The following is a 72,089-nucleotide window of genomic DNA, read 5'->3' as shown; positions in this document are numbered from 1 at the left end:
GTCGTACAGGCATCCATGACAATTCTGGGAGTTTCCTGACTGCCCTGATTACCCACCCCCTTCATTCACAATTGTGGGAAAATGCCAGATGTCATGTACTTCCTAAAGCAAATCAATCTACTGTACCTTTCTATTGTTTAAAATACTATATATAGCTTGTAAGCTCATGGTTCAGGGCTGGCAGATTCTGGCTTATGCTGGATTCTGACAGCCCCTGCATGCTTGTAAGAAAAATAAACCCTCTGCTATTGCATGAGAGATTGTGGTCTTGGTGTCTTTGAACGGCGCATCGTTCTCCTGAACTTAACAACTGCTTCACACCCTTCATTTCTAGAAGTTATCACAAATGGATGAACTGCAATTTGTCTCCAGCACTGTGTATAATATTTGCAGGGTCCGGGCCTGCTGCTGAAGGAGGTGCTAGGTGTGTGTGTGGGGAAAAGGGACAGTCATCACAGCCTCTCTTGTCCCCGCAGCCACTCTGTGATGTCCTGTAGGGGGTCTGAATCAGTCTGAGCATTGATTTCCTCCTCCTCTCAGGGGTATCAGTGAGTCCCACCTGCAAAGAGAAGGCTAGATTTCATCAAGACCTTCACACATGCCTATGCGGACATGAGGAGGCTCCTCCAACTCCAGAACTGCCCTTCATGCCCAGTGTGTGTCCGACTCTCTGCCAACAGGTCATTGGCCTCTCCGTCACTGCCTGGATCCCGAAGATCCCTGGAGGCTCGTGTGGCCAGTCTGGGAAACTACTAGCTCATGAAGCATCCAGGCAACACCTGGGGGCACTGAATTCAGAATCCACAGGGGTGGATGGGTGGGGGGTGGGACAGGGGGGTAGTGGCATAGGGAGGGGACCATGCCAGCAGCCACTTTTCGAGCTGCTCCACGTAGGGGAGCACCTCCTCGGGCCAGTCTTGAACACTGAGTGTGACTAAAGAGCACAATGTGAGGCTAATGGAAAGCAAACAGCGGGGCAGGCCAGCCACAGTGTATTCTCCCAGCAGCTGGCTGGGCCTGCGCGCTCAGCCAAGGGCTGTGGCTATGTCAATCACTCACTGCTGTTTGTCTAACCTCGAGGAGTGTGTTTCTCTTTATTAGCAGAACACAGATAGGGAAGGAGATCCCTCCAGATGCGGTCGAAGGAATGCGCCCTCCCAGCAGAAGGGAGGTGGGCCCAGCCTTCAGGCCAAGCAGCCTGGAGACCCTGCATGCACAGCCAGTTCTGCGAGCACTCCCAGGCTCCAGGGACTAGAGTGCACCACAGGTGTTCTCAGCCACCTCAGGGCCATTGTCATTCTGAGGTAGGTGGCAGGTGCCTCCCGGCAGACACACAGCCAGAAAGAGAAGGGGACTCTGGAGTTACACTGACTTCTGCCTCTTACCTCAGCTCAGCTTTCTGATCCCAGTACCATGGCTGACCCTGACCCCAGCTAGCTGTACCCTTAGTGATTCAAGATCATGCGTAAGGCCTCTCATGCTAGAGTTCAACTGGCAAACTTCTCAGACCAGTGCCTATAAGAAAGGATTAGGCTCTTTGGGCCAATGTCTTTCTTTAGAGGGGCCATCATGCTATTTGACATGGGTGTGGATCCTTCTCTCTGAGAAGCACCGTGCTGAGTGGACAAACTACTGACCCCCCCCCCCCAGGCAAGCCTGACCTTCAGTTCTTCACTGTCTGTCTCCTATCTATACCCCAGATCCTGCAGCTAGTCAGCTGTCCATTTTCACCCTTCCTGGACTCTTTGGCCCTCTCACTGCTGTGCCTGGTGTCATGTCCATATTTGGCCACCCACTGAGAGTGCTGGGACACACAGTCTCGATGTCCCCATTGCCCAGCTCCCCTACAGGCTGCCCCTTCTCCTCCCCTACTGCAGAGGAAATTACCCATTAATGAGGGAGAATCACAAACCCATTGACTTTGCTCTTAGCACTACACAGCCATCATAGACTACTGCACTGAGATGGGTTGTCTGTGTCCTAAAAAGGCTTTATTGACAAAATCCAAGAGGTGGCCAGATTGGCTGCCCCAGTGCTAGTCTGATGATAAAACATGGCTGTATGTGTTGACAATAATAACTACTTTACACTTTTTCTTTGTTTTTTTTTGGGGGGGGCACACCAGGGGCACTCAGGGGTTACTTCTGGCTTTGCACTCAGAAATTACTCCTGTCAGGCTCTGAGGACCATATGGGATGCTGGGAATTGAACCTGGGTCAGCCTCGTGCAAGGCAAACCCCCTACCCCTCTGTGCTATCTACCTGAGGGCCAACATCCAGAGATCAAAGATCAGCTTCTGTCTAGGGCCCACTAAAATTGCTCTAACCTCCCTGTCCTGACCTGTCCATTCTGTCTCAAATGCTCCTCTCATAGACACCACAATCAGTGTTGATTTGCTCATCTGTTGATGGACTCAAGGTCTGTTTCCAGCTCTGAATCATTGTGAATTATGAATAAGATTGCTGGACCACGATATATATGTGGATTATTTGAATCTTTGTTTTTAATTCCTTCCTTTGAGAACTAGCAAGCAGTGGAATTGCTAGATTCTATGCTTAGCTTTTCATGAACTGGCACATTGCTAGCCATGGCTTATCCATGTTACATTCCTATCAGTAATGTTCATGGATTCTAATTTCCTACATCCTTGTTAATAGTTGTCATTTGCTTTTATAAACAAAATAATAACTATCCCAATAAAAAAGTCCAATTTTTAAAATTTTTTGGTCTTGGGCCACATCCAAAACTCCTGACTCTGTGCTCAGAAATTGCTCCTGGCAGGCTCGGGGGACATATGGGATGCCAGAATTGAACCCAGGTCTGTCCCAGGGTGGCCAAATGCCCTACTGCTGTGCTATCTCTCCAGTCTGTTTAAAAATTTTTTTTTAAATAACTAAGATTCTCTTGTCTCCTGCATCTTTTTCTGTTTTAGAAATCTTTCAGTATCCCACACAGTCTTTAGCTGTCAAGCCTTTTTAGGCATCTCCTTACGGGGATGGTCCCTCAAGTGTTTTATTATTGGCTTACATTTTGTTTCATTTTAATGACTGTCAGCTTTGAGGGTTGGTCAGGTGTTCTGTGGCTGTAATTCTTAGAATATTTTTATGTACCCCCCCATAAGATTCTTTGCCAAGGAAGCTCACAGAAGTAAAGTGAAATGATGACCTTGTCATGTCATATGTATGTACAAGGTTTATGACTTCTTTTCTTGACTCTGGCGCCACACACGGTGATGCTCAGGAGTTATTCCTGGTCTTCATTCAGGAATTACTCCTGGAAGTGCTTGGGGGACCATGTGTGATGCTGGGGATTGAATCTGAATCAACTGTGTGCAAGGCAATTACTCTACCTGCTGTAGTATTATTGCTCTGTCTTCCAGTTTGTGACAATTGATGTTGACCTTGTTGGTCAAATTCCTCACTGTGAGAAATTTTATTTCCCTGTGCCCATACTATATTCTTTGGGGGAAGTCACTGTGACACTCACAGCTAAGTATTTGGGGGGTTCATTAATATTCCTTGAGGGTGGAGTAGCTTCTTAAATTGTTTGCATGATTTTTGAAACTTTCCCCTATTTATTTGCCCTTCAGCCAGTTTTTCGGGGGGTTGTGTTTTGGTGCTACTCTTGGCTCTATGCTTGGGGGTTGCTCCCAAGGATGCTTGGGGATCATGCAGTGCCTGGGATCAAACCAGGAAATCAGTTATGTGCAAGAATTTTAATCACAGTGCTATCTCCTGTTCTCTCATTTATTTTTATCAGTGTGATCCCACAGGAAATTATTTTATACTTTTATTTTTTTTTCTCCTTAGAAGAGCTTGGGATTGCTGAGATTCACTCTGAGACATTCCTGATCAACCAGGATAGCAATTTAACATTTGAACCCAAGGAGTTGGTTCTTCTTACACCTTTGGAACCAGGGATCACAAGACCACTGCAATATTGCTTAGGGTTTTTGTTTTTGTTCTTGTTTTGTTTTGGGGGGGGGGTCACAGGGTGCTCAGAGGTTACTCCTGGCTCTATGCTCAGAAACTGCCTCCTGGCAGACTTGGGGTACTATATGGGATGCCAGGATTGGAACCACCATCCTTCTGCATGCAAGGCAAACGTCCTACCTCCATGCTATCTCTCTGGTTTCTGCTTAGGAGTTTTTTTCCTCTATATTTTTTATTTAAGTAACATGATCATAGTTGGGTTACAGTCACAAACAGAACATCCCCCTTCACCAGTGTAACATTCTCCCCTCCCCCCTTCCCATCGGGGTTATTTTTTAATACTTTATTTTTGAAGAAGGGTGGGGTTAGACCACACCAGATTGTACTAAGGTCTTACTCCTGGCTCTGTGCTCAGGGATCACGAGTTGAAATTTTATATAAAAATATAGCATCTTGGGGCCGGAGAGATAGCATGGAGGTAAGGCATTTGCCTTCCATGCAGAAGGTCGGTGGTTCAAATCCCGGCATCCCAAATGGTCCCCTGAGCCTGCCAGGGGCGATTTCTGAGTATAGAGCCAGGAGTAACCGCTGAGCGCTGCCAGGTGTGACCCAAAAACAAAACAAAACAAAACAAAACAAAACAAAAAAAAAGGAAAAATATAGCATCTTTTAGTTGTCTCTGTGTACCTTTAGGATATCCCCATCAATCTGTTTTTGGTTGTGTGTGTGTGTGTGTGTGTGTGTGTGTGTGTATGTGTGTGATATGTGTGCTGTGTTTGTGGTATTTGTGTATTTTGAGCATTTCTTCACATTTTGGGGGTCAAACCCAGAAGTATTCAGGGATTAATCCTGGCTCTGTGCTCAGAAGTCACTCCTGGTGGACCCAGGGGATCAAATGGGATGGGATCAAAGCTGGGTTGGCTACCTGCTGACCTATTGCTCTGGCCCCGCATTTCTTCGTTTTCTGTTATGAAGATGCTTCAAGCTCATTTTACATAATCTTTGCCCAAACCTTGGAGTCCCTTACTTCTTCCAAGAGTTCTGATGCCTTGGTAGTTATTTGCTACCATGACCTGAATACATTGCAGTTGAGGTGTCATTTCTTTTAGATTTTAAGTCAATACTTGTGTTTTATAATAGTAAGCACAAAGCATGTACTTAGGTTAACCTGTTTTAATAAACATCTACCTATAAAGATTTCCACCCACATGTTATATATTAATTAATATATTATATTATAATCCATCTATATTAAGTTAAATGTTAGTTTGTCCTGAGTTCTCTAGGTCTGATCTATCCCCAAGAAAATGACTGCTGTGGCCTCCCTTGCTTCTTTGTAACCTCACTCCCAAACTGGAGGCTCCTCTCCCTCACCCATTTACTCCATATGTCCCAGTGCACAGATAAAGCAGTCATGGAATTGCCAGCTCTTTAGCTGTGCAAATGAACTGAACCTAGCAGATCACAGTGATGAGGTTAGTCCTAGATCTTCCATCTTACAGACATTGCTCAGTTCTAAAGCAACTGAGCTTAGCACCCACCCCCCACTGTTCTCTGTGCAGTGCTTTTATTCATTTCCAGACAGTTCTTTGTTCATTGAGTCTGCCATCCTTCCTGGGGTCACAGATATTTAAATAATAGAAAAAAATTCATATATTATAGTTTATTTTCTGTACTGTCAATTCCAGAAAGGAACCAATATGAATATGGAATGATCTCTCTCCTATGTGGAATTGAAATATACACAGCAAGGCAGCAATAAAGGGCGAAAGGCAACATAGCAGGAGAATTGATCCACACAATTGAGTAGGAAGGGTGAGAGGGTTGAAAGGGAAGGGCATTAGGGTCCTTGGGGAAGGAAGGAGGGTTCACTGGTGGTGTAACACACATTGGTGGTATGTGTGTGGTTTTGGAATTATGTTCAGAGTAACCATTATCAACAGTATTGTAAACCACAGAATATCAATCGATAAAAAATAAGTGAAAAGAAAAAGTTTCCATGAGTGTGACAATTCCTTTGTCATGTATCCTCATTACATATATAATAATAATACTGCCTTAATGAAAACTACCACTTCCCACTTTGTGTCGGTCCTGACTAACAGCCACCAATTCTTTCTCCTTCTCTACAGCTTTGTGCTTCCTTAATGTCTCATGTTCAAGAGCATAAAGCATGAGGGGATGATACTCACTGTTCTTTTTTCACTTGTTTATACTTTATTTTTTTGTCAGCAGTAGCCTATGAGTGTGCTATCTCCAATGAGATGCATCACAGCATCTCCCACAACAAACAGAATCAAATCATGTCCCACTCTTTCTCCAAACCTCCTACAGTAGTCAGTCTCCAAAGTGACCCTCATAATCCCAGCTTTCTAATATATTTCTATCCAGAACCCTGAGGGTTCTTCTTGAAGATACCAGGGTGAGACTTTGCCCCCACCTGCTATTTATTCCTTCAGCTTATTCTCACACAAGTTCAGAAATGTTCCTATTTTAGGATTTTGCTCATGAAAACCTCTATGAGGTTTGCATTTCCCTGTCCCTTTCTTTCTTTCTTTCTTTCTTTCTTTCTTTCTTTCTTTCTTTCTTTCTTTCTTTCTTTCTTTCTTTCTTTCTTTCTTTCTTTCTTTCTTTCTTTCTTTCTTTCTTTCTTTCTTTCTTTTCTTTCTTTCTTTCTTTCTTCTTTCTTTCTTTCTTTCATTCTTCCTTCCTTCTTCCTTCCTTCCTTCCTTCCTTCCTTCCTTTCTTTCTTCTTCCTTCCTTCCTTCCTTCCTTCTTCCTTCTTCCTTCTTCCTTCCTTCCTTCCTTCCTTCCTTCCTTCCTTCCTTCCTTCTTTCTTTCTTTCTTTCTTTCTTTCTTTCTTTCTTTCTTTCTTTCTTTCTTTCTTTCTTTCTTTCTTTCTTTCTTATCTTTCTTTCTTTCTTTCTTTCTTTCTTTCTTTCTTTCTTTCCTTTCCTTCTTTCCTTTCCTTCCTTCCTTCCTTCCTTCCTTCCTTCCTTCCTTCCTTCCTTCACTTCTTCCTTCCTTCCTTCCTTCTTTCTTTCTTTCTTTCTTTTCCTTTCTTTTCTTTCTTTCTTTCTTTCTTTCTTTCTTTCTTCTTTCTTTCTTTTTTTCTTTCTTTCTTTCTTTCCTTCTTCCTTCCTTCCTTCCTTCCTTCCTTCCTTTCTTTCTTTCTCCTTCCTTCCTTCCTTCCTTCCTTCCTTCCTTCACTTCCTTCCTTCCTTTCTTTCTTTCTTTCTTTCTTTCTTTCTTTCTTTCTTTCTTTCTTTCTTTCTTTCTTTCTTTCTTTCTTTCTTTCTTTCTTTCTTTCTTTCTTTCTTTCTTTCTTTCTTTCTTTTCCTTTCCTTCCTTCCTTCCTTCCTTCCTTCCTTCCTTCCTTCCTTCCTCCTTCCTTCCTTCCTTCCTTCCTTCCTTTCTTTCTTTCTTTCTTTCTTTCTTTCTTTCTTTCTTTCTTTCTTTCTTTCTTTCTTTCTTTCATTCATTCCTTCCTTCCTTCCTTCCTTCCTTCCTTCCTTCCTTCCTTCCTTCCTTCCTTCCTTCCTTCCTTCCTTCCTTCCTTCCTTCCTTCCTTCCTTCCTTCCTTCCTTTCTTTCTTTCTTTCTTTCTTTCTTTCTTTCTTTCTTTCTTTCTTTCTTTCTTTCTTTCTTTCTTGTTTTGGGAGGAGGACACACTTGGTGGTACTAAGGGCTTACTCTGGGCTTTGCACTTGGTAGGGCATTTTGGAGTTGATGGGATGCAAAATAAAACTATTCCCAACTCTCCAATTCTGGCAACAAAGATTTGATTGGTTGCATTTGTGATCACTGATTTCTTTGGAGCTATGAATTGGCACTGCTGCCTGGTATTCCAGTAGAGTTTTGTACTGCCCAAGATAAGATAAACATTCAAAATCCAAGGTACCTTTTCTATCGAATGTGTGTAATTTTTGTGTCATTGTAGAGTAGAAAGATCATAAGTCAAATCATCATAAGTTGGGTACTATCTGTACTTTTCATCCCGAGAACTCTTGTTTGGTTTCTCACTATGTTATACAAAAATTTTAAATTTTGGCTAATTCAATTTATAGTACTCCTCATGATAGGGTTCCAACTATACAATGTTCTTTTTTTCCCCAAGTATACAATGTTCTATCCCCATGCTCTTCACCAGAGTGACCACTTCCCTCTACCAATGTTTCAGCTTCTGAAACCCTCTTCCCCCCAACCCCCATCTCTCTCCTCCATAGATGGTCAGTTTTCAGGACCAGTTCTCAGATCTGTTTCCTTTGGCCATTTGTTATTCTCTTGCTATGCTTCTTTATATTCCATATACAAGAGAGATATCGGTATCTGTCTCTCTCCTTCTTATAACTTCACGTAACATGGTACCCTAAACTTCCATTAATGTAGCAGCTGTAAGTTGCATAGCGTCAGCTTTTCTTAAATTCAATTAGTATTCCATTGTGTTTAAGTACCATAGTTTTCTTATCCAGTCACTTGTTCTTGTACACTTGGGTCATTTCCAGATTTTGGCTACTGCGAATAGTGTTGCAATGGACATAGGAGTAAACATTTCTTTTCTGAACAGTTTTTGGACTCTTGGGATAGATGCCCAGAAGTGGAATTGCTGGATCATATCAAAGTTCAATTTTGATTTTTTTGAGCAATGTCTATATTGTTTTTCAAAAGGGTGGAACTAGTTGATATTCCCAAGAACAGGCAGTTTCCTCCCTCCCACCCCAGTCCCCCACAACTACTCCAACTCTGATTGTTTTTGTTCTTTGTGATGTGTGTCAGTCTCATTGATATAAAGTGACAGCTCCTTGTTTTGATTTACATTTCCCTGGTGTTAAGTGATGCAGAACACTTTTTCATAAACCTTTGACCATCTATATGTCTTCTTGAGGAAGTTTCTGTTCATTTCTCCTCTCACCTACTATGTTTATTTTTGAAGTTCAATTTGAATTCTTATTTTAATTTTTAAATATTAATTGCTTTATTTTAGCACCATGGTTGCAAAATTGCTCTTTGTTGGATTTCAGTCATATAATGTACATCATCCTTCACCACAACTTCCTATCATTGATGCCTCCCACTTCCCCACCACCTCTACTTCTGGGCAGGCAATTTGGTTCACTTACTCACTTTCACACACACACTCTCTTTCCTTTTTGACACTGGTTTGCATTAATATTAATGGAGATGTGACTTGAATGCCACTTTCTCCCCTTTCAGCACTGAGTTCTTGTCCAGAGCAATCAGTTCCAACTATCATTATCCTAGTAGACCCTTCTCTACTCTAACTGCACTGATGGCTCTTTGTGACCAGCTTCCTACCGTGGGCTGGACCACCTGATCCTTATCTCTATTCTCTCTCTCGATATTATAACCATAATATCTCTTGTTTTTCTTATTTCTCACAGTGAGTGAGATTATTCTATGTCTATCTCTTTCCTTCTGGCCAATTTCACTCATCTTTGATGATTCTTTCTTGTTAAGTTTTATAAGTTAAGTTTTACAATATATCCTGGATATTAACCCCTTATCAGAGGAATGGTGGGCAAATTTTCTCCCATTTGTTTATCTTTGCATTCATTTGCTTGGCCAATGGCATTGAATTGTTGAAGATGCCTTTAAATCTAATGCTATGAAAGAGACTGTCTATGTTTTTCTCAATATATTTTATGGATACAGGTCTGATATTGAGATCTTTAATCTATTTTGAATTGATATCTTTGTGCATTATGTAAATTAGAGGTCTGAGTTTACTTTGTTATAGTGATCAATCAATTTTTCCAATACCGTTCTGAAGAAGCTTTACTTGCTCCACTTTACACTCTTTTGTCAACGTTTATATGACATTATGTTTTAGTTTCTGCTTCTGGGCTCTTAGTTCTGTTTCATTAATCTGAAAGTCTGTGTCCTTATTCCAGTGTTGCATGTCTTGATTATTATAACTTTATAGTATAGTTCAAAATTGAGAAAATAAAAACTTCCCATTTTCTTTATTTCTAGGATTTCTTTGGCTATTTGGGGAGCTTTATTATTTCATATAAACTTCAACAGCATTGGTCTATATCTTTTTAAAATACTATGGGTCTTCTTATAGGTGATGCATTTTGACTTAGAGTGCAATTACTTTGAGTAAGATTGTTATTTTATCATATTAATTAATTATCACATTAATCTTTCTAATTCATGCATAGGATCTGCTCTATTTTCTTAGGTCTTCTTTTATTTCTTCAAACAGTGAAATATAGTTTTCTTCATAAAAAGACTTTCACTTACTTTGAAAGCTGATTTCCTGGTACTTAAATTTTTGAAACACAATTGTGAAAAAAATTCTTTTATTTCTCTCTTCTATTTTGTTTGCATATAAGGATACAGGTTACTTTTGTAGCCTGCCACATCACTGTACAAGTTGATTGCTTCTAGTAGCTTTGTTTTATAGAGTCTTTAGAGTTTTCTAAATATAGTATCATATCATTTTCAATTTGTATTTATTTGAACTCTAGTGTTGTTTATCTGTAATTTTCTGAATTTATTTATTCATTTATGAGGTGGTGTGTTTGTTTTGTTTTGTCTCTTTGAGAGTATTTAAGACAGTTTCATTAAAGTCTTTATTGTCTAGTAAGTTTGATGTTTTGGATTCCCAGAGATTTCTTACCAATTTATTTTTAATTTGACTAGGCTACATTTGGGAGGTATGCCTTATGATTTATTGTTGTTAATAAATATATATTTGAATGTTATACTGTAGTCATTTAGGAGATTTGATTTTTCCTCTTCCCCAGCATTTTGTTTTGATGTTTGGAAGCTATAATAGCATATTTATTTAAAAGCAATTTCAAAGTATGCTTGAAAATACTTTAATTGTTATTGTGATTACTGAACTCTGTTTCTTTACCCCATGTTCAACTAATATTTTTTTACCACCCCCCCTCAACTAATATTTTGACAGAGATTTCCTTGCATGCCAGGAACTCAAAGAAAAGAGAAAACATAAACACAAATAATAAACATAAAACCACAGTCAGTGTACAATATTCCTATCTTCAGGGCACACCAACACTTAGGAAGCTATCCCTGAGCCTAAGAATGATCTCACTATAAAACTTAGGGTTATTTTATGTCATTTCTAAACACATGCCTTCTTTTGGTCATGGAGATGGCTTACAAACTCCCCTATATTCTTGGTCCTTATGAATGCCATACTTTGATTCCCAAAGAATCAAACATCTTCCCCCACCTTTCTTCAGATTTCAGGCTGCCTACTGTATATATTTAGCATACAATGACCCAATGTTTTGTCATAACCTTTAGTTCAAGGTCATCTGCAGGTTGTTTGTTTAACTTGCAGCATTTGGGGGAAACACTTTTTTCTGGCCTAAAATCTGAGTTAGGTGAAACAGAGATGAGAGTTTAGTCAGTAACTCCCAGACAGGTGAGGACAGGCATGAACAATACTTACTTGTCCTATACATTGAAGCTAACAGCATCTTCAAGGGTGAAAAACTACTGACCAAACAAGTAGAAGCAAAGATAGTGCAACTATATTAAAATAAGTAGCTTCTGAACCTCAAAGGAAACAGCGACTAGGACACAAAGACTGTCCATGGAATGGGAGAAACTGTTCACCCAATACTCATCTGTAAGGGATTAATATCTAAGATATATAAGACACTAGTAGGAAAAAAAGACACTAGTAGGGCTAGCGAGAAAAAATATAAACATTTAGCCCCATCCAAAAATGGGAAGAAGAGTTTAACAAACATTTCCTCAAAGAAGAAATACAGGGGCCAGAGGGATAACACAGTGGTAAGGTGATTACCTTGCATGCATCTGACCCAGGAAGACCTGGGTATGATTCTCAGTGTCCCATATGGTCCCCCAAGCCAGGAGTGATTTCTGAGCACATAACCAGGACTAACCCCTGAGTGACATCGGGTGTGCCCCCCCCAAAAAAAGAAAAGAAATACAGATGGTCAAAAGGCATGTGAAAAAATGCTCCTTATTATTAATTATCAGGAAATACAAATCAAAATATCAGTGAGATATTATCTCACACCACAGAGATTGAGAACTAAAACAGAGAACTAAAACAACCAGTGTTGGTGCAGATGTGGGGGAAAAAGGGACTCTCATTCTTTGTTGGTGGGAATATTGACTGGTCCAGCCTTTTTAAAAAACAATATGGATATTTCTCAAAAAAATAAACAACACTAGAGGGCTAGAGCAATGGCACAGTGGTAGGGCATTTGCCTTCCATGGAGCCAACCCAGGATGGACCTGCATTCAATTCTGGCATCCCATATGGTCCCGCAAGCCTGCCAGGAGTGATTTCTGAGTGCAGAGCTAGTAGTAACCCCTAAGCGCCACTGGGTGTGGCCCAAAAATCAATCAATAAATAAAGTTTAAAAATTTTTTCTTATTAGACCATTATGAATCACAAGTCTTTCACAGTTGTATTTCAGACATTTAGTGACAATGAATTAGGGCCATTCTCACCACCAGTGTTGATCTTCCTCCACCATAGTTCCCAGCATGCATCCCATACTTCCACTCCTAGCCCCCAGGACTACCAGTGTAACAGGTCCACTTTGTGTTTAGTTTGTTATAGCTTGAGTCTCTTGATTCTATTGTCATTGACTTTGCCTTGGGTATTTAGATCTGACCATTTTTTCCCCACTCAATGCTTCTGAGACTGCTTGATTCGTGGACCTCATCCACATATTTTTTCTTTTCTTTTTGTAGGAAGACATAGAAAGATGAAACAGAACAAAATGATTCAAGTTCTAAGATTCTATGAAAAAGTCAGGAGCTTCTTCTAGATTATAAATAAAATTAAAAGAAGAAAAGAAATAAAAGGAGGGAGAGGGGCAAGTTTGTGCTTCCATATGACCCAGAAATACTACTCCCAGGAAACCAAAAACACAAAGCAAAAAAGCCCTCTGCACTCCTATGTTCATTGCAGTACTATTCACAATAGCCAGAAATTTAAACCTAACCTAAGTGCCCAAGAACAGTTAAATGGATAGTGAAACTTGGTACATCTATACAGTGGAATACTATGCAGCTAGGATTACTATGCAGTTAGGAAAATTAAGTTATGAAATTTACTTATATATGGATGAATATGAAAAATGTTATGATGAGTGAAATGAGTCATAGGGAGAGGGATAGACAGAATAATTGCTCTCATTTTGGAATATGCTCATTTGGAATATAAAAAAGATAATACGGTGTTGGCCCACCCCCATCTTCTACATAACTTTACCTTAGGGAAAGACCTGCCCATTTCTGGGCAGAGTCTTTGGTGGTTTACAAAAGGTTTAACCTGTGGGAGTTTGGGAGGAGATTTGGAGGAGGAGTTTGGAGAGAGATTGAGCAAGGAAGATGGATGGAGAGAAAAGAGGCTAAGAGACAAGGTACAATGCTAGGCTAAGTAGAGATCCAGCATAAAAGGTTATGAGAGAAGCCACACATGTTGGCCAGGGCTGAATAAAGATGATATCTCCAGAAGCCTGACTGCCTGTGAGTTTTCTACCCACTGCTATCCTAAAAGCTGCTGACCTGCCGGCTGGAGGGAATTAGATACACATGGCCTGGGCTGGAGGAGAAAGGTCTCTCATCCCTCCATTACCATCCACCACCATCCAAGCTCATCCAAAGGGTTTTATTCAACAGTATGGTATTATTATCCAAAGACACTAGAGATAAGAGACAGGAGGACCAGACCAAGAAGCTTGCCACAAATAGCAGGGGAGTGCAGTTAGGGCAGAAAAGGGACCACTATGCCAATAATAGTTGTAAATGATCATTTTGGACAAGCACTGGGTGCTGAAAGGAGATAAAAAATATCCACAATACCCTTTCTGTAACAATATTGCAAACCACGGTGTTTAAAAGAAAAAAAAATGAGAGAGAGAGAGAGAAAGAGAGAGAGAGAGAGAGAGAGAAAGAGAGAAGAAAAATGTCTGCCACTGTGGTATGCAAGAAAGAGAGCAGGGGGAGGGAAAATGGAGACATTGGTTGGGGAAATGTGCACCGGTGAAGGGAGGGATCATACATTGTATGACTAAAACCCAATCATGAACGACTTTGTAGCTGTATCTCACGATGATTCAATTAACTAATTTATTAAAAATTAAAATAATACTTGTCATATAAGGTATTTTCTGTCCCCCTAGAGCCAAGTGTCTGGACATCAAGTGGGAAACCTAGGAGAGGATGGATGAAGGGCAGGCAAAAGTCTCACACATATCTCCTTCCATTTTCAAGCTTCTCTACTACTGGTGCCAGAGAGACAACCAAAGGGAAAGTGAGAGGTTGAACCCTGAGAAGGATGACTAGAATCAGCACTGCTGGAGGCAGGGGTGATTATGAGCTGAAGAAACTGGAGAAGAAACACAAACTTTATGAGCAAAAGATTCCTGGGTGAAAGTCAGTGAGGAAACAGAAACTTAGGTTTAGGCCACAGGAACAATGCTCAAGTACCCACTTGAATGGACTGGGAGCAAAATCCCTTTTAGCAGCTTCAGAAAGAGGTACAACTAGCAACTACTCAGGCTTTAGCCTTGAAGATGTAGATCAGAAAGCTGAATGAACCCCCTTTCCCTGGACCTCTAGTCTCTGAGCGAGACTGCTCAGAGATAGAGACTTTGTTTTGAATGTTCAACATGTAGCCATCAGGGACAGCAAACAAACAAGTCATCTCTTGGGGTTCCATTGCTTCACTGTGGGGTTCCCTTGGAGTACATTCACTCTCAGGTCCTCATAGCTTATCAGTTGCAGTTGACTAGGGGCTCCCAACAGAATTATGAGACCTGGTGAGCCTCATACTGTCCAGAGAGTGCTTTGGAGGGACCCCTGCCAGCTGTACTTGGGAGCCTAGGTGCCAGTTCAGTTTTACCTAAACTTATAATGTGGCAGTGGCCAGGAACTTTGGTCCAGAAATATAGGAGGCAAGGAGAGTGCTATTCATGGGTAAGGGGTAAGAACTTGGGGCCTTGCACTCAACTCCTTAGAGCTGCCATATTTTGACCCAAACATATAATTTTCATCTTACAAAGCCTTAATGAAAGCTTGGTCCTTCTTGTTATGAATTTGCATCTTTCTCCTTTTGGGGGGTAGGGTGGGAAGGACCACACCTAGCTACATTCTGGGCTTATTCTTTATGCTGTACTCAAGGATCACTCCTAGTGGTGATTAGGGGATTCTATGAGATGCCAGGGATCAAACACAGGTTGGTTATATACCTTACCCACTAGACTCCTGGCAGGCTTGGGGGGGGGCATATGGGATGCCAGGGATCAAATCTGGATTGGCCACATGCAAGGCAAAAACCCTACCCACTGTGCTATCACTCCGGCCCCCAAACTCTCATCTCTTGAGTGGCAAATGTGCAGCTTAGTAGGTAAGGGGGATTTCCTATGGTCTGCTCCATTTCAATGTAGCCTGAGAGGATATTGCAGAAGTCTCAGCCTTGTCTTAGCCCTGAGTCCTGCCAGTAATGGCTTCTATGCTAGCCTTTCCCAAACAGCCACTTCTCTGCTTCTTCTCTGGCTCTCTCTGCTTCTGTCTCCCTTTCAGCTGCTTCTCCAGGTTTCCTTGGTGACTGACTTGCTTTGCTGATGCTACTGCTGCTGCTTCTTTGCTGCTGCTGAATCCTTTGCTGACTCTAACTCTCCTTCTTATGCCCTCTCTCCCCCCAACCCCCAGTTAGCCTCCTCTATCTATGGACAGTTATGATCACTCAGGTGGGATAAATAAGAAGTTGGAGGAGGGGATACCCACACACATATACCCACATGTGCTCACATACACAAACACAAATGAACACTACTTATAAGCACATGTTCGTGTGTACACACACCTGCTTTCACACTTAGTCTCACTCTCTCCTTCCTCTTCTCTGAACCTATGTGTACCAGCACCCACAGTTTCAGCTTTCTAAGCCTTCTAACATGAGTGGTGGAGCTTGAGACTGAAGGATTTAGCCAGGAACAATGGCAGTTGAGGGGCCTCTGGGAAGTAGCTTCTGGAAGGTAGGGGGTCTAGTGAAGAAAAGCAATTTAGGGCTTGGGACAGGAGACTGGGAGCTTGAGGAGCTCTGGGAGAGGGGCCTAGGGTTTTGGAGAGCTCCAGGGAAGCACAAAGGCTGGGCCCTCTAGAAATCACCTGCAGGTCTGCCTGCACTCACAGAACCAGTGCGGGAGGAAAACCACCTTTTACTGAAATTGCCTCAATTTTCAATTTGCTGACATTTGAGAGCCTGCCAAGGCCATTGGCTCCTTTCTGGACAGCCAACTGGGCAATTCCCCTGCCCAGCAGGTCAACAAGTAGTGTTCAGGTAGCTGTGCCAAGGACTCCGGGATAAAAGCAATGCTCCCTGAGCTCCTCTCCTGAATGGAGCGTGAACCCTCTGTCCCAGCTGTACCCCCACACCTGCATCACCCCATGCCCCCTCTTCCCTCTTGTCCCTGTACCACCCATCCCATGGTGGAAGCCTCTGGGGCCCAGTACCCCTACCAGGAACCCAAATTCCTTATTGCCTCCCCACTCCAACTCCTGTGCATCCACAAGAGATGAAGGTCAATTGAGAATAAGAACCCCTTTCCCACAGATGTTCCCCCCACCAGCAGGGACTGAGCAGATGATGTCCATGACCAGGTGGGAAAGGATGACCCCAAAGTCAGAGGTCAAAGTGCTCCAGACTGCTGGGGAGCAGGCTTTCTTTAGTGGAGAATGAAGGTTAGTGCCTGAGCAATGAACAGTGAGGTCTTGTGAGTAGGAGCTGAATCTGGATGGAGATAGCAGGGCAAGAAAGTGGGGAAACCATAGGGCTCATATCTGGGATAGGTGGGACTCAGTGCAGACCTGGGGTGGGGCTCCTTGCAGCCCAGGCAGGAGCATTTGCTTCTGGCCTTGCACCGAGCTGGGATGAGAGAGGGTAGAAAAAGCTCAGGATGCATAGCTGTGTGGGATGTGGGGTCAAGGGGTAGCTTTGTGCCTGTTGAGAAGCTTTTCATTTGGAATCACAATGTTAAGGACACCTGAACGTGTCTTCCATCATGCTTGATGTTGAACTTGTCTGAATCCCAGGAAGGCAGGAGCCAGCATGCCCCTGAGGGGGACAGGGCTCTGGGGTGATGGGGTGTCCTGCCTGATGCAGAATGACAGCATATTCTCTCGTCCTTGTTTCATGCCTTCTCAGAACCCACAAGCTCCGCTACATGTGGGAGAGAAGCACCTTACAGGGGCTTATGGTGTCCCTCGCTGATGCTAGCCAGGCTGGGCTATGGATGGCCCACGGTGACCTTTCTTGCTTCTATCAAGCAGTAGAACCTGACCCAACAGCAACCAGCCACCATCCTCTGCCCTGACCCCTGCCTCCCCCAGGGCCCACACACTCCATTCCCACCCAGGCCTGGCTGCCACCTCTACCCTCCTTATTTCACTTTCTGAGCCTTGGTGTCTCCCTCTGTGCCCACCAGCTCCCTGAGACCAGCTTCTGTTTCCCCTCCCAGACATGGTCAAGAAGTTACCACTGCCACATGGGGCCTGACTTTCCATTCCTCCCAAACCCAGTGTGCTACCTCCCATCCACTTTCCTCACTTTCCTCCAAGTCTCCCCAACTCCACACCATAGGGATCTGATCCAAACCCTCCGTAACCCTGAGATCTGGGGGTCAGGCATAAAAACAGAGAGAGGCATAGAGACAGGGAGGTTGAGGAGAAGACCAAAGCAGAGTGTGAGGGATGAGGGAGACAGAGACACAGAGAGAGAAATAGAGAAAGACAGAGAGACAAAGTTAGAGAAAGGAAGAACAATAAGGCAGCGACAGAATAAAGGAAAGGAAGAAAGACTTCGTGCCTAACTAGGAGGGGGTTAAGAGAGGTGGGGGAGGGGAGGGGAGCAGCCCCCCTTGAGTGTCTAGCGGGAACCGTGACCCCACCACTGGCAGGCCCCACTGCTCACCTCCCAGCCGTGCTCAGGTTTCAGGTTTTGGAGCGCATGAAGATTTGGTAACAAATGCATGTGCAAAGCATTATGAAGAAAGCCTTAAAAAGCCCTCGTTTATCGCTGTTTACGTTACATGATTGAGGGGAGAATTTGCCAAGACCAAAGGTTACTGCTGGTGTTTCTGCCGAATATTACCTCAAACTAAAGCAATTAGCTTCAAGGAAACGTGCGTTGTCTTGGGGAGGGCTTTCAAGAGCGACTCTAATGTGCCACGATGGATTTCTTCTGGTGCCAGGGATCGAGGAGCTCAGGGCCCGCCCCCCAGCACGACGTCTCCCCTGGTCTGATCACTGCCCCCCCCCCCCCAGGTCTTGGTTTGGTCTCAAATGGAAGGGGGAGGGCGAGGACTGGACCAGATTCTAAAGTTCCCCGTGGCATGGCCCTGGGGGAGTAATTGCCACTGGCTTTTGCTCCCCCAAAGCCTAGGCCTTTCTTCCCTAGATTATTTTTGCTTATGTTTAGCTAATAAAATTCTTACTTGAGACAATTCTGGAAATTGCTTGATGATTATTAGTGAGAGGTAATTAGGAAAGGTTCTCCTTGATTTCAGGGAAGCAGATGTGAGAAATCTGCCCCACGCCATCTCTGTTCTCCATCCAGACTAGGATTTTGGATTTTGGGGACCAGTGAGAAGCTACCCTTGGATGGAGTTGAGCTGCCTCAGTTTCCCCATGTTGGTGGCACCAGCACCAGGGGCTGGGAGTGGGAAATGGAAGGAGCGCCAGGTGTTCAGGACAGTCTCTGGCTCCTGGCTGCATTGCCTAATAATGGGATTGTCAGCCTCCGAGCTGATCATATGGATGTCATGATCACAGCTGCAATCAGAAATGTGGATAGTGGTCAGCGCCACTATCACTGGGGAGAAGAGGAGAGAGATGTGTCCTTCAGAGGAGAGAAAGGAGACAGAACCTCTTGGAATTCTTCTGGGGACTGGGGCAGGGCATGTTTGCCCCTATTCTGCACATTGGCCCAACAGCAGTCAACTCGACTTCTGCCTGCAGGGGGCGCCAAGCACCGGCTCACCCACACCCAGGGCAGGCAGCAGAGGTCCAGCCCCAGATGCAAGACTCTAGGTCCAGGACTCAACCTCCTGGGGATGTAGGGACTGGTGAAGAAGATGCTCGAGGTCTGCTGGGAACCCTGAATCTGGACAGGGACCAGGGGCGGTCTGACCCAGGAAAAAAAAAAACATCCAGGTCTGTTCTCAAACAGTGTAAGGTGATAGCTCTCTAGTCACACTGTCTCTCTGTGGCATGACTGGGCATGGATCTAGCATAATGGAGGGGGCTGGCTGGGCAGCAGAGAGCCCGGACTTCTGTGAGAGGCGAGTTATGACCCCTGGCCTGTGTGTCCTCAGCTCGCCACACGATGGCAAACATCTTCCTGCTGTGGAGGATAGATGAAGAGTAGCAGAAATATGTTCCTGTCCCCAGCAACAAAACTGACATATATCCCTGTCTCTCACTACCCTGAACTCACCCTTATAATTCCTGTTTCATAGGGGCCTGAAGGGGCAGACCAAGCTGGGCCTTATCCTGTAGCTGGCAGTGTTCTCTACCCTCAGCTCCCCAGCACCCTTAGCATCTGTTTCCTGATGCTTCTGGGCCAGAAATGGGAGGAAAAGGAGATGGAAACTCTCTAGGACTTCTCCTCAAGCTGCTCTCTGCAGGAAGAACCCCCAGTGCTCTTTGGCAAGCCCAAAGAACCTCTCATGGCTCTCTCCTAAGTGCCAACCCAAGCCAAACTCAGCGACACCCCCGATAGCTCTGGAGTCAGTGACCATCAGTCTGAAACCTAGAGACCCCCAGAGGCCTCTACATCCCATCCTGCCTCTCGGTTTCCACCCCAGAGAGACTCATTTCCTCCAGTGGGGGGCACCTTTAATAAAGCGCCCTTTCTTCCCCCGTGAGGGCCTGGGTGGGAAAATATTTTCCAAAGGTCAGTTTTCCAATTATACTTAAAATTTTCACCTTCCCTCTCGCAAGCCCCGGCTCCCCCCTTTTCCGGTCTCCATTAATGCAGCCACGTTCTGCTAATTCCATAAAGATACCATTTAGCTGAGGTAGGTGGGATTCTGGGCATCGGAGCCACTTCACAATATCAACAGCAGCTGGAACCATAACCGCCAACTTCCCATCATTTGTGGGGGGAAATAGTTTCTCTCCCCAAAATTACGGCCTGTAAGAACCAGACGGCATCCCCATAGCCTGGCGGGGAATTGCAGAGATTTTTCTTACACACTTTAAGCCATGCATGAAAGAGTTTTGCCCCATCCTTGCTCGGCTCCTGCTAAGGGCCTGGGAGTATGTCTACCAGGGCTGGACTGAGCTGGCCAGACACTATCCTGCTTCATCTTTGTGGAAGCAGAAGTGTGTACAGGTAACCAATGCCCAGAATGTGCACTCTCTTGCTCTTTCTCCTTCCTCCCTCCCTCCCTCTCTCTCTCCCTCCCTCCCTCCCTCTCTCTCCCTCCCTCTCTCTCTCTCTCTCTCTCTCTCTCTCTCTCTCTCTCTCTCTCTCTCTCTCTCTCTCTCTCTCTCCCCTTCTCTCTCACTCTCTCTTCTCCCCCTCCCTTCTCTCTCCTCCATTTTCTCCCCTCCATTCCCCAGACTTCTAAGGGAATCAGGATTTGAACCCTATACACACCCAAGTTGATCACCTCCTCTTCTCCCAGTGCTCAGCAGAACCATGTCCTCTCCCCAGGTTTTGAGACCCCCGATCCCCAGCAGCCTGCTATCATCAGGACCCCTCACAGCCCTTAGCTTTGATCTTCTGAAATGAGTCCCCAAGTCACCAGGAAAATTAAATGAGGCATGTTGGACCAGACTCCTGAAGTCCCCGGGGCAGTTGACAAGTGGGGTGACATAGCCAGAGGCTGTGCTCTGGGGGTAGGGTCCATCTTTTCCAAGGGTGGATGGGGCACACTGCAAACAGTGTGGGGCTTTGTCTTCTGTGCCTAGTTGCTCAGAACCCCTCAGGGGAGAAGAGCACCCCAGGTTGAGGGAAGTGATGAGGGAGAGGTGAGAGCACAAGTCATTTCTACAGCAGGGCTGGGTTTAGAAACTGCACCAAGGAGGCAAGCAGTCAGGCTGCTCTCTGTGGGCTGGGAAGGCTTGTGAAGGCGGGCTTGTTCTCCTTACTAAGCCTGGTGGGATCAGGAGATTGTGCCCAGTCTATGGAGTTGCTGGTCTGATCTCCACTGAAAGGCACTCTTAGGAGGAGCGGAGAATCTCGCTTGGGAAGTAAGAGACTTTTCTCTCCCAGATGTGGGCACATGTCCTTAATTTTATTTTGTTTTTGTTTTGGGGCCGCACCAAGCAATGGTCAAGGCTTATTCCTGGCTGTGTTTAGAGATCACTTCTGGCTCTGTGCTCAGGGATCACTCCTGTCAGGCTCGGGATAACTGGGATTAAACCAGGATCGGCTGTGTGCAAGGCAGGCAAGCACCTTTCCTGCTATACTATCCTTGGTTCCACATGTTCCTCACTGTAAATACTCCATAGTTCTGTTACCTCTCCAACAGTCCTGAGCTCCCGTTCTCCAGCCACCTCTTGTGGCTACTCCTCCCTCAGGAACTTCACATAGACTCTTTCCTCTGCTCTGGACACTCCTCGCTAACAGTCACAGCACCAATTTCTTCTTGCACTGGGCCGCAATGATTCATCACTGTGGCATTCTCTCCAGCCCTGCTTGGCCTTTCTATTTATTCTCTCACAACCTCACCATGCTGGGACATCTCTACATTAATATACACCTAAGCTAACTTCTATAATGTTTATATGTGGGCAGGAGCACACAGAGATAGGAATCCTCCCTAAGGGACAAACCTAAACCACAAACAACCCATACCTATACCCTATATAACCCCTCCCATATACTATCCCCTCTCCCTCTCCCTTCACCCCTCAATCCTACCCTCTATATCCCCACCACATTATAACTCTCCACCCTCAGTTCTTAATCCATTAGGCATCAAGACCGACCTCCTACCCCAAAGAGCCAGTATCCACTACACAAGTGAAGAGACACCCACCCAAACTCTCACCTTGTTCCTGGCAAGAAAATACAATCAACACCCTGACTGACCCATGCAGTGTGGCCCTCCTAATCACCTCTCCCAAAAGTGGACTGTGGCTTGATACCGGAACTAGCTCCAAAGGACCCCCACTGCAAGAACTCTACCCAAGACCTCCTTGCCTGGACCCCACACTTCACAAGAAAATCTCAAAAGACAATGGGGAAGCCTGTACTTTCATCATAAATATAGACCTATATAACACTACCTCTTATCCTGTTTCTCCCAAAATGTAATCTCCTGTATCACTTTCTCCCCCCTCCTTTTCTTTCTTTCTTTCTTTCTTTCTTTCTTTCTTTCTTTCTTTCTTTCTTTCTTTCTTTCTTTCTTTCTTTCTTTCTTTCTTTCTTTCTTTCTTTCTTTCTTTCTTTCTCTCTCTTTTCTCTCTTTCTCTCTTTCTTTCTTTCTTTCTTTCTTTTCTTTCTTTTCTCTATTTCTCTCTTTATTTCTTTTCTTTCTTTCTTTCTTTCTTTCTTTCTTTCTTTCTTTCTTTCTTTCTTTCTTTCTTTCTTCCTTCCTTCCTTCCTTCCTTCCTTCCTTCCTTCCTGCCTTCCTTCCTTCCTTCCTTCCTTACTTCCTTCCTTCCTTCCTTCCTTCCTTCCTTCCTTCCTTTCTTTCTTTCTTTCTTTCTTTCTTTTCTTTTCTTTCTTTTTTTTTTTGTGGTTTTGGGTCACGCCGATAGTGCTCAGGGGTTTTTCCTGGCTCCGTGCTCAGAAATTGCTCCTGGCAGGCACGGGGGACCATATGGGACGCCGGAATTCGAACCGATGACCTTCTGCATGAAAGATAAACACCTTACCTCCATGCTATCTCTCTGGCCCCACTTTCTCCCTTTTTCTTTGTTTTTTATTTTTCTTTTCTTTTCTTTTTTTCTTTTTCTTTTTATCCTTGTTCATTTGTTGTTTGTTTTTTTGTTTTGTTTTGTTTTGTTTTAGTTTTGTTATTTGATTTGTTTTTGTTTCTTTTGGGTCACTCCTGGCGCCACTCGGAGGGTGCTCCTGGCTCTATGCTTGGAGATCACCCCTGTTAGCACAGGGGACTGTAAATTATCTGTGCTGTTAAATCCTTTGTTGGGTATTTGTGAATCCAAGAACAGTCCCCAGAATGAGAAATTACTTCCCATCCCCTTGTCCCCTTTCGGGGGGAGACCTTGGTAATATTTATCCGCAGCAAATAATAATCCACACAGACAAGAAGGATAGGGTGTAAAAGATTGGGCAAAGAGAGCAAGAGAATCCTCTTGCAGCCTGCAGCTTTCGCAAAAGGACCCCTCTCCCCTGTCCATCAAGCTATTTATTGCCAACTCCACAGCGCCCCCACCTGGAAGGGCTAGGTGGGGCAATAGTCACAGGACAATCCTAAGGAAATATTTTTATATACAACAATTTCAAGAATAATCTTATGGAAACTTTTTCATATACTACAGGGGACCATATGGGATGCCGGGATTTGAGCCACCATCCTTCTGCAAGAAGGACAGATGCCTTGTCTCCATGCTATTTCTCCTGGCCCCACTTTACTCCTTTAATTATGTCTTTTATTTAATCTTTTTTTTAAAGAAACTTTTTTTTTCTTTAGATATGTGTGAGCATATATATTCCTAATTTTTGTCGGGTGTCTGTTTTCTTCTCTCTCCACCCCCTAATCCACCAGTGATATAATGTAGCACCACTTCTTCCTGCAAAGACATATTAAACAAAGGGGAAATTTTATGTGTAAAAACTAGCTCTTATCTACTAGGGATAAGATCGCATATTTGTTTACAACACAGGGACATCTCCCACTCTGAAAGTATGTCATGTGGAAACAACTTAGACTCCAGGTATCTAGACACCAGCCATCCAGCCTTGACTCCTGGACCCCAGACATAGAAACGACAAAGTTCTCCACAACAGCTCCAGGAGCCCAATCCCCTATAGGGCATGCATAATGCTGCTCTGATGCCAACATATGCCAGTGCTAAATTGATAACCTGACAACGAGGAAATGGGAACAACTTGATCTAAGAGCAAGTTGTCCTTCCTCATCAGCCAACGATAAGACAAAATCAGAAAACATGTCACCCTTTTGATCTGTGCAAAAGCCAAGATTGCTATATACAGATAACTGGATGTTACAACCAGGACAGGACAGTACACATCCAGGGACCAACAACAACAACAACAGCAACAAAAAGCTATAGCCTAGCTTTTGGTGTATGATCTGTTCAACAAACAAAAGCTCCAATTCCAGAAGTCTGACTGAGACAACCACAACTGAACAGGTCCTCTGGAAACATAACAAAAGACTTTATCCCAGGCTCCATCCTAGGAGCAACATAATGACCAAGACCACCAACTACAGAAGATGGATTAAAACAACACTGAAAAAACAGAACTGCTAGAACATCAAAAAAGACTTCATCATAAGCTCCATTCCTTGAGCTGCACAGTCACCAAGATCTCTAGATACAGAGGTCTGATTTTACCATCCATGATGAAGCAGAAGTCATCCATACACCATGAAAACACCGAGGGGAGAGTAAATGATCATGCAAGGAGTCTATAGTTAATCCCATGACATTACACTTCAGGAGGGGAGAAACCCTATATCTTCTAGGCCAAGGGAATATCCCCAATAGTTACTGTGCCTATGCAGGGAGGAAAAGAAAAAAAAAGCACAAAACAATCATTTTTCCACATATTTATTTATTGATTGATCAATTTTTTGACATCTTTTTATTAGTGTAGAGATTGAAGTTGTTGTCTCCAATATTATTTTATTTTATTTTATCTTATCTTTCTCTTTCTTTTTGCACTCCGGCATGAGTTGATTTCAGAACCGAGACTGTTGTGTGGTGCTTGTCTTTATTGCTATGGTGCTCACTAGATATTTATATTGATATTTATTTCTGTATTGTGATGGTGTTTCAATTGCCTTTTTCACATCCTCTCTCAAACTGAGGTTGAAATCCTCTGGAAGGACTCCACCTATTTTCAGCATATTTGACTTCTCTTTTTTTCTTTTATTTTGTACCCAATCTATTGCTTTCTTTCCTTCAAACAAAGCCACATAACTCGATTTATCTAGCTCTGCCTCTTAAATAGGGGGGAGACAGGGGAGGGTACCAGGACCAAACAGATATATGATCACTAATAGTGAGCTGGACAAAGAGGGGACCACCTACTTTAGCAGTCCAGGGGGTGATGGTGGGGTATATGGGTTGCAGAAGGGGAACTGGAATGGGGGGAGGACAAATTTGGTGATGGGTATTCCCCTGATTCAATGTTGATATGTACCTAAAATACTACTGTGAAAGATATGTAAGCCATTATGATCAAAATAAAAATTAAAAAAAAAAGTCAGGGGTGGTCTTAACGCCAGTATATGACATGCTGAAACTCCATCTTCAGGGACGAGTGATCCACCCCCCTCTTACCACCGCATCCCAAGCAGCTGCCAGGCGTCATCACTCAGTCCACTGCTTGTCCTGATTTATCTTTCAGGGCACACAGAGGAGCTGAGTTACAGAGCACTGCATCACATCTAGCCGCAGGGTATGTGGCCTTCTGATGCTCAGTACTCCGTTCAGCTTTTATGGGATACAGAGGAGGTGCTCTGTCTCCCTCTAGCTGTCCTATTAATCCTAGCCAGCTGCTCTTGGAGGAGCCCCCTCTTCCTGCTCTCAATGTAGATCACAATTAAAAAATCACAGTCACTCACTACAAATGATAAATGATTGTTGACACTCCAAAGTCTAGCTTTATTAAACATATACTGCTAGGGGCTGGAGAGATAGCATAGAGGCAAGGCGTTTGCCTTTCATGCAGAAGGTCATCGGTTCGAATCCCGGCGTCCCATATGGTCCCCCGTGCCTGCCAGGAGCAATTTCTGAGCATGGAGCGAGGAGTAACCCCTGAGCACAGCCGAGTGTGACCCAAAACACACACACACACAAAAAAAAACAACAAAAAAAAAACAACAAAAAAAAACATATACTGCTAACCTTTGAGGTTCTACTCTTTCTATCATGTTTTTAAATTTCCATTTGGTGTACATTAAAAGAGAGGTAGTCTTATACAGTGAAAATATAGCCCAAACCCTATATTTTAACAGAAAAAGTAGGGGGTTGTCTTATACACTCAGTTGTTTTATATGCTGGAAAATATAGTACATAGAATAATAAACTAATTCCTTGACCAAAATCTAAATACAAATACAAGATGCCAGAACTATAGTCCTATCTTCAAAGAAGTAAGATTCTGAAGAGAAAGATATATAAGCAAAAATGATAAATGAGATGCATGAATAAAACTAACACTAACAGGATTATAAATTATAGTACCTCAATAAATATTATAATATTAATGATAATTACCTTATTATTGAGCCCATTCATCAATCATCCATCAGCTCACTCATCTACTTATTTATCTATCCATCCATCTACACATTCATTCATCCATCAATCCATCCATTCAAGCATCCATCTATCAATCTATTCATCCAATCATTCATCCATTGAAGAATCTATTCATCTATCCATCTATCAGTGCATCTATTATCCATGTGCTCACCCACCCATTTATTTATTCATTCATTATCAAAACATACTTCAAGGCTTGGCTCTACTGACCTCCTAATTACTGAACAATTTATTATACCCAGTCTTTTAAAATAAAATTTGAAAGAGGAGAAAGGGAAAATTTATGATCCTGAACCAAATGTCCCTTTACTTAGCACTAAGTAGAAAAAATAAAAGGAAAGAAACAATACTTATTAAGTACCTACACCATGGTATGGTCTGTGACAGACAGTCAGAAAAGTGATTTCATAGGGTTATCAAAGCTACGCTATGAGAAGATTGTGTAAGAAACTGGAGACCCATGAATTTAACTAACTACCCAAGGTTATGGAACTAGTAAGTGACTGAGCTTATATTCAATAGTGCTTTAGCTTATTTTAAGTTAAATCAAGTTATATGAAGTTCTAGTGAGAGAAAAGGTTCACCACATAGATGCCTGTATTAGGTGATTAGAGTCTATTAGTCAATAGGAAGGGTGAACATTGTCTTCACCAAGGATTATTCCACCAGCATTGAAAAATAAATATAAAGTAAAAATATACATTGGTTTAAAGGTTCAATTACAAAGTCAAATAATAAAGACTTACTCTTAACTTTAAACTCTACCCTTGATAGAGTATTGAGTATCAATTTACCATATCCCTACAAGCAACTAGAAAAAACACAACTAGCTAAAATTTAATTTCAAAACCACATTCATGGAGACTGAAACAATATTACAGTGACAGGGTCTTGCTTACACGTTGGTGACCCAGGTTCAATTCCCAGCATCTCTTATGGTCTATGATGCCCTGCTAGGTGTGATTCCTGAACTCAGAGCCAGGAGTAACCCCTGAGCACTGCCAAGTGTGACCCCAAAACAAAACAAACAAACAAAACTGTATGCATTAGACAGAGCAGAGAGCAATTTTTAGGAGAGAATTAATAGATAAAGAGATCAGTAGTCTAGCTTTATGCCTGATGACTTTCACCAAACTGGTCCAAAAGCATAGAAGATAAATAGAGACTATGAAAGGCTGTAGACAATTCAGAGTGCTGTATAGACAATATAGATAGAGTATAGATAACTTCATGACTACTGGACCAGATGGATTGCAAAACAAAACCTCAGTTCTAAGAAGGAAGCAGGGTTGAGGCACCCCAGAATTCCAAACAGGGCCCTCAGTCTTGTCGAGAATACTGGGCTATAAGTATGCAGGGGCAGACTCTGCCAAATACTGCAGGGTGAGAGCTGAATAAAGACTCTAGAGGTGATACAACACATAAAACACTGAGTCTTGCTTCATCAGCATATTACTCTAAATCACAGTTTCCTTTTTTTAATTTAAAAAGTTGTTAAAATTGGAATAGTCTTTAGTATTTAGAAAATGTCCCCCAGACAGACAAGCACCTAATTTTTTTTATAAAGGAGTAAGAAATCCTAAATGGAGCAAGAAAAGTCTATTCAACAAATGGTGTTGGGGCAACTGGTCAGCTGCTTGCAAAGAAAGCAAACTCAGACCTCCATCTAACACCATGAACAAAGGTCAAATCCAAATGGATTAAATACCTTTATATCAGACCCTAAACCATAAGGTATATTGGACAACACATATGTTGTATAAAATAATTAACGATTGAACTGGATGGAGAAGGATGGAGGTGGATTTCTCTCTGCCATCCCAGGCCACGTGGTTCCGCAACCCCCATCCAGCCAGCGGGTCCCAGGCCCAGGTGAACTGCGGAATCAAGACTCATTCACAGGCAGGCATCAGGAAGCGTCAGCTTTATTCATGCCCTATCCACCACATGTGTGTGGCCTACATCATAACCTTTCAAGCATTCAGCCATTCTTAGCCCTGCATCTTAACTCCTTTCAGCCATCTCCCTTTGGCCTCCATCCTGGTCAAAGACCAAAAGAGGCAGAGACCCAGAAACCAGAGCGCCCAGCAGGGCCGAGAGCCAGCAGGGCAGACCCCTAGTCCCCTGGCTCAAGGGTTTATCTACCTATTCCAAGACCACTCCCAGGAATGGGCGGGGTCTTGCAGGTAAGGTCACACCTAATATTCAGTTCCTAAGACCCCTCCCAGAAATGGGCGGGTCTCAGATAGGTACACCTAAATCCAGGGTGGAGTTACACACATAAATAAAACACTCCATGACATTGAGACTAAAGGCATCTTCAAGGCAGAAACAGCACTCTCCATACAAGTGGAAACAGAGATAAACAAATGGGACTATATTAAGCTGAGAAGCTTCTGCACCTCAAAGGAAACAGTGCCTAGGATACAAAACCACCCACAGAATGGAAGAAACTAGTCACCCAATACTTAGTCAGACTAAGATATACAAGTTACTGACAGAACTTAAGAACAAAACATCTAACCCCATCAAAAAATGGGGAGAAGAAATGAACAATTTCTCAAAGAAAAAATACAAATGGCCAAAAGGCACATGAAAAAATGTTCTACATCTCTAATTATCAGGGAGATGCAAATCAAACAATGATGAGGTACCATTTCAAGCCACAGAGACTGGCACATCACAAAGGTGGAAATGTTGCACTGGGGGGTGTTTGCTTGTTTGTTTGTGGCTGAAACCCAACTACAGTCATGTTTGTAATTATGGTGTTTAAAGATATTATTAAAAAATAAATTGTTAAATTGAATCAACAAGAACAATCAGTGCTGGTGTAATGTGGAGAGAAAGGAACTCATTCACTGCTGGTAGGAATGCTATTTAGTCCAGTCCTTATGGAAAACAATATGGAGAATCTTAAAAAATGGAAATTGACTGTGCTAGCCTTGGACGGACCGCGGTTCGATCCCCTGGTGTCCCATATGGTCCCCCAAGCCAGGAGCAATTTCTGAGCACATAGCCAGGAGTAACCCCTGAGCATTACCGGGTGTGGCCCAAAAACCAAAAAAAAAAAAAAAATGGAAATTAAGCTCCCATACGATTCAGCTATACCACTCCCTTCCCCACACCTATATTCATGAAGTCATGAAATTTTTCTATACATGGATGAACATGGAAACTATTATGCTGAGTGAAAAAGTCAGAGGGAGAGAGATAGACATGGGAAAGTCTCACTTATCTATGAGTTTTAAGAAAAAAAGACATTATTGTAAAAATGCCCAGAGATGAGGGCTGAAAGGACCGGCTCACGATATAAAGAGAGGTGAGTGCAGTTAGAGGAATAATACACTAACAACTACCATGAAAATGTTAATGAATGAGAGAAGTAGAAAGCTTGTCTTGAATATAGGCAGGGAGTGCGGGAGAAGGGTGGCATTGGTGGTGGGAATGTTGCACTGGTGAAGAGGGGGTGATTTTTTTGTGTGACTGAAACCCAACTACAGTCATGTTTGTAATCAAGATGTTTAAAGATATTATTAAAAATAAATTTTTAAATTGAATCACCATGAGATATACAATTAAAAAGTTGTTCATGATTGGGTTTCAGTCATAGTGTTTCAACACCTGACTCTTCACCAGCTCACTTTTATCAAAACCAATGTCCCCAGTTTCTTTCCACCTCTCCTAATTCAATAATAGACATTTTCTTGTCTCTCTCTCTCTCTCTCTCTCTGTTTCTATTTTTGTTTCAGGCACTATGGCTGGCGTGCAATATTGTTACTGAAGGGGTATCATGTATATCACTTTAGCCCCTTTCAGCACCCAGTTCTTGTCCAGAGTGATATTTTCCAATTATCATTGTTACAGTGGTCCCTTCTCTGCCCTAACTGCACTCTCTCCTCTTCCCACTTTGTATAAAGCTTCCTATCATATTGTATTTTGGGTATTATCCCAGTTTCTTAAATCATAGACTGGAAATCCATATGCAGTGGTGTAGCTGAATGTGTGTGTTGGAAGGGCAACAATAAAAATGTAACAACCAACAATTAATTCAAAATGAACCACATAACCACTGAAGGGTTTCTGGCATTACTGCCCGCAATGCAGTTCTCAGGCAAAAGGAAGATGTTTCAGAAGCACTTGCCTTTACTTAGTTCCTTAAAAACCAACCTCCACTTAACTTCAGTTAACAAGTTAACTGCTTGTCAGAAAGCCAGTCAACATTCTTTTAGGAAAAAAAAAATTGGCACTCAGGTTCTCAAAGGTATAGTATTCATGATGTTTGAAATATAAGAAATGTAAGAAAAATGGAAGAAATTTAAGAAAAAATTCGACATTCAAAGAAGGCACAGAGGGGAAGTATCATGATTTGGAATAGTAAATGAAGCATGTTAATTCCTAAACAAGAATATTACATGTAACATTTACTGTATCATTCACTATATATTTTACTATATATCTACATATCACTATATTATATGTACTATATGTCACTATAAAATCACATCCCATATAATACCCAGAGCCTGCCAGGAGCAATTTCTGAGTGCAGAGCCAGGAGTAACCCCTGCACTGCTAGGTGTGGCTCAAAGCCAAAAAGCAAAGTAAAACAAAAACAAAACATAAAAGCTTCTTTAGTGTTACTTTCTAAATTTGGGCTTGTTCAAATCCCACCCCAGAAATGCCAGTAATCAAACCCAGGACTTCATTCTTTGTCCAATATTTGCCTTTCAGGTTATGAATAAGGTATAAGTGTCTGCTTTATTTAATTTGTTACTGGAGGTTATAGTTCATGAAATAAACCATGAAAATAGAGTAAAAGGGCATATAGATAAGAACAGAAAATATTTACTTATAGATAATTAATTCAGGTTTCTTTCTTTCCTTTTTTTTTTTTTTGGCTTTTTGGGCCACACCCGTTTGATACTCAGGGGTTACTCCTGGCTATGCGCTCAGAAATCGCCCCTGGCTTGGGGGGACCATATGGGACGCCGGGGGATCGAACTGCGGTCCATCCTATGCTAGTGCTTGCAAGGCAGACACCTTAACTCTAGCGCCACCTTCCCGGCCCCTAATTCAGGTTTCTAAAATATGTTAAGGATTAACAAAACTACTACTGTAAATAATAAATTAAGAAAGAACATCACAAAATTATCAATTATACTTCTATATTAACAAATGGATTTTTATAGTGAAACAGAAAAAGAAAGAGAAGAAAAAGAGAGGAAGAGAGAGAAAGAAAGAAAGAAAGAAAGAAAGAAGAAAGAAAGAAAGAAAGAAAGAAAGAAATAAAGAAAGGAAGGAAGGAAGAAAGAAAGAAATAGAAAGAAAGAAAGAAAGAAAGAAAAAGAAAGAAAGAAAGAAAGAAAGAAAAGGAAAGAAAGGAAGGAAAGAAAGAAAGAAAAAAAGAGAAAAAAGAAAGAAAAAAAGAAAAAGAAGGAAGGAAGGAAGGAAGAGAAAGGAAGAAAGAAAAATGGAGGTGGGACAGAGGAAGGAAGGAAAGAAGGAAGGGAGGGAGGAAAGGAGGAAGGAAGAGGGAGAGAAGGAGGGAGGAAGGGATGGATAGATGGAGGGAGGCAAGAAGGCCAACTCAGGAGCTATCATGCCTCTCATGAATGAGTACCTGAGTTATATTCCTGGCCTTGACATCTCCTGTTCCCCTGTCAGCACCACCACTGGTCAGCACACACACACACACACACACACACACACACACACACATATTAGGACCACTTTATTAAAAACCCCTGTTTAAAAAGTACTCAGAAGCAAAGGTCAGGGATGCTTGCCTTGCATGCACAGAGATTTGAGTTCAGTCTCCTTCACCATATGGGCCCCTGGCATTGATTAGCTCTGCATTGCCAATCCCAGCAATGTTTCACCAAGCTCACTTGCACACATATCACCAGAAGTGGCCTTGAAAATCCTCTATTCAGAGCTCCCCAGGACTATCTACATGACATATAAGTATAAGGGAAAATTATTAAGGGAAAAATCCAACTATGTCTCTACACTGAAAAATATAAAACATTATTTTAATGTTGATTTTTGCCCCCCCCCCCCATTTTTTTTTTTTGTTGTTGTTGTTGGCAAAGGATTTTTCTGGGGAGTATTAAACTCAGCTTTGTTTAGGACTTACTTCCAGTCTGTGCTCAGGAATCATTCCTAGAGATGCTTGGATGTGATGTCATGAATCAAATCCAGGCAGTGTGCAAGGCAAGTGCTTTTACCTGCCATACTATCTCCTGCCATACTGACTCCTGATTTTCATTTTGACAAGATTTATTTATTTGTTTGCTTGTTTGTTTGTTTTGGAGTCATACCTGGCAGTGTTCAGGGGGTACTCCTGGTTCTGCGCTCAGAAATTACCCCTGGCAGGCTCAGGTGGACCTTATGGGATGCTGGGAGTCAAGCCAGAGTCTGTCCTGGTTGGCCATGTGCAAGTCAAACGCCCTATTGCTGTGCTATCTCTCCGACCCAATTTTGACAACATAGATTTAATGCAATCCAATCAAAATATCAGCCAACTTTATCTTAAAAATTTGTTTCTTTTTTTAAAGAGGATCATAATTTTAATGTTCATTTGTCATGCAGTTTGGACTCAAAGTTTAAATTATTTCCCAGTAAATAGAAACGTTATTTTCTAAATCTTTATGTTCTAATTTTTTAACCAATGGTGTATTTCTTTGAAACTGTTCTTAAGTTTACTGGATGGTCAAAAACAAACAAACAAACAAAAACAATAGAAGCAATGCCAACTATTATGAAATTCCAAGCCTTTATCTCTTTCTTGGATATTAGTATAATAAATGCTGCTTACTCAGCATGCTCTGTACTTCATTTTCTCTCTTGTTCTTTGTCCAGGTCTATTATTGGATCCTTTCTTCCTAGATCTCTTAATGCCCTTGCCACAAGCTTTCTTGGCCCGGAAACTCGATACATCATCATAACTCTCACCTGTATTCCACTTAGAACCTTTTTTCTTGCCACCATTACCAAACTTTTGATTTTTAGAGCATCGTTTGGCATTGGGACCTTTGTTCATCTGCTGGCCTGTAGCACCCTTCTTGGGGTTCCGTGCAACAGGTTTCTGGTCTCCCTCATAGAAATCCAGTTTATCAGAGAAATCTTTCTGGTATCTTTTGTTTTTTGTTTTTGTTTTTGTTTTTGGGCCACACCCAATCATGCTCAGGGGTTACTCCTGGCTGTCTGCTCAGAAATAGCTCCTGGCAGGCACGGGGGACCATATGGGACACCGGGATTTGAACCAACCACCTTTGGTCCTGGATCCGCTGCTTGCAAGGCAAACACCCGCTGTGCTATCTCTCCGGGCCCTCTTTCTTCTTTCTTTCTTTCTTTCTTTTTCTTTCTTTCTTTCTTTCGTTCTTTCTTTCTTTCTTTCTTTCTTTTTTCTTTCTTATCTTTTCTTTCTTTTCTTTCTTTTCTCTTTCTTTCTTTCTTTCTTCCTCTTTCTTTCTTTCTTTCTTTCTTTCTTCTTTCTTTTCTTCTTTCTTTCTTTCTTTCTTTCTTTCTTTCTTTCTTTCTTTCTTTCTTCCTTTCTTTTTCCTTCCTTCCTTCCTTCCTCCTTCTTCTTTCTTTCTTTCTTTCTTTCTTTCTTTCTTTCTTTCTTTCTTTCTTTCTTTCTTTCTTTCTTTCTTTCTTTTTTCTTTCTTTCTTTCTTTCTTTCTTTCTTTTTTTTTCTTTCTTTTTTTCTTTCTTTCTTTCTTTCTTTCTTTCTTTCTTTCTTTCTTCTTTCTTTCTTTCTTTCTTTCTTTCTTTCTTTCTTTCTTTCTTTCTTTCTTTCTTTCTTTCTTTCTTCCATTCTTTCTTTCTTTCTTCCATTCTTTCTTTCTCTCTTCTTTCTTTCTTTCTTCTTTCTTTCTTTCTTTCTTTCTTTCTTTCTTCCTTCCTTTCTTTCTTTCTTTCTTGCTTTCTTTCTTTCTTTCTTTTCTTTCTTTCTTTTCCTTTCTTCCTTTCTTTTCCTTCCTTTCTTTCTTTTTCTTTCTTTCTTCCTACCTTCCTTCTTCCTCCCTCCCCTTCCTCCCTCCCTCCCTCCCTCCCTCACTCTCTCTCTCTCTCTCTCTCTCTTTCTTTCTTTCTTTCTTTCTTTTTCTTTGGTAGTAGTTAGTAAGTGGATTTATTTTTAGTCTGGTACTATTTTTCATAAAACAGAGTTATTATAAAAATTAAGTAATAATTGAAGACATCAGATAGATAGTACAAGGAGTAGGGACTTGCATTTCAGTTGAAACACCCAGGTTTGATCAGTGGCATCCTATGTGGTCCTATAAAACCGCTAACCACAGTTTGAAGTTCATAGTCCAGAGTGACCCCTGAGCACACCTTGGAGTGTCTAATGATAACAACAACAACAATAATAATATATGATATCTAGGAACTATCTGAAACACTATTGTAAATAGAAAATATTAAATTTATCTCTCTTTTAACTTTTCATTTGTAGATAAAAAAGCAAGAACATTTGTGTATTTATTTTGTAAACTGTTAGTTTACTATACAAGACATTTTTATCTAGGAGTTTTGGCTTAACAATAGACACAAAAGACCTATATAAACAAATTCACAAAATACTGCTATGAGACAACATAAGAAAACAAAGGAGATCAATAAATAATGGAAACAAATTTCCCACTCATTGGGAGAATTAAAATAGTCAAATGGCAATACTCCCTAAAACACTATACAGGATGGTTACAGTTCATATAAGGATGCCCAAAACATTTCAATGAAATAAATCAAAGATACCTGAAATTCTTATGGAAAACTAACACACCCTCCCCCCCCCCCATTGTCACAAACAGCCATAGTGAATCTAAGAAAAAATAATATGGGATATATTGCTTTCCCTAATTTCAATCTGTGCAATAAATTATTAGTAATTAAAACAGAACGGTAAAAGAATAATGGCAGCCTCTCAGTTTAAAGGGAAAAGAAATGAAATCAAGGGAGAGATCCCAGGTCATTTAATCTTTAACAAATGAGAAACAGGTATGAACATTTTTTAACAAGTGGTTTTTGTTTGTTTTTTCTTTTTTTTAATTTTTATTTTGATCATATTGGCTTACATATCTTTCACAGTAGTATTTTAGGTACATATTAACATTGAATCAGGGGAATACCCATCACCAAATTTGTCCTCTCCCCATCCCCGTTCCCTTCCTGCAACCATATTCCCCACCATCACCCCCGGGCTGATAGAGTCGGTGGTCCTCTCTTTGTCTAGCTTACTATTAGTGATCATATATCTATTTGGTCCTTTAATGGTAAGTCATCTTATGTGCTTTCTCCCGCTGCCTCTTTTGAAGAAGCCCTATTTGTTTCTTCTTTCCATATTTCCTAAGTGCTCGCAGTTACTTGGCCTTTTCCGATTTCTCCGTGGCAGCCTGTTTAGCCTGCAGCTTCTGTCGACTCTTCTGGATCTCTTGCTCAGTTTTGGCCATCTCTGCAGAGTAATCAGTGGGCCGCTTAGTAGGGAATTTGAGTTGATGGAGTCGGGGTATCACCGCTAGCACTGCGGTCTGAGCCTGCCGGTAGAAAATTATCTCCCGCTGGAAGTCATCTTCTGAATCAATGGCTTTCAGATCCTTGTTCTAAGGAACGGGCTGGGATCTGCACCGATCCCAAAGTCACATCGAGTCTTTCAACCCACTCCAGAGCCCGCTGGAATTGAGCCAGACAATGCTTCGGGCCATTCACGTCCTTCGCCACCTTCTTCTGCCCCTCAACAGCGACATTGAGGTTTGGTTTCAGTAGTCCCACGGAAAACATATCCTGCAACTCTTTGTCCATGACAAGAGACTCTTCAGAATCCAAATCGGAACCTGAGAGTAGGGGAGTGTCCATCATGCTGCCATCCTCGACTAAAAGAGGGTCTCTCTTTCAGAGCGAGCGAGCGAGAGAGAGCGAGAGCGAGAGAGAGAGGAGAGAGAGAGAAGAGAGAGAGAGAGAGAGAGAGAGAGAGAGAGAGAGAGAGGGGAGAGGAGAGAGAGAGAGAGATGAGAGAGAGCAGCCACTGTTGCCCCACTTGGACTTCAACAGCACCAACTGCAACTTCTGCAAAAAGTTTGTTTCTTCTAAAATTTATAGATGACGACTTAGATTCCCCAAAATCATCTTGAGAAACAAAAATGGATATTACACGTATTTAATTTCAAGATTTATAGTACTGGTGTAAGTACTATGTAAACTGATGCTAGAACAACATATAGTCCAGAAGTAGACCCACCATCAAAGAACTAATTGACCATGATACTCCTTTAGTAATAGTATTGCAAAAATTATTAGAAAGAATGGGGGAAAAAAGAGTGCAAAAGAGAGAAAGAGAGAAGTGTCTGCCATAGTTGTCAGGTTGGTGGTGGGATGATGGGAGGATACTTGGGGGAAAATGGTGGCTGGAAATGAACACTGGTGAAGTGGGATGGGTGTTGGAACATTGTGTGACTAAAAGTCAGGTATCCAACAACTTTTTAACTCTGTATCTCATGATGATTTAATTAAAAAAGAAGCATCTCTAGAAAATAAAAGGAAGAGTTGTATTCAAAAAATAAACAAAGCTAATTGATTTTTTGATGAAGTCTCAAAATTTGAATACAAAGAAAAATCAACATTAACTTTACCTTATACTAGTCATAAAACTAATTCCAGATAAATAAGAGACTTAAATGTGAAAAGTAGAACACACAGTCCAGGAGTATGCCCTGAGCACAAGCCTATATGACCCAAAGTCTCCTTCTTTGCCCCTCCCACAGAAGAAAGAAAGATTTTTAGAAGCTTCAAACTAAAGAGATTGCGTTACATCTGGCCATGTGACAACTCAAATTTAATCCAGAGCCCAGGAGTCAGGAATAGCACCTGAGTACTTTTAGTTGTGTCAAAAACCCCTAAAAAAAAAAAAAAAAAGCAACATACGTTAAAAGCAAGTACATTTATAATGAAAATTCAATGTAAATTCAAGAAGAAATTCTAATCACATAAAAATCACTATTTAAGGTGACCATGTAGTTACAAAAAAAAATTCATCTTCTTTTAAGCTATTTAAGAAACAATTGTATGACATTTATATAAATGCATTGAAGGTTATAATTGTTGCAAGCTTAACAATGATTTGGCACAAATGAATAAATAGGGCTGAGTCACAATGCAGTAAGAAAATTACTGGTATAACTCAAATCCATAGGTATAACTCAAACATTAAAGAGGAATAAATGATAAATAAAAAGGTAAATTGAACAACCCAATAAAAACTTGATGAATTAATTCCATGCCTCAAATAATATGAATTTAAGACAAATCAGAAAGACATAAGAATAGTTGTTTATGAGGATGTTGAGGAAAAAGGACCACTCAAAGAAGGGAATGTAAACTAGTGCAACCATTTTTTGGAAAACAATGTGGAATTTTCTTAAGAAGCTTTAAATAAAGCTACTGTGTGATCCAGTAATCTCCTTTTACATATCTATCAGATAGGCTGGAGAGATAGTGAGGAAGTTAGGTGACCTTGCACACCGCCAACTCTGAGGTACCACCTATAGTTCCTCTAGCACTACAGGAGTGATCCTGGAGCACAGAGCCAGGAGCATTGAGCACCACCAGGTGACCCCCCCCCAGATGAATCTTCCAAATATATATAATGAAAATTAAAAGCATTAAATTAGAAAGTTATATCTAGGGACCCCATAGCCGCCATCATATAAATGGTCCAGCTCCATTTCTACACAATTAATCTTGGTAGGGATACCAAGTCAACAAAACTCTGGACTTCAGGTTGAAAACTTTGGAACCTCAAGAAGCAGAGAATTGTCCCAGTTCTACAGTCCCAGGGGCTCCTGAAGCAACACTTCCTTATTCTACAATACTGACAGCCCAGTTGAAGCACAGCAAATTAGATGGGAAAGCAGCATAGCTTACTAAGCTTAATAAGCAAAAAATAGTAACACATGGGCCCGGAGAGATAGCACAGCGGCGTTTGCCTTGCAAGCAGCCGATCCAGGACCAAAGGTGGTTGGTTCGAATCCCGGTGTCCCATGTGATCCCCCGTGCCTGCCAGGAGCTATTTCTGAGCAGACAGCCAGGAGTAATCTCTGAGCACCGCCGGGTGTGACCCAAAAACCAAAAAAAAAAAAAAAAAAAAAAATAGTAACACAGAAAGCTCAAGTTGTAATAAACAGAAACCATTGTGAGATATAACAATTTTCACAATTTTTACTTTTGATAATTGAACTATTTTTTATAATTTTACTTACTATTTTGTTATAACAAACCATATACAATAAATTGTTTTATGCCTGATAATGGGTTAAGCTGGATAGGGTGTGACTGGAGACATTGATGAAGGGAAGTCGAAATGGTAGTGGGATTGATGGTAGGACATTGAATGCCCCAAATAACTGTATTTTGAATAACTTTGTAAGCCAGAGTGTTGAAATAAAATTTGAAAAAAATATAAGTATTTCTTATTTATGATGTTTCTTGCTATTTCATATAGCTAAGCTACATATGAAGGTTTATAGGTAAGATATATATATAAACAACTAGTTTACACTGATAGATTATAGGATAAAGACAATGTTATAAATGTAGATTTATAAGCATATAATGAAACATTATTCAGCTATACAAACATAAACTAATGGGGCTATGTGAAAAAATAAGAAAGAAAAATACAAGTACAGGATGATTTTAACCCATGTGTATAATATAAAGATAAAATTTATGAATGAACAAAACCAGATGAAAATTAAATGATGGATATTGGCAACAGAGCCAGTTTCCTTCAGGGGAAGAGGATGGGAGAAAGAAAGAAGTATATCAAGATATTTATAAGAAAACTTAATTCTGTATCAAATTTCTGTATTTATAAAAAATAGAGGGGCCAGGGGCTGGAGAGATAGCATGGAGGTAAAGCGTTTGCCTTTCATGCAAGAGGTCATCGGTTCGAATCCCAGCGTCCCATATGGTCCCCTGTGCCTGCCAGGAGCAAGTTCTGAGCATGGAGCCAGGAGTAACCCCTGAGCACTGCCGGGTGTGACCCAAAAACCACAAAAAAAAAAAAAAAAAAAAAAAAAAAAAATAGAGGGGCCAAACATTTTCCTTAGTAAATTGCAAAAATTAATAATTATAGAAAATGCCCAAGAAAGAAGGGAACACATACAACTATCTCTTGAAAGTCAGTGTTAACTTTGTACAAACACTGGGTAACTAACTAATAACTAATTATAGTTACCTTCAAATATATGAATACTGTTTAACAAACTAGCAAATCACATTAAGCAATACATAAAATGATACTATATTTTCATAATTGCTCTTCTTCCAAAAGAGCAGTAGTTATCATTCCAAAGTTACTTAATACAACTGATCTTATTAACAGAAGAAAAATAAAGCATGTAATTACCCCAATATTAGATGAGTTTTACATGATTTATCACTCAGTCATGCTAAAAATTCTAAACAAGGGCCGGAGAGATAGCATGGAGGTAAGGCGTTTGCCTTTTATGCAGAAGGACGGTGGTTCTAATCCCGTCATCCCATATGGTCCCAGGGCCTGCCAGGAGCAATTTCTGAGCATAGAGCCAGGAGTAACCCCTGAGTGCTGCCGGGTGTGACCCAAAAACAAACAAAAATAATTCTAAACAAATTAGTAAGATAACAGATTTCTTCAATCCAAGAAAGTGTCTTTATTAAATGCACACAGTTCCATCTTGTAATAAATAACTATATTCCCTAAGATAGTGACCATTTTAAACATGTTGACTTTTTTCAGAAGGAGAGAGATAGACGCAGAATAGTCTCACTCATCTATGGGTTTTAAGAAAAATAAAAGACATTTTTGCAACAATCCTCAGAGACAAAGAGAGAAGGGCTGGAAGTTCTAGCTCACTTCAGAAGCTCACCACAAAGAGTGGTAAGTGCAGTTATAGAAATAACTACACAGAGAACTACCATAACCATATGAATGAATGAGGGAACTGGAAAGCCTGTCTAGAGTACAGGTGGGGTGGGGGTGGGATGGAGGGAGATTTGGGACATTGGTGGTGGGAATGTTTCAGGGGGGTGTTCTTTACATGATTGAAACCTAATCACAATCATGTTTGTAATTAAGGTGTTTAAATAAAGATACTATTTAAAAAACATGTTGCCTTTTTCTTTATGCTTTTCTTTTTTCTTACCTTCTTTTCTCTCTTTCCTTCCCTTTTATCCTTCCTTCCTCTCTCCCTCCCTTCCTCCCTCCCTTCCTTCCTTAATTCCTTTCTCCTTTCTTTCCTTCCTCCCCCTTCTTTCCTCCCTCCCTCCTTCTTTTCTTTCGCCCTTCTCCCTTCCTTTCTTCCTCCTTCTTTCCCTCTCTTTCTTTCTTCCTCCCTCCCTCCCTCTCATTCTCCCTTCCTCCTTTTCTTCCTTCCACTCTCCATCCCTCCCTTCCTCCCGCTTTCTTCCTCTCTTCCTTTCTTCCTCCCTCCCTTCCTTCCTCCCTTCTTCCCTTCCTTCCTCCTTCCCTTCTTCCCTTCCTTCCTTCCTTCCTTTCTTCCTCCCTTTCTCCTCTCCTTTCTTCCTTCCTCCCTTCTTTTCTTCCTCCCTCCCTCCCTCCTTTCTTTTTTCCTTCCTTTCTTCCTCCCTCCCTTCTTTCCTTCCTTTCTCCCTTCCTTCCTACCATCCTCTCCCTCCCTACCTTCCTCCCTCCCTTCATTTCTTCCTTCCTCCCCTTTTTCCTCCCCCTCCTTCCCTCCCTCCTTTTTCCCTCTCTTCTTCCCTACCTTCTTCCCTTCCCCCTCCTTCCCTCCCTTCATTTCTCCCTTCTTCCTCCCCCCTTCTTCTTCCCTCTCTTCTTTCCTTCCCCCTCTTTCCTTCCCTTCATTTCTCCATTCATCCCTTTCTTCCTCCCCCTTCTTCCCTCCCTCCTTCTTCCCTCTCTTCTTCCCTACCTTCTTTCCTTCCCCCTCCTTCCTTCCCTTTCGTTCTTCCTCCCTCTCTCCCTCCCTCCTTTCCTTCCTCCCTCCCTCCTTCTGTCCCTCCCTCCCTTCGTTCCTTCCTCCCTTTCTTCCTTCCTTCCTTCATCCCTCCCTCCCTTCCTTTCTCTCTCCCTCCCTTCATTCCTTCCTCTTTTCCTTTCTCTCTCCCTTCCTTCCTTCTTTTCGTCCTTCCTTTCTTCCATACCCAGTAGTTCTGAAAGTTACTCCTGGGCCAATGCTTGGAGGTTGCTCCTGGTGGTGCTCAAGGAACCATCAGTATTAGTGATAGGCAAATTGAGTAACTTAGACAAAATAAACATATTTTAGAAATGGGAGTAGCTGACACTGATTCAGGACAAAATACGTAAATCTAAATACAACTTTATACAAGAGATTGACTTAGTAATCAAATGTTGACACAAGTAAAGAGATTGATTTAGAAAAAAAAAAGAAAAAAAGAGAGATTGATTTAGTAATCAAAACACTTTCCCAAAGAAAGACACAGAGCAGATAAGTTTCTGGTGAATTCTATAAAGTTTTGTAAAAGAGTTAATATGAAAAATAAATACGAAACTCTTCTCAATTAGTTCTAGGACAGCAGTCTTGACCTTATTTTAAAACCATGGAAAAGGGCCAGACAGATAGTGCAGCTGGTAGGGCATTTGCCTTGCACACAACCAACCTGGGTTTCATCACTGGCATCCTATATGGTCCATCTAGTATGACAGGAATGATTCCTGAGTGCAGAGCCAGAAGGAACCCTGAGTATTGCTGAGTGTGGTCCCCAAACAAATGGGCAAAAACAAAATAAAAAATAGGGAGAGACATTCTAAGAAAATAAAACTATTCATTTATACTTTCTTAAAATTACAGGTTCAAAATACTACTAAATGGGCAGGAGTGGTGGCACAAGTGGCAGGGCTTTTGCCTTGCACCTGCTAACCTAGGACAGACCGAGGTTCAATCCCCTAGTGTCCCATATGGTCTCCCAAGCCAGGAGCGATTTTTGAACGCATAGCCAGGAGTAACCCCTGACCATCACTGGATGTGGTCCAAAAAGGAAAAAAAAGCCTAAATAAAACACAGTGAGACTCTATAAAGAGAACTATCTATAATGTTCAAGTGGAATTTATCTCAGGAATACAAAGTTAAACATCTGACTCTCACTTAACACACCACTCTTGGTTTAGGAGGAAAAATTGACACATCACATCAATAGAAAAGCATATTATAATCTTGATTAATCAAGAAAAGCTTTTGAAAATATCAAATACTCTTTCATCTTAAAAGTACACAAGAAACTAGAAATAGACAGAAATTATTCCAGAGAATTATCAAAGACATATGGAAAATTTACAGTTAATTTAATATATATAATGGTGATAAAAAATGAAGGCTTCTTCCTTACTATTGACCATATATGGGGTTCTCATAGGGAAAGGGCAAGAAAAAAAGCATCTAGATTAGAAAGGATGAAGGAAAACTGTCTTCTCTTGAAAATGATATAGTCTCATAAATAAACATGTCTAAGAAATTTATATTTCCAACAAGTCCAATGAGTTGTAGAGTATAAGACAGATACATAAAAATCAAGTTTTGAAATGATTGTATTTACAATAACATAAAAAGGTATGTGTTTATCGTTAAATTTAACAAAAATAGTGCAAACACTTACTCTGAAAACTGAAAACGTTGAAAGAGGTTCAAGAAGGTCTATAGAAATGTAAAAATGTGTTTTTCATGACTTAGTCATGAATTGAATGAGTTAATATTGTTATAATTTTAAAATTACTCCAAATGACAGGCAGATTCTATACAATCTTTATCAAATTTACAAGAAAATCTTTTCAGAACCTGACAAGGTAATCCTATCCAGAATTAATATAGAAATTCAAGGACACTGATCAGCCACAAAATCTTGAAAAAGAACAAAGGAGTGGGCTAACCATTTCCTTTATCAACACTTACTCCATAGATATTATAACCTAGATAATACAGTACTGACATATGAAAAACATTTAGGCCAAAGGAATAGAATTGAGAGTCCAGAAGTAAGCCCTAATATTAATAGTCAAGTGAATTTCTAGAAAGATACCAAGATAATTCAGTGAATAAAGAATATTCTCGTGCTCGCTTCAGCAGCACATATACTAAAATTGGAACGATACAGAGAAGATTAGCTTGGCCCCTGCGCAGGGATGACACGCAAATTTGTGAAGCGTTCCATATTTAAAAAAAAAAAAAAGAATATTCTCATTCAAAAAACAGTGCTGAGACAAATGCATATTCACATGCAAATGAATGATGTTGGAAGAATACCTCATACTAAATATAAATATAAATTTTAAATACATTTAAAGACACCAGAAGCCTAAATTTTTGAGCTAAAATGATGTATGTCTTAGAAGTAACTAAAGTGTAAACAGTCACAATTTTACAACAGGAAATTATTTCTTAGACATGACACCAAAAGCAAATAACAAAAAAACAAAAAACAAACAACAGAAAAAAGACAGGATATTGCAGAAATTAAGACTGCTTCAAAGAACACACAGCCAAGAAAGTAAAAAAAAAAAACAAAATGGAGACTAGGTCACGAAGACTGCCTAAAGAAGGTGAGAAACTATTCACCCAATATCTATCTGATAAAGGATTAATATCTAAGATATAAAGCACTGATAGAGCTTAATAAGAGAAAAAACTACCCCATCCAAAAACGGGAGGAAGAGATAAACAGAAACTTCCTTAAAGAAGAAATACAGATAGGAGCTGGAGTAATAGCACAGCAGTAGGGTATTAGCTTTGCATGCTGCCAACCCAGGGTGGACCCAGGTTCAATCCCCAGTATCTCATATGGTCCTCGGAGCCTGCCAGGAGTGATTTCTGAGTACAGAGCCAGGAGTAATCCCTGAGCGCAGCTCGGTGTGGCCCAAAAACCAAAAAGAAGAAGGGGGAATAAAAGAAGAAATATAGATGGGCAAAAGGCACATGAAAAAATGTTCCACATCATTAATCATCAGGGAGATGAAAATCAAAACGATGAGATATCATCTCATACCACAGAGACTGATTCACATCACAAAGAACAAGAATAAGCAGTGTTAGTATAGAGACAGGGAGAAAGGGACTCATTTACTACTGGTGGGAATGTTTGCTGGTTCAACTTTTTTAGAAAATAATATGGACATTCCTCAAAAAAATAGAAATTGGGCTTTTATATGACCCAGCAATATCACTCCTCAGAATATACCCAGGGTCCCAAAAGCACAAAACAAAAAAACCCTCTGGATTTGTATGTTCATTGCTGCACTATTCAGAATAGTAGAATTTGAAAACAACCCAAGTGCCCAAGAACAAATGAGTGAATAAAGAAACTGGAACATCTACACAATGGAATACTACTCTACTCTTAGAAAATGAAGTCGTAAAGTTTGCTTGTACATGAATGGGTATGGAGAGTGTCATGCTGAACGAAATGAGTCAGCAGGAGAGGGACAGGCATAAAATTATTGCACATTGTGGAATATCAAAACAAGATAGTATGTTATTAATATCCAAAGACAATAGAAATGAGAGAAAGGAGGACCAGTCCATGGAGGAAGCTTGCCACAAATAGTGGGGGAGTATAGTTAGGGCAGAGAAGCAGCCACTATGACAATAATAGTTGGAAATTATCACTCTGGATAAGAACTGGGTTCTGAGGGAGATAAAATGATATGCATGATACCCCTTCAGTAACAATACTATAAACCACAGTGTCTTAAAAAAAAGGAAGGAAAAAAAAAAGAATAGAGAGAAGAAAAATGTCTGCACCAGAGGGAGGCAGGGGAGAGGACAGGGGGAGAATTGGAGGAAGCCAGGAGGGCAATTTGGGACATTGGTGGTAGGAAATATGCACTGGTGAAGAATGCTGTACATTGTACAACTAAAATTCAACCATGAATTAAGTTTTAACTTTGTATCTCACAGTGACTCAATTCAAGAATTTATTTATTTTTTTAAAAAAGAAAGAAAGTAAAAGGGCAGCCAGAAAATGAAGTAAAACATTTGTTCTGTATTGTAGATGAAACTTGTAGTCTTATAATATAAGAAAGTATTGTTATTATATTACTAGTCAATATAAAGAAGATAAATATCTCAATTTATAATGGGCAAAGAATCTGATGCTTCTTCAAGAAATATATACATTCAGCCAAAGAAATTATGAAATATGTGAATTATGAATTCATATTATGAATTATGAATTCATGCGTATGGGAATACATGTGCAGCATTAGGGACCTGAGAAACAAAAGCATGAGATACCACTGCACACCCCTAAAATGGCTGTACCCAAAAATATGAAACTGCAAGTGTTGGCAAAAGACATGAAGCATTGGGACCCCCATGCCCTGTGGAGAATGTTAAACAGTGTAGCTGCTCTGGCAAACAGTTTGGCAGCCCTTCAAAAAAAAATTAAACATTGAATGACCACACCACCCAGCAATTTAAATTGTAGGCATTTATCTAAGAGAATTTAAAACAGGACTTGACCATCTCATTGTACAACAATGTTTATTGCAGTATTAGTCACAATTTCCAAAAGATGAAACAATCCACATTCAGTAACAAAGAATGGAGAGGCCTATGGGGAAAGAGGTGGGTAAGTCCTTGGCTTAAAGTGCCCAGCTTGTGAGTGTGAGGCCATGAGTTTGATCCCTTGGCTGCCCACATGGAAGCTCAGAAGTTTACAGCGGAATGTCCAAGCACTGCTGGCTCTGTGGCAGGACCCCCACAGTGTGTGTGAATGTGAGTACCACAGTGAAGCCTGTGAGTATCACAGGGATGGAACCTTCCCCCACCAAACATGTATGCAAACACTGAGGTAAGGACTGTGACTCCTAGTAAATGTTACAGCCACAGGTGAGATTCCCCCAGCTAACCCATGATCACATCAAAGATAGCAGCCAGAAGAAAGAAGAGGGAATATGAGTGAATACATTTCATGTTTTGTGAGTGGAAAAACAAGGTATGATACAGCTAATGATATACTATTTAGCTGTAAAGAAGCATCAAATTATGATAAGAGCCCAAACATGGAAGAACCTTGAAGCCATCCTGATAAATGAAATGAGCCACATAGAAAAAGGATAATATTGTATAGGTTTATGTGTAAAAATACCTCAAACAAGCTTATTCTAAAGATTGGTTAAGAGAAGAGGGAATCATGGGAGGAGGGGATGTTATTATTTAACAGGTGTGTGGCACAATACTGTGGGGATAAGTGATGTCCTAAGAAGGCCAAGACTGCATTTTATCTGCTGAGTTTTTTCAGTTTGGAGTTTTCTGATTTCTATCTTAATATCCTCCTAATTCTTATTTGTGTTCCATTCAACACGATCTATGCTTTATTTGAGTTCTGTGAACATCCTCCATATTTCTTCTCTAAACTCCATATCTGAGAGACTAACTAGGTGGTTGGTCATTTTCAGGTCATCAGAGTTGCCATCTTCATTCTTTATGCCTGGTGTTGGTCTGGATTGTTTCCCCATTGTCATGCTTGAACTGTGGATTTTTCTATATGTTGTGGTGGTGTTCATTGGCTAGAAGGTGCTTGGGGCCACAAAGCAAAGGGGAGCAGCCACGCTCTTCTGACACTACCTTTTGTGGGCAGGACTGCTCACCTCTGAAGAAGAGGAGCCCTCAGGGAACAATGGCAGAGAAAACCAAAATCCCAGGCCTCAGAACATCAGAGAGAAGGCCCAAGACGTCTGCTGTGTTTCAAGACTGCAAAGTTGATGCTATTTATACACTTCACCACAATCATAAACAATTAGAAATGTAATATGCCATTTCTTGGCATCATAAATAAAGACCTTGGAGTTGACAAGAACATGTCTGGAGCCTCTAGTCAGTCTCATGACAGTAGAGACACCCTGTATCTCTTAAGTCAAGGGGATTTTATTTATTTAATATTTTCTTCTTTCTTTTTTTTCTTTCTTCTTTTAATTTAATTTATACTTAGAACTTCTATAAATATATAATATATTTATATATAAGTACATATATATAAATGCATTTTTTACAGAACCATAGAACATGAATCATCTTGTTCTGCCTCATATTTTTCTTTTTCTCTTTCTTTTTTCTTTTTGTTGTTTGTTTGTTTGGGTCACACCCTGCAGCATTCAGGGGTTACTCCTGACTCTGTGCCCAGAAATCACTCCTAGCAGGCTCAGGGTACCATATGAAATGCCGGGATTCAAACCACTGTCCTTCTGCATGCAAGACAAGCGCCCAACCTTCGTGCTATCTCTCTGGCCCCTTTTCTTTTCTTTTTTTTTTTTAAACTTTTATTGATTGATTGGTTTTTGGGCCACACCTGCACCACCCAGGGGTTACTCCTGGCTCTGCACTCAGAAATCACCCCTGGCAGACTGCGTCCCATATGGAATGCCAGGAATCAAACTAGGTCTCTGCCACATAGGCCGCATGCAAGGCAAATGTCCTCCCACTGTGCTATCTCTCTGGCCCCCAAACCTTTTTTTCCTACCATACTCATAGGTGCTCAGTATTACTCCTGGCTCTTCACTCAGAAATCACTCTTGGCAGTGCTCAGCGGACCATATGGGATGTCAGGAATAGAACCCGGGTTGGCGACATGCAAAGCAAACATAGTACCCATTGTGCTATCTCTCCAGCCCCTTGCCTTATATTTTTCTATGTCTTCCTACAAACTAAGAAAAAAAAGTGGATGGGACCCAGGGGCCAAGCGGTCTCAGGAGCATTGAGTGGAAATAAAAAAGGTCAGCCCTAAATGCCCAAATCAATGTCAATGACAATAGAATCAAGAGACTCAAACTACAGCATATATACAAAAGGGTCCTGTTACACTAGCAGTCCCGGAGACTAAAGATGGAGGTAGTGGATGCATGGTGAGAATTATGGCCAAGGGAGGTCAATATTAGTTGTGGAAATGGCCCTAATTCAATGTCACTATGTATCTGAAATACAACTGTGAAAGATTTGTAATTCACATTGGTCTCAATAAAAATTATAAAATAAAAAGAAATGTAATATGCCATCAACACTAGAGTCATTGTTTTTCTTCTTCCTTTTTACGCTTTAAACAGCAAGTTGCCTGGCATGTAAATTTCATCTCAAAGCTGTTTCAGAAGTGACAGACCGTTTCATTTTCCGACATTCATTGTTTGTGTAGATTAGTTCTATTTCAGTAAATCATTTAGAAATATGGCATGCCTTACTTTGATAACAATAAAGATTAAATTTTAAGAAAAACCCAGCAGTACCTGTATTCTCTTAAGTATTCCCACTATACAGCTTTATCTAGAAGGAACAGGTCAGCATCTTTCTTTTCCTCCCTGGCTCCCTGGCTCCCTGGGTCTGTTCTTTCTAGGGACAAGTGATCCTATTAGGCACGTTCCCATCAGCTGGAGCTCACCAAACATTGCTCATTTTACCTCACTAGCCTCGGAGGCAAGCCTTTAGGCACCCAGATGCACAGGACAGAATGTGGCCACAGAAACTGGACTCAATGCTCCAGGCTGGGGGTTATTTTTCTCATCCATGAAATGAGACTCAAAAATAACCACTTAAGAGGCTGCAGAGACAGTTTCCAAAAAAGCAGACATGCAAGAAGGGCTGGATCTGACCAGTTTTGAGAATAGGAGGTTCAGGCCAGAACACCACATTCCCTGTCTGAGGGCAGGGCAGTGGGAACCCTAGAACCACAGTGGCATTGTTACCTCTTGGCCATTAGGGGTCTATGTGCCAAGGTTGGGTGAGTGAGTCCAGAAGGCAGCTTAGAGAGTGGACTGCAGAGGCAGCATGAAAACCAGGTTCCCACCCATCTCAGCATGCCTTTGTACAGAGCTTGACTCTTCTTTGTGCTGTGGTCCAGCTGCTTCAGCCCCACTGTAATTGGTCTTGCTCATCCAGCAAAGGCCCTGCCCACTACATGGCCAGACTGTCCAGTTGGTGAGGAGGAGGAAGAGGATCTCCCTGCCCTGCACCCCACCAGTTTTCCCTCCTCACCTCTCTCATACTGCTCACACCCCTGTGTCTTCTGGATCTGACCCGCCCACTAGGTCCAGCCCAAGGCCCATCCCAGAGAGCCTGCTGTGCTATGAATAGCACACAATCCTTTTCCTTTCCAAATCTAAAATGTTTGCTTTCAATCAGGGGTGTCTGGGGAAATGGAAATTATAGGATTGGACAGTGTCCTTGGGTAAAGAAATACCTCGAATGCCGAAACCTCCAGGGCCTCTGATTAGGACGGGAATAATTCCTCTGTAATATAAACAAGCCTTGCTCAACTAATGGGGGAGGGAGGCGGGGAACAGGCAGAAAAGAAGGGGCACATAAACTACCTCTTTGTTCCCCACCCACCCAACTCATCCGTTTGCAGGGTTGGGCTGGGTTGAGTAGGCCAGGATGGGATCCCTGCGTCCCAGGATCTAGACTTCTGCTGGCTGGCTGCTAAAGTTCCAGAGAAATTGCTCATAGGGGTCCTTATTCCTACAGTGCAATTGGCCCAGAAGATTTGTCCTTTTGGGGGTGTTGTAGGGTCATTAGTTGCTTACCAGCAAGTCCAAGGCCTGTACTAGGATGGGAGGGGGACTAGCCAACTGGGTAGAGAACAAGGGAAAAGAAGAGTTCTGAACAGTTTTGCTGACAATCCGTCAGTCAACCAGCAAACATTCATGGACACTTCCTGATAAGCCCACAATGTGAAAGTGGTAAAGACTTCATCCTCTCCTCCCATAAGAACATCACCAACATACAGTTGCAGATCTATGGCCCAGTCCCGGACAGTGGTATCCAAGAAAGGGCCTCTGATGCTTAGAGACCCCCAGATTCAGTCTGGAGGGAGAGGATCCTGGCTCAGAACCTGAGGAAGAGCTCTGGGCAGTCCAGGTCTGGGCCATCCACTTGGAGGTGAGTCCAGGGACCTAGAGCACCTAAACCCCACTGTAGGGAAAGCCAGTCTCACTTGCAGCATTTTCCATGTTGGCTAGGCCGCAAGGCTGTTCTTTTCTTTGTAGAAATGTCCTGACATGCCCATAACACCCAGCCCTGTATGTGGATGGTGGCACCAGCATTTGGAGCCTCCAGAAGGAAGCACTGGTGAAAGTAGCAATGACCAAAGATGAGGTGATGGAGTGTGGGATCACCCACTTCTCCCACACCACAGCTGGAACAGGAGGTGGGTCGGGCTACTGGGCCTTTTCTCTGGAAGTTTCCTTGATATATTCTCTGAGAAAGTATTTTTATGGTAGAGAAGCCTGAGCAGAGACATGATGCTCAGGAGATCATTGGGGTCAACCTCAACAAGGCAGGAGCCAGAAGCAGTAGAGGGATATGGAGACCTCGGAGTGAAGAAAGAGGAGTGTGCATAAAGCAGTCAGGATCTCAAAAAGCCAGAGTACCGACCCAACTCTTGGTGGAAAGGACAAGACAACCCCCAGCTCTGTGCTCTGGCAATGGGGTAACGCATCACCAGGACACGGACACCAGGATCTCCCACTTACAGGCAGGCAGGGAATCTGCAGTGCACCCTTCAAAAGTGACACTCCAGGTTGGGGGGTGTCCTGGGGGTCAGCAGAAGGACCACCACCTGCAGCTGCAGCTCCTGGGGGGGCAACTCCTTAAGAGAGGTGAGCCAGGCTTCAGGAATGTGGCGGCCCCAACTCCCCCTGCCCTCATGCCCCGGCCACCAGCGGGTTCCGTATTTACACGACGTTAATAATGGTTTAAACGTTCTCATAAATAGATGCTGATTAATTGGCAATCCATTTGCTGCAGCCTGGCCGGCAGACTGTTCCCAGGAGGCCGGTCCACATCCCGATAAACACAGGCAGGGCGTGGGGGCCGGCGCTAATGCAGCTGGGCAGCCACAGCCATTCCTCGGGCGGAAAGGGCAGCCTGGCCAGCTGGCCAAGGAATTCCTGCCGAGCCGGGGAACGAGGAGGGTGAGGGGATGATCTTCCAGCAGGTCCTGTGGGCAGCAGAGCCCTGCTGAACAGGACTCCACTGTGCCCAGTCCTGGTTTCTGAGAAGAGAGGAGCTGTGAGAGCAGAAGTCTGTGTCCCCCATTTAGAACCCACACACACACTCACTCACACACTCACTCATTTACTCACCCACTCATCCTTTCATTCACTTATTTATCCACTCACTCACCCACTCACTCATTCATTCACTCATTATCACTCACCAATCACCCATTCACTAACCCACTAACTCACCCTTTCATTCACTCATCCACCCATTCACTCATCCACATCCATTCACTATTCACCGATTTGGGGCTGGAGAGATAGATGGAGGTAAGGCGTTTGCCTTTCATGCAGAAGGTCAGTGGTTCAAATCCCGGCGTCCTATATGGTTCCCTGAGCCCGCCAGGAGTAATTTCTGAGCGTGGAACCAGGAGTAACCCCTGAGCACTGCCGGGTGTGCCCCAAACAAAACAAAACACTCTTCACCGATTCGCCCACTCACCTAATCATTCACTCATTCACTCACTTACTCACCCACTCACTCACTAACTCAATCACGAACTCACACATTTATCCACTCACCCACTAACTCACTCACATATTCACTCCTCCACTCACTCATTCATCCCTTCACTAACTCACTTACCCAAATGCTTCACCAACTCACTAAATCACTTACTCATTCATCCTTTCACTCACCCACCCACCCACTCAGCCGCTCAACTACTTTCTCACACATAAATTTATTAGTTTACTCACTCACTCATTGACTTGCCCGCTCACTTACTAGTCCACTCACTCATTCACTCATTCATCTACAAACTCATGCTGATACACACCTAACCATGTACCTATTCATTCATTCTAGTTGTTGGCAGTTTCTTTATTGGTTGAATTTGACGCTGACCTCTTTGAGAGGTCAGAGAAGGGCTGAGACTCTGCTGACCCCCTCGAACCCCCTTGACCTCTGGGGAGACCCCTTTCCAGAACAGTCTGTAGAGGCTAAGCCCTGGCTGAGCCTCCAGCTTTGCTCTCACTGCTTTCTGACTATCACTCCTCGAGTCTTTCAAGCCTGTCTGTCCTATGGTCTCACTGGGCCTCCTCATGTTCCCTGTTCTGTAGGAAGCGGGCCTCACTGCCATTCCAACACAGGAACCTTCCACAGCAGAGCTGCAGCGCCAGCACTGGGTGGATTCCCTAGATTTAGCACACAACCACCAGCCTTTTTCTTTGCCCATGGTCCTCACTCTGCACTTGCCCATTGAGCAGATGGGAACACCGATGCCCAACAGTCCCCAGAGCCGGGTCATCTTGGCACTCAGTGCTGCAGCTAGCACGGCCACCTGGGGCCCTGTGTAATGGGGGTTGTTCAGAATGAAGCACAGAGAGGCTGAATGAACCTTACCAGCCCAGCCGCTGCTTTGGGAGTCCAGTGGGTGGGGAGCCCCCCTACTTCCAGGGAGTGGGTTTCTAAAGCTGTAGCAGATTCTGAGCCCTAGCGGGGAGGTCAAAGGTGGCCGCTGATGGTTGTCAGTCAAGCAAAATAGGCCCGTTTTCATTTTTCACTTGGGCCCAGACCCCTCCAAACAGACAGTGATTAGGCCCTGATTGAGCCTTTCCTCTGCCTGATGACTCCCACATGTGACCAGCTTCCAAATTACATGCAAATGTTGTGCAGAGGAGCTGCTGCGAGTCCAGCCCGCGGCCGCTCCGCCACCCCACAGGCGCCACTGCGCAGGTGTGTGTGGGGCTGTGGCCAGCACACCTGCAACCCCGTCCCCGCAGCGCCGTCTGTCCGTGACTTGCGGGACTCCCCTCTTCTTTGTGGAGAGGGCAGGGATGGGCTGATGGTCCTGGGCTTGACGGGAGAAGCCAGAGCACCCCTCAATCTCGCTCTGATCCTCCCTCTAGAGAGCCCAGTATCCTCTTCTCACAGGGCAGTTGGTGACAGCATAAACAGATCAGTGCAGCTGCTTAGAACTGAGCTGGTGTGGTCCACTCATGGTTCCTGTCACTGAGTCAGCTGGGACACCACAGCTCAGAGCAAGGTCCCGGGGAGGAGACTTCTATACCGATCCTTTTCTCCAGACAGACTGGAACATCCTTTAGCTGCTTTTTTGCAGTGGGACATGGAGTCTGTCAGTTGGGTGGACTGGGTGTCCAGCCCCAGTGGTAAATACCAGATGGGCAGCTTCAGAGCTGGGCACTGTGGAGCAGTTCTGTGGTCTCTGCCATCAGCAGAGGGACAACCAGAACAGGAGAGTAAATTTGTTGTCCTGAGGTCAGCCTCAAGATATCACTACGGGGTCATTGGGCCGAGCCACTTACAAGATCCCCGTGGCACAGGTCCCCTCCAGTGCCAGGGCTTCGTGGCATCTGATGAGGTTGTAGCTTGAACTATGGACAAATCTGCCTAGTGCAGGGAGCCTCTCTTTTGGGCCATTGTGCCATTTGAGTCCCTGTGTGACTCTCAGACTTCTTCCTCCCATTCCCTTATTCATCCACTCCTCCCTTCCTTCCTTCCTCTCTCCACCATCCACATCCCTCCATCCGTCCCTTCTTCTCTGTATCCATCTCTGCTTAATCCCTTCCTCCATCTACCCTTCCATTCTTCCTTTCTTCTTCCCTCCATCCTTCTGTCCCTTTCTCCTCAACTATCCTTCCACCATTCATCCCTCCTTTTCTTTCTCCCTTCACCAACCCTCCCTATTTCCATTCATCATTCCTCCCAGAGAGGAATGATGTACCTCATCTTTCATCTATCTTTCATCTATCTATACCTCATCTTTCACTTCCTTCCTCCCTCTACTTTGCCTCCCTCCTATCCATCCTGCAAGGCCTTATCTGACCACTTGCAAGTTGTCCACTAGCACAGTTGTCCACTAGCACAGTTTTTGTTGGATTTCTGATGCTGCTTCTCAGCTCGGAATGTTGGTCCATGGGTACAAGTCTAAAGGTCTTCTCAGAGATCATTTTAGAATACCAGGAGAGAAGCCACACTTGCTTCCCTTTCCTAATCAGAGTCCTTAGAAGGTATGGAAGGAGACACAGACGGGGGGAGAGTGGGGGGGAGAAAGAGAGAGAGTAAGAGAGGGGGGGGGACAGCAGCCTGGGAAACAACAGGTTTCCAGAATGAGTAAGTTTCTGGTGGATATGAGGGGCATGGGGCCTTTGGGTTCCATGTGAGCACCCCCCAGGGAAGTTTCAGGGGGCACTGAACAGGAGGGCAGAGAGGGAAGGGATAAAGCCCAGCCCTGCATGGACTCCTTCAGGCAAACAATGTCCATCTCCTGGGATGTGGGGAGTTCTGCAGCTGCACTCCTGAGTGTGTCAGGAGGAAATTTCCGACTCCACAAAAGGCCTGTAGGCTACCGGGGCCAGCAGTGGGCTATGGAGCAGAGGCACTGCTGCATACCACTGTAGGGGAGTGCCCATGAGTTTAGGGTGGGAGAACTGAGTTGTGGGGAGCAAGTGCAAAGTGAGATGAGGGCCTGTTGGAGGCAAGAAGGGCATAGAGTAGGTGCTTGAAGAAGGAGGTGACCCCTCCTGTCTCAGGGACTCAGACCCACAGCTGCCTCCAGGGTATATCCACAGCCCCAAGGGACTGTGAGGGACTGTTAGGAACAGGTCAGGCATGAGTGACCTGCTGGGGTGGCAAAGCATGGGCACCCCAGTGGCAAATCCCATCCAGGGCACTGACTCAGCCTGGACACCCTGGACTGGCCCCTCCCCCACCCAGCAGGAAGCAGCCCCCCCCCCCTGCCAGCAGGTGGGTGGCCCCTCATCAGCCTGATGTGGAAAGTGAAATAACTTCTCCCAATTACCCTCGAATCTGGAAACTTTTTGTGCCTCCGACATTTCCTCCAGCCCGGGAGTTAATCAGCCCCTTGGCCGTCCCCCACTGGGGCCCGGGGCGTGGGGGAACCGGGGGCAGTTGTGCCCAGAAAATTATTTCTTGTCGCCAATTACTGCCCATTAGAGCTAATGGTCGCACCTAATCACCACACATTTATCTGGGGTTTTTAAGCCACTGGAATGGCCCCCGTGCCTCCTCCCCCACACTGCTCTCGCGCTGAGCCCCAGCCATTGCCAGAAATATATTTTTTTAAACCAAATCACACATCTGATACCGTTTTGTTTGAAAAATGAGCTGGCCTCCCCTTCTCGTGTCTGCTGGTCACATAACCAGTGAAGTTTTGGGACAGCGCAGGGACCTCCAGAGGCAGATGGATTCCTGCACTGAGCAACTGCCCGGGGGTGGGGGGACCCTGGCTCTGTCACAGAGAGAGAAACTGAGGCTGGAGACAGAGGGGAGGTGTGAAAGCCAGAGCAAGAGTGGAATGAGGACTGAGGGCTGGGCTAGAGGTTTAAGTCCTTGGAACCGGGCAATTCAGAGGGCAGGGCGAAATTTAGCAGCCTCCAAGTTGGGGTGCAGGCTAGTAAGGAGGTGGAGAGAGTTGCCCAGATGGCAGGTGGCCCATAGCACCAACTGGACAACTAACTGACTGTAAATTCACACAGACAGGACCAAAGCTCCCCGTTTTGACTCCCAAGTCATAAATTGACTCCCAAGCCTTTGTCATGCATGTGTCCCTTAGTTCTCTTATCTGAGATGTGGAGTTGCGGTTCACCAGGTCTGAGGGTTCTTGGGGACTCAGAGCACTGACTCTGGCCCTTGACTAAAACAGGCACTGATGGCATATCTTAAGAATCCAGCTGCTCCCCAAGGCTCAAGTGGGTTTGAGGATGTTTGCAGGTGAATCTTAGACAACCCCAATTTAAGAAGTTCTCAGAATCCCTCCTCTCTGAGAACTCCAGCAAGTCCTGCTCTGGCGAACCTGGGCAAGGCCACAGGATCCCTCCATCGACCCCTCGTGGTTGGTTCTCAAACTGACTTCCTCTGTACCTCTCCCCGACAAAGGCAGCACTGATGCTAGGTGGGATTTGGGGCTGGGAGAGAGACAGTGGGCAGTGGACAGATTGCAGAGAGGGTGATGAATCAGAAGCAAGTTTCAGAGGGTGATGGTTTAGGAAGTGGAGAACTGAGGGTGAAATCCTGTGCTTGGGAGACACACACTAGAGTATTAGGGGGAAGAGCCACAAAGCCTGAGAGTTATCCTCAAGTTGTCTGTATGTGTGTACATGTGGGTATTAAATATATGTGTGCACACAATGTGTGTGTAATTATGTGTACACATGTGCTGGTTTCTGTGTGCATGTGCACATGTATGGGCCATGTATGTCCATGTGGGTGGTAAGTCAGCAGTAAACTAACCAGAAAGTAGTCAGCAGGAGGGCAGAGAGATGTACAGTGGTTCAAGTGCAGACTCTGCATGCAGGAGGTCCATTACATCTCTGACCCTTCCTACATGGTCCCTCCAACACTGCCAGATGTTGCCACAAAACAAAGCAGAAAGAAATACAGTAAGAAATGGTGGGAGATGGGAACTCTGAGGTGTTTCCTGCTTTGTTCTCATTTCTGCATCTTCCTGTAAATAAGTCACTTACCCCTCGCCAAAAAAAAAAAAAGGCTTTAAAAAGCAATGGGGAACAGGGGAGTGGGGAGAACATACCTTGAGCACATGCCTAGCATATCTGAGATCTCAGCCTGACTCCTGGTACTGCAGGGCCCCCTAGTCACCACCTGTGTGTCCCTGGTGCCATGAGCACTGTAAGCTGAGCAGCACTGCATTGCCTGCCTGAACACTGAAACCCTTGGGACGGCTCAGCTGGGTGGAGTTTCCCAGTTTCTTCCTTGGGCTCCACTGAACATCCCAGATGTGGCCACTATAAAACAAAACAGTGATGTGAGTAAGGCACCGAGGGAATGTTTGACCCAAAGCCCAAGAAGGAAGCACCAAAAACACTTATCAGATAGAGAGGGGTGCTGTGAGTATCTTTTGGGCCTAAGGAGGACCAGCTGAGCTGGGATGCCTAGTGGCAGGGAAGTGTGTAGTGAGGATGGGTCAGGCCAGGCAGGGAGTTTGGGGTTCTGTCTTTGTACACCCTATGATGATAAATGAAGAGATTGGCTTCTTGGTCCACTCCACATATGCCCAGACCTGTCCATATGCAAAGCTGGGAATTCTAGAGGAGGATCACCCCCCAGTAACCCCAAGGCCCCAGCAGGTGGGGCAGGACAGAGTGTTCGTAGGACCACCACCCTGCTGCTTACCTTCTCCCAAGCCATCCCTCTCCGAGGAGGCCATGCGGGGCAGGACGGAGGCAGAGCCAGTGTGAGCAAGAGACCTAAAGACAGCTGGAGAGTCAGTGAGACCTGGTTGGCCAGATGAGATGAAGACTTGAGTCAAGTCAGGAAGAAGCACTGTGGGAGTTTAATGGGACAGTCACAATGGACAGAATGTATGAAGGAGTGACAACTTACCTGAGAGACACAAGATGAACACTGCTGGCACAGGGACAGAAGTCCAAATGAAGCCCAGCAGCTGTGCTCTCCAATCCTTCTGGTCTCTCCAGTTTGCACTTTCAGCTAGGGTTGGTGGGCACTGAGAGAAAAAGAGGGTACTTTTGGTGCTTGTGCACAACAGGCACTTCTTCTGCAGGGCACTTAAGAGAGTCAGGGAAAGTCTTGCTGCCTTCCTGGTCAGTCTGGTACCAGTGGCTATGGGACTCCCACACCTGCCTGCACACAGCTAGGTGCCCCCTTTCTTTCCTTACCCAGTTCAGGAGAGTCTGAAACTGGCTGCAATGAGCTGAGTAGAAAATACCTGAGGATGTAACATCTACCTCTTAGTGGCCAAGGTTGTTCATCTCATTCAGGGGCTCCAGTGGAATCAGAAGACTCAACTGTTGTTCTTGCTAGCCCCATGTGACACTAAAGTGCCCTGTGATCCCAGCAGAGGCCCCAAATCATCCCTACACCACCAGGCAGGGCCTGAGGAGACTCCCAGAGGCCTGCAACCTTCAGTTGGGGGTTGAGCTGATTGTTCATGGTGAATGGGGCTAGATGTAGAGGGCTCAGATGTAGAGGAAGAATGCTGGGACTTCTTTATGGACCCAGGTCAGCTTCTTCACCTACTCTCAGACTAGCGGCTGGGACCAGAGAATCTGGCCTGGCTCCAGCAGCTTCTCCTTGAGAAAGCCTGGGGCGACCCCAACATGCTGTTGGGATAGCTCCGTGGGTTAGGGGCCCATCCATCAAGGACCGGCAATGGTCAGGCACAAGTTGGGCCCCACCCGGAAGGGGCCCTGCAGAGAGGCACAGGCCATGGCCCCAGGTGATGGATGGGTATCACCCAGCCTCTCTGAGACCCTGTTTACTGGACACCCAAACAGCCAGTCAATCCCCCAGCCATCACTCACTCAGCTACCAGGCATCTCTGACAGGCCTGGGGATGTCTGTGGCTTTTACCCTGGCTGCACTTAGAGCCTGTTGGCCTGAGAGTTCCACAGCACCAGTGGATGACAGATGAGCACCAAACTGCATCTGAGTGCAGCTGCCCATGTATGCTCAGCCCTCAACCAGTCTTTGCTTCCTAGACAGTCCAGACTTTTGTGGACAAATCTTCCTTCCTTCTTGTCTTTCTTCTTTCTTTTCTTCCTTCATTTCCCCCCTCTTTTCTTTCCCTTCCTTCCTTCTTTCTTTGCTTCTTCCTTCCTCTCTTTTTTCCTACCTCTCTTCTTTTGTACCTCCTTTCCTTCCATTTATTTTTCATTTTTCCTTTCTTAATTTTCCTTTCTTCTAAAAACAGCAGATGATGTCTTAGTTTGAAGAGACATACATAGACAGACCATATAGCCTTCAGTCACTGACTGTTTATCTAGTAATCAGGAGAAAGCCTTTCTGGAAAGAAATAATCCAACAAGCAAGGAAGTTGCCTACTTCATACAGAGTTGGAGCATGAGAACTGGTGAAGGGGCCAGGATAGGACAGGAGCTTTTAGCAAGAAATGGCTTCTGTTGCAATTTCTTACCAGCCTCAGTTTCCTCCTTCCAGGTAGGGTATGCTCTTACACAAGACCATGTGATGGTATAAGGGATTGTCACATTCCTCATGGTGAGGTTCCTTCAGCATATGGAAGTGCAATAAAGGGTAAATTGAACAGACTGGTATCATGAAGAAACTTCTCTTCCAGGAAGTTGACATGGGGAAAAACCTGTTCCATTAGATTAAGTTAAAATCCACACATAAAAAATGCAATTAAAATAAATCAATATGGGGCCAGAGCAGTGGTGCAAGCAATAAAGCATTTGCCTTGCACGCACTAGCCTAGGATGGATTGGGGTTTGATCCCTCAGCGTCCTATGTGGTCCCCCAAGCAAGGAGCAATTTCTGAGCGCATAATCAGGAGTAACTCCTGAGCATCACCAAGTGTGGCAGAAAAACAAAAACAAAAAAACCCACAATGAATCAATATGATCTGGGAGCTATAGTACAGTGAATAGGGTGCTCACCTTGCATGAAGATGACATGGATTAATCCCTGGCATCTCATATGTTTTCTTGAGCCCACTAGAAGTTTCTTCTTGAACCACTTCTTGAGTGTAGAACCAGGAGTAACCACTGAGCACCACCAGGTGTGACCCCCCCCCAAAAAAAACAAAACAACTAAACAAAGTAAATAAAGACCCAAATACAAGAAATAAAGCCATGAAACTTTTAGAAGAAAATAAAAGAACTTTCCCCCAGTAGTAAATCTGAGATTCAGCAAGGGTTCCTTAGATAGGCCACAAGAAGCACAAGCAACAAAAGAGAGTAAAGCTCAACTAGACTTCATCAAAGTTTAAACCTTGTGTTTCATGAGATCCTATAAAGAAAGTAAAAAAAAAAAAAAAAAAAAAAAAAAACAATCACAGAAAGGGAAGAAGGCATGCAAGCTGGGTATTTAAAAAGGGTGTTGTTTCCAGAAGAACTCTGATCACAAGAACAAAAATGCAAAGCATGGCTGACTGGTTATCTGGGAAACACCATAAAATACCCAGTGAGATGCCCATTCATACTTAAGAGGATGGCTAAACTCAAAAGGATTGAGAGTAGCAAGTGCTGACATGCTTGGGAAGTCAAGATCCTCATGCATTCATTGTTAAAAGGTGAGAAGTTTAGCTTTGCTGTCAAACACAGTTAAGCAGTTTCTCAAAGTGTTATACTGATAGTCACCATCAAATCCCAGAATTATTCTTTTCTGTGCACACCCTACCTCACAGAAAATATATATCCATGCAAAATGTGCACAGAAGTCCATTAGCCCTAAGAGCCTAATGTGTACCAATCAATGAACAGATAAATGAATGTGGAGTCTCTGTACCAGGGAGCAGTACTTAGGAATGAAAAGGAACAACATGAACATAAAACAGGGTGGGGTGCTGAGTGGAAGCAGCTGCCACAGACCACATATGCTGTAATTCTCTTATGTAAAATGCACAGACCCAAAGGACCAAGACACTTGGTTACCTGCAGAAGCAGGCTAATGTGGACTTTGGAGGAACTATGGAGAGATACTAACTTTTTTGGGGGGAGCTGAGTATGTTCTAGATTTAGTGGCAATGGTCTCACAATTCTAAATATGAAAAGTCACTGATTTATACACTGAAGAGATGAATCTGTGACATGTGAATTATATCTCAATGCAAGTCAATAGAGCAATGAACTGAGTTGGCATCAGGCAGTGTCTTGAATGTCATTCTCTGAAAGTTCCACTGTTTCTCATCCTGACCCTAAGTTTCCATCAGGTGGGTGAGGGCCCAACAGATTTTGGGGCTGGGGGAGTATAGATTCCTCTTCCATTTGGCTCCAAACCTCTTTCAAAGCCCTACAATCTTTGGGAATAATTAATGACAGCATGGAATTTTGTAACAGAGAGACCAGCCCACTTGTGGTTAATAAATAAAGGGAAAAATTGCCCATCAGAACCCAAGATGATAAGTGGATTTAGCATGTTTAACTATTTGCAATTGAAACATTAAAAGCATTGGAATGAGTCCACCACTACCCCCTCCCCACCCCCTGAATACTCATATCCTTGGCAAAGTAATCCCCCTCTTGGGAAAGTTTTTTTTTTTCCAACAGAAATTATTTAAAAAGCAAGAAGATGTGTGCCTGTAGGTGCTTCAAACAATGTGATTTTGTAAGACATGACCTATTTGGTGTGGAGGGAAGAGGACCCCTTTCAAAATTACTAAGTGGGTAACAAGCAGTGGGAGGATAAGAGGACAGTGATGAGTGGGCAGCATGAAAGTGAGGGCCCAGCTTCCTACTTGGCACTGCTGTGAACCCAGGGCCACTGGCCAGCATCTCGTAGTCACCTTTTCTTTCCTTCTGTGCTGGGGATCAAATACAGGGTCCTGAACATGAGACAAAACTGTCCTGTCCAGATTACACCCTCAGCCCTTCTGGCTACCCTAAGTCTCAGTCCCTACTTAGGTCATCTTGAGGTGGCACAGCTTTCATTCTTGCAAGCTGGAAACTTAAGTTACATTGAAGGTGATGCCATATTGCCCACCACACTAGAATGTGGCATACTAAGCAAAACGAAGGTGGATGACCACAAATCAATATTCAGTCCCAAGGTTGTGAGCTTCCCCATTAGGACCCTCAAGCATTCATGAGCTACCAAGGCTACCAAGCCTGAGTTCTGCCATTTGTGGGGCTGCTTTGCTGGGGATGCAGTCCTGGGGAGCAGAACAGGAAGAGGGAGGCTCAGATAGGAGCTTGAGTTGGGGTTACTGGAACCTCTGCTTGCCTTCCTGAAAAGAGCAGAGCAAAAGAGAAAAACAAGCCGGGACACTGGGGCCTCATTCCTGCTCCACGTCCTGTGCCATCATCTGTTCTGGAAGTGGAGATTGTGTGCATGTGTGGTGCATGTCTCTGTGTGTGCATGGAATGTGTGCATATGCATGCATGTTTGTGGGTGTGTGCACACAGTTGTGCATGTGTGTATGCATTGTGTGCATATATGTGTATATGTGAGAGAGATGTGCAGCATCTTGTCCCTCGGGCTGTGCTGAACAGGAGATTGCATCTGGAATATCAAAAGCCTTTGTCATCTCACAACTGTCAGGCAGCAGTCTCCATTAGTGAGGCAGGTGATTTGTTCCCTGGCTTGTGTAAACAGAGTATAGAGACCTGGGGGCAGGGAGAGGAGATGCACCTGGTTCACCTGAGCAGAGGCTAGTGGCCAGCTTGTGGGCTCCATGTTAGCCTTTGGATGAGAGACCAGGTGTCATGGACACCGCTGGAGAGACACAGGTGACGATAAACCAGAGCCCCGACACTCCAACTCTTACCATGTATTACACAGCAAAGCTGGTATCTGGGGTGTTCCCAATTCTGGGGCCAGTTTTGAGCCCATGTTTGCTTACTGAGCCTCTTGTGGCAGCTACTCTGCCCCCAGCACTTAGACGTGATGGTCTGTTTACAAGGCTGTCTTCCGCACCAGACTGAGGGGCTCTGGAGGGATTTTAATGACCTTCACCTCCTCTGTCAGCACTAATCAGCGTTTCTTGAATGGATGGGTCAGAGAGTGAATGAGTTCTGCCGGGTCCATGTGTGGCAGCTGGGAGTTTGGGGGACAGCAGGGCAAGCCCAGGTGTGGCATGCTGGGAGACCTGGGGGAGGAGGCCTGGTAAGTCTTTGAACAAAGACCTTAGGAGGTAGGAGGGAGGGACTTGGTTAGACATCACTACAGAGAATGGCACATGCAAAGGGCCTGGGGCAAGATCGGCCTGGGTAGAATTGGAATTAAGGAAATAGGCAAAGACTGGCTTGACTGAGATTCCAAATAGTAGAAGGTGAAAGGAGGGGAGAGGGAAGGGGAGAGAGGAAAAGAAAAGGGCAGAAAAGAAGAAGGGAGAGGTGGGGAAGAGAGAGAGAGAGAGAGAGAGAGAGAGAGAGAGAGAGAGAGAAAGAGATGAATAGAGGAGGGGAGGGAAGATGAGATGGAAGAGAGGAGGGGAGAAAGAAGAGGAAAGCAGGGAGAAAGAAGCGAAGGGAAAGTATAGAAGAGGGAGAAAGGAGAAAAGAGAGAGGGGCACTCGGAAGGTTCTAGAAGTCCTGCCACCGCACATCTAGTGACCTAGCAGGTAGCCACACCTATTTCCTCCACTCCTGCTGGAAGAGCAAAGGGTCCAAAGGAGGCAGGAGAAGACCTGGCCAGTGATGGAGAGAGAGCTTCCTAGGGTGGGGGTGTTTGAGAGAGTTGCCCCGTATCTAAGAGGAACACCTGCCCCAAATGTCAGGTCAGGTTCCCGCTATTGGCGATCATGGCCAGTGCCCATGATGTTCATGGTACTGGCCTCCATCTCATGCCCAGGAAGCACTGAGGGCCCCTGGCCAGGACCCAGGTTGAGGGAACAGCCTCAACTCCAGTGTCAGGTGAATGCATGATCCAAATCATGGAATATCTCTGACAATGCCCAGATGTCCTCCTGACCACCCAGACCTGAGTCCCTGCCCTGGCCATAAATGCAGGCACCCCACCTACCGAATTGCTCTCTGTATATCCTCCAGCCTTCCTCATCCTGAGGGCCTCAGTGCAGGCTCATTGATATGCACACTACAGCCTGGGGCAGGGACTGATGGATCAGGTGCCCCCCAAAGGAGATGTCTGATATCCTCACTCAGATTGTTTCCATGCCTGGACTTTACTTCCACAGCACTGTTGCCCCACTTCCTCTGGCCTTGAAGTGGCCTGATTTGTGTTGGGTTGTGTGTGTCCATTGAGGACACTAGGATGAAGCGTGGTGTACCCTCAGTGGGACTGAGAGCACAGGAAGTGCCCAGACACCCAGAATGTGCAGCTGCTGTGTGGGCCAGGGTCAACAGGCTACAACCTCCTCAAACCAGGCAGATTGGGCTCAGCCCGGCCCTGCCCCTCCACCCAATCCCCCCATGCCTGGCACAGCGAGGGGCGGTGATGGATGGGCAGAGGAGGCTCCATCCTCAGGCTCACAGACATTCCTGCGGCAGATAAACGGCCTCGAAGCGGCTGCCCCCTCAGCGGCCCGTGGAGAGGCCCTCTTGAAAGGCAGGAGATGAGGGGCCTCTGTATATAATAAAGGTGAAAGAGTGTCAGGCAGACGGTTTTATGCTCTCTCTGAGGCCCCAGCTGCAGTGGCCTGCCGGAAAGACCCGGTGCTTTTAGCAAGTGGCCCAAGGAAGTGGCTGCTTTTAACAAGTCCAGGCTTGGCGGGGTGCTGGGCAGGGCCAGGCCACCCACCCCCACACAGCCCAGCTGCCCACCCAGAGATCGGTATGCTAGGGAATTCCAAGGACCCTGACTTGGGCAACTTGCTGGGCTACTCTGGCCAGTGTCTCGGTGGGGGCAAGATGCTGGGAAAGTGGGGTGCTCTGGGTGTTAGTCAGCAGGAGGCAGAAACTATGGGTGGTCTGGACCTCAGGACTCTGCACTCTCATCTCTCAGGCAGTGAGCAAGGAATCTCAGTTCTGAGGTTCACCCAACTCCACAGCCAGGCTATGCTAGGGGTCCAGTCTATCAACAGTCAACCTGATGCAGACTCACAAGTATTGGGGATTGTCTGTGACCCTAACCCCCACATTTGTAGCTGAAGGAAGAGAGCTGTGGGATCCAATGGTTTCTAAGGCTGTGGTGTGGCCTGACTGCCCAGGAACAGTGCAGGTAGCACCCCCCACCCCCGCAAAAAAACTAAAAACAAAAACCAGCCACCACAGAGTCCAAGGCTGGGGGTTGAGGGCTCCTTCCAAGCATCCAGGTCTTCTCAACCAGTGCATATGATGGTCTTAGAATCTGTGTTACCAGTGTGAAAATTGAGTTCCCATATGATCCAGCTATGCCACTCCTAGGGATATACCTTAGGAACACAAAAATACAATTCAAAAATCCCTTCCTCACATCCATATTCATTGCAGCGTTATTTACAATAGCCAGACTCTGGAAACAACTAAGATGTCCTTCAACATATGAATGGCTAAAGAAACTGTGGTACATATACACAATGGAATATTATCCAGCCATCAGAAGAGATGAAGTCATGAAATTTTCCTTTAGGTGTGTGTACATGGAATCTATTATACTTAGTGAAATAAGTTAGAGGGAGAGAGATAGACACAGAATAGTCTCACTCATCTATGTTTTTTTTTTCTTTTGGGGCCACACCCGGTGACTCTCAGGGGTTACTCCTGGCTATGCATTCAGAAATTGCTCCTGGCTTGGGGGATCATATGATGCTGAGGGATAGAACTGTGGTTGGTCCTAAATTAGTGCGTGCAAGGCAAATGACCTACAGCTTGCGCCACCACTCTGGCCCCTCATCTATGGGTTTTATGAAAAATAAAAGACATTACTTTAATAATGCCCAGAGACAATAGAGAGGAGGGCTGGAAGGACTAGCTCACGATGTGAAGCTCACTACAAAGAGCGGTGAGTGCAGTTAGAGAAATAACTACACTGACAACTATGGTGACAATGTCAATGAGTGCAAGAAGTAGAATACCTGTCTTGAATACAGGCAAGGGAGGGGAAGAGCGAGATTGGGGACATTGGTGATGAGAATGTTGCACTGGTAGGAGCAGGATTGGGATTCAGGGATTGCAGAGTTCTTCACTGCTCCTTGGCCAGGCAACCCCAGTGCCTACATAATATTGCATTGTGTGAAGTTGCCTTGCACCCCCCAAAATAGGAGGGGTCTGACTGGATAAGTGGTGCTGACTGCCAGGCCAAGTTCTGCAGGGGTATGCCTGTTCCATATAGACCAACAGAGAAGGGCCCTGAGCCCAATCTGAGCTTCACATCTGCTCCAGCTTCACTTCTGCATCCAGAGGCAGAGTTAGGGTCCTTGGTGTAGGGATGCCAAAAGGGACATGGAACCCTAAGCTTTGCACCCCCTCCTGAAGGCTTGGCCTTCCCCCATCTCTTGCACCATCTCCTTTCCTTGCCCCAAAGCTATGCCTTTGGCTTCCCTATGTCCCCCACACCAGCTTCACCATTTCAGTGGGTTTTACCCACATAAGAGTGGCTTCAGGCTGAGACTGGACAGACAGATGGAGCTGTGGGTGGAGGTGACATGTCCCAGGGCCTGAAGAGTCAAAAGAGCTCCCCATACCAGTCTTTCAACCGTGGGGTGCCTGCACCATTCCAAGACTCTCCGATTCAGCAGCCCCAAGGCCATCGCTGCCTTTGAAAGGACAGTCTAGACTGCACCGCACTCTGGGGTTCAGAGGCTCCACACCACTGGGGGGGTGCTCCCCTGCTGCTGGTAGGGTGCTCATTGGCAGTCGGATCTGAGGCCCAGAATATACCACTTTAGGGCTCAGAGTCTGTGCTTGTACTCCATATCTCCAACCATGAGACAGCTGCAAGGTAGCTGCATGAGCTACCTTGTCACTGAGGGTCCTATGCTGTTCCCTCCACGCCCAGATGCCAGGAGTACCAGGTACTTCTCCCCTGGAGTCATGCGTGCCTAGTGCTCCTCACACAAAGTATCTCCAACTATTAGGAAAGAGATCAAATCAAGATGTGAACAGGGACTGTTATTTGCTTTTATTTTTATTTATTTTTATTTGTTTGAGGTTTTGGGGTCACACTCAGCAGCGCTGAGGGGTTACTCCTGGCTCTACGCTCAGAAATCGCTCCTGGCAGGCTCGGGGGACCATATGAGATGCTGGGATTCGAACCACCGTCCTTCTGCATGCAAGCAAATGCACTACCTCCATGCTATCTCTCTGACCCCTGCTTTTATTTTTATTATTTTGGTTTTTGGGCCACCCCCAGTGTTGCTCAGTATGTACTCCTAGTTCTGAACTCAGGAATCACTTCTGCTAGGGCCCTGCCTTTGTTCCTGCTGCTGCTCTGCTCTGCTCTGAAGATGCTGTAAAATGCTACTAAAAAGATCCTTCCTCCTCTCTTGACCTCCCTGACAGCTGTCCATTAGCACAGCTATGCCCTCCCTTTCTCTACAGCTGCAGTCCAGCAACCCTGATCAGCCCTGTTCACCTGCAATGAGCTGTGACCCTGAGATACCTTACAGTTTCAAACAGGACATCTCTCTCTGTGTCTTTGTGTCTCTGTCTCTGTGTCTCTTTCTCTGTCTCTCTCTGTCTCTCTGTTTCTGTCTCTCTTTCTCTGTCTCTGTCTCTCTCTGTCTCTCTGTCTCTGTCTCTGTCTCTCTGTCTCTCTGTCTCTCTGTTTCTGTCTCTCTTTCTCTGTCTCTGTCTCTCTCTGTCTCTCTGTCTCTGTCTCTGTCTCTCTGTCTCTCTCTCTGTCTCTCTCTGTCTCTCTCTGTCTCTCTGTCTCTCTCTCTGTCTCTCTCTGTCTCTCTCTGTCTCTCTGTCTCTCTGTCTCTCTGTCTCTGTCTCTGTCTCTCTGTCTCTCTGTCTCTCTGTCTCTCTGTCTCTCTCTCTCTCTCTCTGTCTCTCTCTCTTTCTCTCTCTCTCTCGCTCTCCTCTCTCCCCCTGCAGTTTCTAACTACAGCTCTCTCTCTGCACCAGCCCTAGCACACTCCAGACTCCCAAGGTACAAGAGAGGAAGGAGCAGGAGCAAGCCTCAGTGAAGAGCAGGGCCCATCAGAGTGGGCACTACACACTCTGAGGTGAGTGCTGGCCAAGTCAGAGGTCAGAGCAGTCCTCGAGGGTCAGTGGTGCTGCTCCCTCTGGAGGCGGCCCTCAGGTCTACGCACTGACTGGCTGCAGGCTCAGGTTTCCATCCGCTGTCATTAGCCATGTTAGCCTCTACAGGGCAACGGTAATTGGGACAATAATTGGGGTTATTATTGCTTCCTCTCCTTAAATCCTGGCCTTACTGCTGGACAAAGCCTCAGCCATTAGGAGGGGCATGTGGGGTGTTGAGAGATGCTTGTGCAGGTTGTAGTCCTGGGGATGGTGGACAGTGCCCACAGTGCTGAGAAATGGATGTGTTTGACCAGCACCAGGAGCCTTTCCTTGCCTGAGTGAGGCTGGGAGTGGACTGGACCCCAGGGCTAGGCACGTCTTTATGTGCAAGTTAGCCTGGGAATGATGGTGGTGAAGGGGATGAGGACCTCGGCTTCATCCACTGCTCAGAACTTATTATAGCCACAGGGTTACTTTGTCCAAGTCACTTCTGAAATGGCATCTGCTGTGGGTATAACTGCCAGTTGGTACCAAGCAATTTACTAAATCCTCAGTTTGCACCCAATATGAAGGCACAGGGTGTTTACCCACTTTGCCCAGGTCACACAGGTAGGAGGCAGAAGTAACCGCAGGAATGTGGGGGTGTAGGATCCAGGAGAGCAGGGGGCTGAGGAGTACATATGGATAATCCTGTTTCAGGGTGTGAGAAGCCAGGTGAAGGCTGAGGGGAAGGGCAGGGAGGGACGACAGAGTTGGTTCCTGCTGGTGCAAGAGGGAACAGGTGAGCTGGTGCCAAGAGGCTGGACATGGGCCATACTTAAGAGTTCATTGTCTTCAGTTCCCCATAGAGTGGTTCAATGGTCATTTTCTTTCCAAAATATGGGACAGAAATCCCATGCCCACATGATTCATTGAGTCTCAATTCATCCCAGGAGGACCCAGGAGGCTCCAACAAAACAGGGCCTGGACATTAGTACCTCTCACAGTGTATGGGTGACTATGGGTCCATACTAAGATGCATTTCTTGGGCTTGCCCTGTGTCATAGAGGGATGTGGGGTGTTCATCCCCAGGTGGGGAGACCCAGACTCTTGCTGCCTTTGACCAGAGCCCAAACTGGAACCCCAGCCCAGCCCAAATGCCCTATATTGCTGGCCTTTTCTTTTTTATTTTATTTATTTATATTAATTTACTAATCTTTCGTAACCCATACCCAACTCTCAACAACGTAAGATGACACCTAGCTATTAACCCCAAACAAAGGTGTTTCTTTCTCTTTCCTGAAAATTTTTCTTTTGATATGTAAAAGACCCCTAGATTACTCAACCTCCCCCTCCTGGTATTGGGAATTGGTTTAATAAAGAAAGAGGAATTCTGGCTTTTGGCACTGGGAAACACCACGAGGAAGAAGCCAAGAGAAGCCACTGACTCCATTACTCTCTCTTGACTGTCTTAGTTTATTATTTCTTTAACATCCCTGCTTTTTCAGAGCCATCTTCATAGGATTTAGAAACACAATGCCTGAGGTGATCTCACAACCTCCAGGATTTTATTTTATAACTGGTGCTCAAACAATGGTGACCCAGGACCCAGAGACCTGAGAAGACCCCAACAATGGTGAGTTATTTGACCCTCTGGTGGATGATCACCATCACGGCCTCATTAAATTGTATTGATTGTGCAGTGCCCATCATCAGAATATCAGTGTACATGGCCCTTGTCTTGAACAGGGCAGAGACCTCTTCAGGTGGTAGTTTTATGCCTCAAGTCTGGGGCATTGGTGAGATGTGGGTCTGGAAGCAAATGCTTATGCAGGAAATAACCCACACATGGTTAAGGGGATAAAATAAGTTCAAAAACTCCCACAATCAAGCCTTACACTCCTCAGAAGCAGATAGTTCAGTGGTAGGAAACCCAAAACACAAGAGGTTTACCCGGAGAATCAGAGTCTTTATTTACTAGCAAGCAGCAGATCACACCTTGGGATGGAGAACAGGTGTTCTAAGGCACCAATCCAAAGGATGCTTCCATCCAATGGTGCTTCTAACCAATGAGTAACAAGAATATTCTGAATATTAACTGAGCCCAGTTAATGCAATAAGCAGTATTCAGAAGGCCACATGATGCATGAGACTAAATCCAGGGTTACCACAGTCAAAGCATGTGTTCCAAGCTTCTGAGCCCTGCTTTTTAGTATTTAATATTAATCATTGTGTTAAGTATTACGAGGAACATGAAGCAAGCAGTCTTTTAAAGCATGAGTTCAGCTGCTCTGTTAGTGCTCAGGTAGAATCTTTACTGATGTTTGAAATGATTAAAGATGGGATATTGAATTCTTCTGCTACTGCGCCTTCATCAATTTCTCCCTTCAATCTCCACTTATTTGTCTTATTTAGGTGGTCTGGTGTTGAGCACCTATATATTTGAAAATATTATATAAAATAGTATGTTTTCTTATTGAATTTATTATTTTTTGTTTGTTTGTTTTTGAGTTGCACCCGGTGGTGCTCAGGGGTTACTCCTGGCTCTTCACTCAGGAGACCATATGGGTTGCTGGGATTTGAACCACTTTCCTCCTGAATCAGCTGCATGCAAGGCAAAAGCCCTATTGCTGTGTTATCTCTCTGGCCCCTGAATTGACTCTTTATCACTATACAAAGGCCTTCTTTTTTATACTGGAGACAATTTTTTAATTACTTCATTTGAACACCGTGGTCACAAAATTGTTCATAATACAGTTTTTTTTCAAAGTTACAAAATCCACAACTGAGCAGAAAGTTTTCTGACACCTTGGGGTGTGAAAATGAGCATGTATGGAGCCTGTAGTTGTTCCCATGGCAGTATGCTTCAGTGGCAGAGAAATCCTGTATCTCTTAGGCCAAGGGAGTTTCTTTCCTAATTTTCCCAATATTTACTGTGCCTCTGGAAAAAAAAAAAGGCACAAAACCTTGCCACACCAACCCTCCTTTCTTTTTTCTTGTTCTTTTTTTTTTTGTGTGTGTGGTTATTGTTTGGTTGTTGTTTTTGTTGCTGTGACGCTTTATTGTAATTGCTGGTTATGGTTTTTTTGGTTTTTGTTTTGTTTTGGTTTTGTTTGTTTTTTTTTTATTAATTATTTTTTTTATTATTTTAATTATGACAACAAAGATGCAAAGAAAGAGGACAGGGTAAAGTTACAGTGGAAGCCCAATCACCCATAAACAGGATTCTCAGTAGTTCCATCGATGATATCCCAGCCTTGAACTTTCAGCCAAAGAACATTAAGAAAAACAAAACTGAACCCATGTACAATACAATTACTTTGTCCCTCAAATCCCCAGTTGTAGTACATATTGTTTCTTAGCAGCACACCATATAATCTAAAGATATTAGACTTATGTAACTCTTTAAACATTGAGGGCAAAGTACATTTATCTAGTTCCATGCACATGCTTACTAGTTTAAGTTAACCTCAAAAGTTTTAATGGGTTGTTTTTCTTAAGGATTGGAGTCAAGAGAACATAGTAAAAAACGATATTAAAGTGGCATTTGTTTGCATAGGCCCACCAAAACATAAGGGACATGGAAAGACAAATTATGGTCTAAATACATGGAGACCCTACCCCTGAAGTTTCCTGGCACAGGACTGACTCTAGGCTCCAGGCAAACTAGTTTGTCCAATTCAAGTCATAGTCTGTAGTGGCAATACACCTCCATTCCTCACATAGTCTCTGTTGTTGGTATCATTCTTCTGTATTAAAGATCCTGGAGTCTGCATATCCCATATTGCAGTCAGGATGGTGCAGAGCATCCTCTCGTTTCACCTCACACTTAAGGGGCAATAGAGAGAACCATGTCCTGTAGAGCAGGTCATCGTTGTTGTCATGTCTTCTCGCAGGTCATTGTTGTTGTCACGTCTTCTCAGTGTAAACGGAAGTGTCTTATTAGGAGGTCGATGTCACACCCTTGGTAGTGTCTTTCCTGGTAGAGGACTGCTTCCAACTGTTGCTATAAAAGACCTTGGATGTTTCGTAGATAGCTTGCCTGGTTCCAGCGTGAATGGAGAATGCCCATTCAACTGAGGCCTATGCCAGGTCATTATATCAATATTCAGGGTGTAAGGTACATTGTAATGAGATTTATTAGATAATAACTAATCTGTATGTATAGTGTTTTCCCATTTTAATGTGTCT

The 72,089-nt window shown here is 43.8% G+C and overlaps 1 non-coding gene and 1 pseudogene across 1 annotated transcript; one reads left to right on the top strand and one right to left on the bottom strand.

The window, feature by feature from the left end:
- Positions 1-33,233: 33,233 nt before the first annotated feature.
- LOC126004486 (probable rRNA-processing protein EBP2) lies at positions 33,234-36,277 on the bottom strand (annotated as a pseudogene).
- A 7,228-nt stretch (positions 36,278-43,505) lies between these two features.
- Positions 43,506-43,612, top strand: LOC126004583 (U6 spliceosomal RNA). The gene has a single exon (XR_007493855.1). It is a non-coding gene; the product is annotated as a U6 spliceosomal RNA (small nuclear RNA).
- Positions 43,613-72,089: the final 28,477 nt, after the last annotated feature.

The sequence above is a fragment of the Suncus etruscus genome, chromosome 3, assembly GCF_024139225.1.
Source record: "Suncus etruscus isolate mSunEtr1 chromosome 3, mSunEtr1.pri.cur, whole genome shotgun sequence".
NCBI classification, from domain to species: domain Eukaryota; kingdom Metazoa; phylum Chordata; class Mammalia; order Eulipotyphla; family Soricidae; genus Suncus; species Suncus etruscus.
Note: the sequence above shows the minus strand (reverse complement) of the source record. Positions and strands in the feature narration are given on the sequence as shown.